Raw genomic sequence first — 60,361 nt, forward strand, 5'->3', positions numbered from 1 at the left:
AGCCTGGGAGTTTTGTTTTTTAAATAAATCCTTTGATGTAACACTGCTTTTGTGGTTTTAGCTTACAGCAGGGTGATGAACATAGTAAACCTCCTCATCTAAGGCATAGGGAGAGCTGGTCAAGCACTAAAGGAATCTTGTCACCTCGAACCCCAAAGCAGCAACATCGATTAAGTGTTGATGCCAATCTTCAGATTCCTAAAGAGTTAACCCTTGCAAGCAAAAGAGAATTACTTCAAAAGGTAGTGACTATGTTTAATCTCATCTAGTCATTATGTTCTTTTGCCCATGTTTTTGTATTTTTAATATTTAAAATATTTCATTTCATTTTATCATCCCTATGCAGACTGGTGAACGCTTTGCCTCTGGTGAAATTACACATGAAGATTTCCTTCTTGTTGTTCGTCAAATTCGACAGCTATTTCAGTATCAAGAAGGTAAACATAGATGCAATGTACGGGATAGTCCTACAGAAGAAAATAAAAGTGGATTAAAAAAGAAACCTCTCTTATCTGATGCTGAATTAACCTACTATGAACATAAAGCAAAACTGAAAAGGACACAGGTTCAGCATTCATTTCCAAGACTTAATCTCTTAGATCCTGATCTTTTTGACTACCCTTTGACTGATGCCTTGTTGTCTGGAATAGAATGTGAGCCATCCAAAAGTAAACATGCAAGTAGGAATAGTGGAGCACAGTTTGACAGAAAAGAACAATTTAGTGAAAGAACAAGACGTCTTTCTCCTGTATCTGGGAGTCGTACTTATGCTGAGAATCTTTCACCCCATGAGGGCCGGAGAAGACATGACGAGCAAGTCTCTGCTAAAGGTAGAAAAAGTTAAATGAGATTATGCCTATTGAATCACACAGCAGTGAAGGGAAAATGAACAAGCTAAGTGGGGCTGAGTCTTACCACTGTTCAGACTTCTTTGTATGTGTGTATGTGTGTGTGTATCTCTGTTTTGCCTTTCCTTCACCCTCCCATGGAAAGGGAAGGGACCTAATTTTTTTATATGTATATTTAATTTGATTAAGCCCCCACAAAACCCAAGCAAATATGTATTCTAATTTTACGAATAGGAAACAAAACTAGAGATGTTAAGTAACTTGCTCTCGAAGTCCTATGACAAGTACCTTGACAGGATGGGAATTTTTTTAACCCCAGGTATATCTGAATCAGAAGGGCATCTTCTTAACCTACTGTTGCTGTTTGTCCCTTCCCTACCCACTAATGTAATGAGATAATACATCTTTGGATAAGTTTTTAGATAACTATAAAAAGGAGTAATTTGATGTAAATTCAATTGTAGTAAAGATATATATTTTTCTTTTTAAAAGGTGTACGAGAGGAGCAGAGATCTCCATTCAATGACCGTTTTCCACTTAAGCGACCTAGATATGAAGATTCAGATAAAACATTTGTAGATGGCCCAACATCAAGATTTGCTGGCCTTGATACAAATCAGCGACTTACAGCTTTAGCTGAAGACCGGCCATTATTTGATGGACCTGGTAGGCCATCTGTGACGAGAGATGGCCCGAGCAAGATGATTTTTGAAGGACCTAATAAATTAAGCCCTAGAATTGATGGACCTCCTGCACCAGGTTCTCTTCGGTTTGATGGGTCACCAGGACAAATGGGGGGAGGAGGCCCTATGAGGTTTGAAGGACCACAAGGTCAGTTAGGAGGTGGGTGCCCTTTGAGATTTGAAGGTCCTCCAGGACCAGTAGGAACACCTCTGCGGTTTGAAGGGCCAATTGGTCAAGGAGGAGGAGGTGGCTTTCGATTTGATGGTTCACCTAGTCTGAGGTTTGAGGGATCTGCAGGTGGTTTGCGATTTGAAGGGCCAGGGGGTCAGCCTGTGGGTGGTCTCAGGTTTGAAGGACATCGTGGTCAACCTGTGGGTGGTCTGAGGTTTGAGGGACCTCATGGACAGCCTGTGGGCAGTCTTAGATTTGAAAATCCTAGAGGTCAGCCTGTAGGTGGACTTAGATTTGAGGGGGGTCATGGTCCATCAGGGTCTGCAGTTAGGTTTGATGGGCCTCATGGTCAGCCAGGTAGTGGTATCAGATTTGAGGGCCCTTTGCTGCAGCAAGGAGTTGGAATGAGGTTTGAGGGTCCCCATGGTCAGTCTGTAGCTGGTCTGAGATTTGAAGGACATAATCAACTAAGTGGGAACCTTAGGTTTGAGGGACCACATGGTCAGCCGGGGGTTGGCATCAGGTTTGAAGGACCTTTAGTTCAACAAGGAGGTGGAATGAGGTTTGAGGGTCCTGTACCAGGAGGTGGCATGAGAATTGAAGGGCCTCTGGGTCAAGGTGGTCCTAGATTCGAAGGTTGTCACTCTTTAAGGTTTGATGGACAGCCAGGTCAGCCATCCCTTTTACCAAGATTTGATGGATTACATGGCCAACCAGGTCCTAGATTTGAAAGAACTGGTCAGCCAGGTCCACAGAGATTTGATGGGCCACCTGGACAGCAGGTTCAACCAAGGTTTGATGGTGTACCTCAAAGATTTGATGGGCCACAACACCAGCAAGCATCAAGATTTGATATTCCTCTTGGCCTGCAAGGCAACCGATTTGACAATCATCCTTCACAAAGGCTTGAATCTGTACCTTTCAATCAGACTGGCCCATATAATGATCCACCTGGCAATGCTTTTAATGTTCCATCTCAAGGATTACAGTTCCAAAGACATGAGCAAATATTTGATACACCCCAAGGACCAAATTTTAATGGACCTCATGGCCCTGGAAACCAGAATTTCCCAAATCCCCTTAACAGAGCTTCGGGACACTATTTTGAGGAAAAGAATCTTCAGAGTTCTCAGTTTGGAAACTTTGGCAATTTACCTACTTCGATGTCAGCAGGAAATATCCAGACATCTCAACAGGTAAGCTATTTTAGTTATTCTAAAATTATGTGGTAATTATATGTAGGTAAATAAATTTATTTTTGAGACAAAGTTCTGTAGTTCAGGCTACTCTCAAATTCTCTGTGTAGTCAAGGTTGAGTTAACTTTTTTCTTTTTAATTGTTTCTAGTATTTGGGAAAAGCTTTAAGAGTAATTTATGATGGGTTTTTGTTTTTGTTTTATTTATTTTTTTTACAAGAGAGGGTTTCTCTGTAGCTTTTTGGTGTACGTCCTCAAACTAGCTCTTGTAGACCAGGCTGGCCTTGAACTCACAGAGATCCTGTCTCCTGAATGCTGAGATTAAAGGCCTGTGCCACCACCGCCCAGCTAGTGTGTACATTCTTAGTGTACTTCCAACAATGTGTATATTAGGAAGTGGGATGAGAGGTTTTTTTGGGGTTGGCATTTGCCACTCTTCAAGACACTGGGCCATTGCAGTCTTCCTCGTTATTAATTCCTTTCCTCTCAGTGTACATGTACACTTATTCTGTTTTAAAAAGATTGTGTTTAGCTGGGCGGTGTGGCCTACGCCTTTAATCCCAGCAGGCGGATCTCTGTGGATCTCTGTGAGTTCGAGACCAGTCTGGTCTACAAGAGCTAGTTCCAGGACAGGCTCCAAAACCACAGAGAAACCCTGTCTCAAAAAACCAAAAAAAAAAAAAAAAAAAAAAAATGTGTTTTAATTTATGTGTATGTATGTGTGTATGTTTGCAAGTGTTTGTGGCTGCCTGCAAAGTCTAGACACAGAACATTGGGGCACTGTGGGCTGCTGGGAACTGAACTCAGGTCCTCTGGAAGAACAGAGCAGGAAGTACTTCAAACCACTAAACTATCTCTCTAGGCCATTTTATTTTATTTAATTTTTTGTGACAAGGTCTCATTTCGCCTTGAGCTCTGTAGCAGGAGACTTTGAACTTGCTTCTCCTGTCTCCACTTGTGGGGTGCTGGGGTTAAAGGCATGCTCATTGTTTTCAGTACTGGGGATTCACACACAAGGGCTTCGTGTGTGATAGGCAAGTGCTCTACCTACTACTGAACTATTTTTTACTTAAAAAGTAAAAAAAAGCACTATTTTGTGTGTTTGTGGAAGTCGGAGGAAAAGTTATGAGACTCACTTCTCTCCAACCCCTGTGGGCACCAGGTCATCAGGCTCCCTGGCAAGCAACATTACCAGTGAGCCATCTTGCTGGCGTTACTGCACTTTTGTGGAGTTATTTTTTGTTTTTTTAATGCTAATAATGTTTTTATAGACCTCTGTTACCTTGAACAGCATATTGAACCCTGATATGCTTTAAAGAACCCAGCAGAGTGGATTTTCTTAGACTGTTTTTTGACTGAAATTTTCCTTAGTGTGAGATAAGAAATAAAGTTGTCCATACTTTTATTCTAACTGTGGTGGCACACGATGAGTGGCATGACACTAATGTAAACAGAGCCCGCTGTTGCTTGCCTTCTAAATTGTCGTGTCCGTGTCTCCAGTCAGCCACCCATTGACTGCTCTGTGCAGCCTTCTTGTACGTCAGCCTAGCGGGAGCTTACTGTGGAGTAGCTCAGGTTTGCCTTGAATTCTGCCTTTTTTTTTTTTCTTTTTTTTTCTATTTTGGGACAGGTTTCTCTGTGTAGTCCTGGCTCTACTGGAATTTGCTCTGTATTCCAGGCTGGCCTTGAACTCACAGAGATCTGCCTGCCTGCCTCTGCCTCCCCAGTGCTGTAAATTCTGTGAATTAAGTGTGCGCCTAGCCCGCGCTAGCTCAACCAGACTGAGCTCATCTCAGATCCACGCCTCTGCCTCTCAGGAGCTGGGAGTCATGAGCCACCACACCCAGCTTCTGCACACATTTTAAAAAATGTGTATTAAAGTAGTGGGTTCATGGGATATTTTTAGTCTGTTGATTTCTGACTGCTTATATTTGCTTATTGAACTTATCCTTGGTTAAATTTACTTTTCCAGTTGCTGATCTTTTACTAGGATAGATTCATTTTACAATAGTTGGATTACATTGAAAGAGATGGAAAAGAAGAATTTTTAAAGCATATTCCAAATTTTATTGCAAGTCTTCTGTTCATTTCCAATAATTTGGTTAAAAATATTTGTCCTGCCTGTTAAATTTGTACTTCCTTAAAAGAAATACTATTATTACCAGATTTTGTATAATTGTATTTTGTTTAATCTTTTTTGTGTGACGTTACTTTGTGTGTGTGTGTGTGTGTGTGTTTACACTATTAAGTCACATGGATAGCGAACAAGATTTATTAATGAATATTTGTTTACGTAACGAAATCCCAAACACCAAGTTTGTATGTTAGTACAGTACTTATTTCATAACTTTATTGCAATCTTTATCTTTTATGGTTCTGAAGCTTGAACTGAGGGGTTCTCAGCAGATGATGTACCACTAAACTATTTAACCCATTTAGCCCCTGCAGTCTTCCTTATTTTTGTTCTTTTAGGTAGGGTCTTAATGCTAGTCCAGGCTGCCCCAGAACTCAAAATTGTAGTCAGAACAGTAGACCTGTCTTAATCTCTCAAGTGCTGGGATTACTGGTAGGAGCTACCATTACCAGCTGGTTTTTTCTTTGTTCTTTGGTTTTGTTTGCTTGTTTATAATTCTCTTTGACTTTTGTAATCTACTTTGAACTCAGCTATAACCTTATCCAAAAATGATGGCAAAGAAGGATAACTTCAAGTTCATGTTGTACATAAAAGTTTTTCTTTGCTTTTTTTCAAGAGTCTTGCTAGCATAGGTCAGAATTTTTACATTTTCAGTCCTCTTGCCTCTGCCCCCAGGTTGCTAGTAGTGGGATTATAGTTGTGCCAACATACCTGGTTGAAACACTTCAGACTGGAAAAAGGCCAAGGTTAGGAATTCTGTCTTCAACCTTGCTAACCAGTCCCTGTTATTGTGTAAAGGTTTTATCTCTGTATGCCTATTCTATTTGTAAAATAAAGCACCCTTAGGGTCAAGTGGTTTGTATAGCATAGGTCAGTCACACAGCTGGTTTGTGGGTCTTTTATTTGCATGCTTTTTTTTTTTTTAAATACTTTTAAGGAAGTCTCTCTCCCATCCCCTATAGGGTTTCTCCATGCAGCTCTGACTGTCCTGGAATTCTTATAGACCAGGCTGGCCTAGAACTCACAGAGATCCGCCTGCCTCTGTTGAACTCAGTTTTTTTTTTTTTTTTTTTTTTTTTTTAATTTTTCGAGACAGGGTTTCTCTGTGGTTTAGGACCCTGTCCTGGAACCAGCTCTTGTAGACCAGGCTGGCCTCGAACTCACAGAGATCCGCCTGCCTCTGCCTCCCAAGTGCTGGGATTGAACTCACTTTTAAAGGAAGTTTTAACCTATTCTCTGATCCTTGTGACTCTGAAACAGATAGGAGAAGGCGTTCTAGTTTGTGGAAGTAAACCAGTTGTTACTCTCAAAATCTTTATTATCACAGACCTTGGACCTTAAGACATTTGTGAAAATGTGTATGTGATTAGAATGTTAACATTGTACTTGCAGAAAGATGTTCTTAAAATTAACATTTTTATCTTAAAGGTTCTGACTGGCGTTGCTCAGCCAGTAGCGTTTGGCCAAGGACAACAATTTTTACCAGTTCATCCACAGAATCCTGGAGCTTTTATTCAAAATCCTTCAGGTATGTCCTTCTGAATTGTGATATTTTCAAAAGACCTATAACTTTTGTTTTGTTGAATAGGTGTTGGTGTCGAAAATGACATTTTTGAGAGATTGTGTTCAAGTTGTAGAAATGTAATCTAGCTGAAGAGTGTTTATCCTCCTTGTTATGTTGTTTGGCAGATGGTCATGCAAACCTCATCTTACGGCTAGAGATGATTAGGCTGGCCATCAGGGAAGGAAACTTATTGAATAGAGGTTGGAAGTGGCTAGAGGAATGATAATTTTGTTCTGATAAGCTGTTTATCATTTAGGAAGCAATAAATTGCAGAAATTTTTAGCTTTTTTATGGTTTTCCTCAATACTGTTGTATACTTGTTTTAATTTCGAAATCATAAGGCCTAGGGATATAATATGGCTCAGTGTTAGAGCACACCAGGTACCTAGCATGAATGAAGCCCTGGATTCAAGTGTGAGCACTGCCAAACAAACATTTCTAAGCTTCTTCAAATTTGTACTTTTGGCTGGGCTGTGGTGGCACCTGCCTTTAATCCCAGCACTCGGGAGGCAGAGGCAGGCAGATCTCTGTGAGTTCCGAGGCCAGCCTGGTGTACAAGAGCTAGTTCCAGGACAGGAACCAAAAAAACTACGGAGAAACTCTGTCTCGAAAAATCCACAAAAAAAAAAAAAAAAAATGTGGAGCCTGAATGTGGTTTTGGTGATAGCTCACTTGTGTGGCAAGTACAAAGCCAAGAGTTCCATCCCAAGTACCCTATCACACACAAAAACATCCCAAACTAAAGCCACAACTCCCCCAGGACAAAACAACAAACCCCCTCCAAACAAATGGTACTTTTAACATAGCATTGTTACTGACTTCACAAATTTTAAAGAATTTTTCATAACTTATAAACTAGGGAGGCTTTCATGAAACTACATTTTATGAAGTTCTTAAAATTGTGTCAGTTTGAATTTATTACATAGTCTTTTAATTTCTAGATGGACAATTAGGATTAGCTAGTTGTTGTCGTTTCCTCCCCTCCCCGCCCCCCATTGTATAGTTGTGGTTGGGCCAGTCATAAACAAGTGTTGTTCCGACTATTCAGGTTATTTTCCTGTATATAAAAAAAAAAGAGATAGTATCAATATTTCTTGGAATTTTTCTTAAAAGAAAATAAAATGAGATGTGCAAAAGTACCTTGTAACTTTTAAATGCCATATGAATATATTTTTCTTTAGAGACTAGTTTTTCTTGTTGAATAAAGAATTTGTTGGGGCTGGAGAGATGGCTCAGCGGGCGGTTAAGAGACTGACTCCTCTTCCAGAGGGCCTGGGTTTAATTCCCAGCACTCACATAGCAGCTCACTGAAAATCTGCTTCCAGGGGATCTGACACCTTCAAACCAATGCACATAAAATTAAGTTAAATAAATCATAAAAAATTAAAAGAAAAGAATTTGTTCTGAGGCAGGTGGTGGTGGCCCAGACCATTAATCCCAGCACTTGGGGAGGTAGAGGCAGGCAGATCTCTATGTGTTCAAGGTCAGCCTGGTCTACAAATGCTAGTTCCAGGACAGGCTCCAAAGCTACAGAGAAATCCTATCTTGAAAAACAAAACAAAACAAAAAAAGAATTTTTTTTTGTGGATAGAAATTTGTTGTGGATAGAAAGATGGCTTAGAATTTACGAATGCATTTTGCCTTTGTGGAAGACCCAGGTTCATTTCCCAGTACCCACAGTTAGGCAGCTCATAACCACCTGTAGTGTAACTTCAGTTCAGTGATATCCAGTGCCTCTGGCCTCTGTGGACATTTGCACACAGGTATACACACACACACACACACACACTAAAATTCATTAGGAAAAGTTTGTTATATTGAGGTTAATGATGTGTAAAAACTATGGATTTTCTTCTGGCTTTCAGAGTGTTGTGGTATACATACAGTCAAGGGAGAGCAATGTTGCAGAGGAAATGATGCTTTGTTCCCCTGGGTTGGGAATACTGAATGAGGCACTATGTGTATTCTTCTTAAGTTGTACTTGTTCTTTGTTCTTTTAAGAAGCATGAACTATTATTAGGAAGCTGTCTCTCAGGTTCCTTTAATATTCTTTAATTGAAAGAAAAAGTGCCCATTCCCTTTAGTTCTATTCTTACTTATTCGCTGCAGAAAGGCATTATATATGCTAGGAGGAAGTTAGTAAGCTTCATCCTTGAAAGAACTTTTAAGTGTGACAGATCTGCTGTATCTCCCATCCTCTGCCCCCACACCCTTGAATACTGTATACTGTGCCAAATAGTATCTCATTGCCTTACAAATAGTATTTATTTTAACTTCATATCAACCTTTGGCAGGAACTATTCTTTTTTTCTTTCTCTCTTTTTTTTTTTTTTTTTTTTTTTTTTTTGGTTTTTCGAGACAGGTTTTCTCTGTGGCTTTTTTGGAGCCTGTCCTGGAACTAGCTCTGTTAGGCCAGGCTGGTCTCGAACTCACAGAGATCCGCCTGCTTCTGCCCCCCCCAGTGCTGGGATTAAAGGTGTGCGCCACCATCGCCTGGCAGGAACTATTCTTTTATAAGCAGTAGAAATTTAGGCAGCCGTAAGCTCACGTCTCACCAATCCCAGGAGTTGGTATCAGAATGTTCTTTATCACTGCTGACCTCGGATACGTCCGACCAAGTCCATAGCTTGGACATATAAATAGCTCCTTCTAATAGAATACAAATGTTGAACTAGTATGTAAATGCTATTGTAATTGATTAATTATTGAGATGGATTTATTCCTGCATTCAGATATTTGAGTAGACAGCTAACTACATATATATGCTATAACAGTTAAGGGTAGACTATATGCATTATGGATATGGATACAAATTGATTCCGCCATTAAGAAGAATGGAGGTATAGGCAGATGGGTAACAGTGGTAAACACTAAACATTTATTTTATATAATTTTATTTTGAAATAGGGTCTCACCATGTAGCCATGGCTGGCCTACAGCTTGCTGTGTAAGACCAGGCTGGCCTCAAACTAACAGATCTGCCTGCCTCTGAGTGCTGGGATTAAGGGGTGTGCCAACATGCCTGATAAATCTAAGGCTGTTGAGCATGCTAGGCAAGTACTCTGCTGCTGAGCTGCTGTCCTGTTTTTACAGTTGAGTTAAAGGATTCGTTTTTAAAATAGTGATAGCAAGATAATGGGGGTAGTTTTAAGGAGAAAATTGCTGTCTTATTCAAATAAAAATAAAGCCTTGGTAAAGTTCATAGTACTTAGCAGTGGCTTGAATTCCTTTTCAAGTTCAATTCAACAAACAGGGGCAGGTGTTTTCTGGGCTGTAGGTCTCATACTCCTGTATCATCAGTTCCTGTGGTTTATCATGCTTGGGAACAATGCACTCAGCAGTACCACTGCTTTGACTTGAGTCTTTTTTGTTTGTGTGTTTGTTTTTCAAGACAGGGTTTCTCTGTGTAACAGTCCTGACTGTCCAGGAACTCCCTTTGTAGACCAGGCTGGCCTCAAACTCACTGACCTCTGCCTGCCTCTGCTTCCCAAATGCTGGTGTAAAAAGGTGTTTAGCTACTGCTTCATCCCTGGAGAGTTACTTTCTTGAGGTGGTGAGATCAGGACTAGCAGATTAGAAAGCTGGAAGTGGGAGTTAGGCATGATGTTGCATGCATAAGAAGGATCATAAGGCTTATTGGCCTTTGTAGCCTGCTTTTATCTGGAGCAAAAGTAACTAGACAGTAATTGACAAGCAATATCCTTTTCTTTAATGTAAATACATATAAATATTAAGTATTTATATTTTAGAAGTTTTTCAATTAATGATTTGTTAAAAAGAAAACTTGAGCTTTTCAAATAATTAAGCCCATCATTAAAAAGATTTATTGGTGGAATATCTTGAAGAAAGCTTCAACTTTGAAAAAATGCTTAATATGAATCTTTATGTTCCCTTTAAAAAGTTTTTTTTTTTTTTAAAGGAGGTCTGCCTAAGTCATATCCTGATAATCATCTCAGTCAGGTGGATGTAAATGAATTGTTTTCAAAACTACTAAAAACAGGAATTATCAAATTGTCACAGCCTGATTCAGCTACAACACGTGAGTATGGTTGTATATTTCATATACAGCAAGCTTAATTTAGAGATACATTACAGGATATAATAAGTTATGGCAAATTTCCATACTTGAAATTTTAGGCATGTGGTATTGTTTGAAAACCAAATGTAATTTGAGTTATAATGAAAATTTTAACGATTTCTAAAGATTGGACTGTCTTCATGGCCACAGTTTTAGTTAAGATTACTACACATATTATATGTACTGGTCTATCTTTATTAGCTTGGGGTTTGAAAATAATTTGAATGTTGAAGAAACAAAATTTTAAGAAATTTTATTAAGTACCTTGGCCAGTAAGCTTCATATCAATTGTACTTAATATCAGATAGGTTTCTCTGTATATGCTTGTAACCAGTGTTTTGCTCTAAAGAACACATGGAATGTAGTATTGAGAAACTTATCCTCTCAACTGCAGAGGTAAATGAGGCTGTTGCTCAACCTCCTCCTGAAGAAGAGGAGGAGCAGAATGAAGATCAGGATGTTCCAGATCTTACGAATTTCACAATTGAGGAATTGAAACAGTATGTAATGTTTTAAATTTTTACTATAAATGTGCATGTGTTTGTATAGATATATAATGTGTATGTATAAGAGTGGAGGTACATGCATGCCACAGTGTTTGTGTGGGTTAGAAGGTGACTGTTTGGGAGTTGGTTCTCCCTTCCACTGTGGGTTGTGGGGATTGAACTCAAACCATCTACCTTGTGTGGTAAGTACTTCTTTATCTGTGACCTGCCACACAGGTCTTTTAATCTAATATTAGAGTCAGTTATTTAGATAACAGTGGCTTGAATCCCACCTTTTAAATATATCTGCTGCTCAAGTTAAATGTTAGGCACTAATAATTATTCATATATTTTATGTTTTTAATATTTATTTTCTGTTATCATTTTCTTCTTTTTTTTGAGACGCTCTAGCTTAAACTGACCTTGAACTCTTGCGTGTTGGGATTATGGGAGCCATTATGCTCTACTATCAGATAGCAAGGAAACAAATGTAAATAAATAAGAATGTAAACATTAGGGGCTGGAGAGATGACTCTCAGTGATTTAGAGCACATACTGCTTTTCCAAAGTTCCTGAGTTGATTCCAGGCACCCACATCAGGTGGTTCATAACCTGAATCTCCATGGAATCTGATGTCCGTGGCACTTGCACCCATGTGCACATATTTACATACACATTAAAAACAATAAACTTAAAAATTACAATTTTCTACTTTTTTATGCATATATTATTACTTATTATTTAAACTAGAGTGGAACATTTGAATTATTCGGAACATTGAAATTGTAGGGAGCTGAAATTTCTTGCCATAACGCTACTTGTCATGCCTTCTCTATAGTGACTCCACACTAAGCAGATGAATAGCTATTGCCTTGTTAGTTAGCTTAGTGCTATTCCATTTTTACCAAAATAGGGGGCCAGGTTTATAAGAAAGTAGGCTCTATGTTTCATCACCCTTAACCAGAGTTAAAGTCAAAAGGGTCAGGGACACAATCTCCACTTAAATCTTTCTGGTTTGATTCCTGTTTAGATATGGAAAACTTAAGTATTTGTTATTTATTTTTAACCATTGCCATGTTTCAAAATTGACTTTGTTTTTTTAAATAGACGTTATGACAGTGTTATAAACCGGCTGTACACTGGGATTCAGTGTTACTCCTGTGGAATGAGGTTTACGACATCCCAGACAGATGTTTATGCAGATCACTTGGACTGGCATTATCGGCAAAATAGAACTGAGAAAGATGTTAGCAGAAAAGTCACTCACAGACGCTGGTACTACAGTTTAACAGTAAGTAACCCATGCTTCTGAGTTACCTAGATGTCAGCTATATTCTGAAGTAGATCAGTTTAAATAATTGCTGTAAAATTTGATCCATAGTATATAGGGTTTTTTTTATATATATAATTATTTTGTGTATGAGCATCTTGCCTGCATCTCCAGCTCCATGGATCTGACACCTCTAGCTTCCTTTGGTGCTGCACCCATGTGCACATACACTTTTTTTTTTTTTTTGTCAAGACAGGGTTTCTCCATAGCTTTTGGTTCCTGGAACTAGCTCTTGTAGACCAGGCTGGCCTCGAACTCACAGAGATCCGCCTGCCTCTGCCTCCTGAGTGCTGGGTTTAAAGGCGTGCGCCACCACCAAAGGCGTGCGCCACCACCGTCCAGCCTGGACATACACATTATTAAAAACAATAAACCTTTAGGAAGTGTATTTTTCTAATTTTTCCTTATAATGCATACTATTATTACTGAGAGCTTTTAACTGTTTCTTAAACTGGAGTGGGACATGTTTACATGGTGTGCACTACATGCATGTAGTGCTTGAGGAGGCCAAAAGAGGGTGTTAGAACCCATAGAACTGGAATTAACAGATGAACATGAGCTACCATGTTGGTGCTGAGAACTAAATCCTAGTCCTGCAAAGGCAACAAATGCTGAGGCATCTCTTATACATGAAGTTTATCTTAAGTTAGTGGTGCCTATAGAATTAATAGGACATTATCATTAAGATCTCAGTCATGTCCTGGTTTGGTGGCATATGGCTGTAATCTTAGTACTTGGGAGGCTAAAGCAGGAGGAGAATTGCCAATAGGCTAAGCATTGCTGTATGACTGAAGGCCAGTTTAGGCTATACATTAAGACCCTGTCGCAAAAAAAAAAAGTTACAGGTCTTATAAAAAAGCATATTAAAATAACATCAGTGCATATTTGTATGAAAGTGTTCCCTTAACTTTTAGATGGATTACAGTGGAGACAAAATAGTAAAAGCCTGAACATTAATGAACATAATCTTTTATATTAATTCCTTTTAAGGACTGGATAGAATTTGAAGAAATAGCTGATCTGGAAGAACGTGCAAAAAGCCAGTTTTTTGAAAAGGTTCATGAAGAGGTTGTTCTTAAAACTCAGGAGGCAGCTAAAGAAAAGGAGTTCCAAAGTGTACCTGCTGGACCAGCTGGAGCAGTTGAGGTAATAGAATGGTATCTGAATTCCCTGGCAGTGTTCCTCTTCCTTTACACACATTATTAATTCACCCATGGGAGCACAGAGGATCAGGTGTTCAAGACCAGGCCCAGCATATGGAATTGGATGCCAGTCTGGGCTACACGAAACATATATACGTATGTGTGTGTGTATATGTGTGTAAATATATTTGTTTAAAACAGAAATTTAAAGGAAAAAACAAAAAACCAAATCCACTCATGACTGTTTTATGACCAATTTGGAGTAGATGCCATCGGTGACTAACAGTGGTTAAGATATTAACCTTTTATGTGGAAGGCTTGTACAATCCACAATCTCCATTAGCTGTTGAGCATTGCTTAAAATTCTATTTTAAATTTCTTACTGAACTTAAAAGGTTTGTTTTTATTTTAATGTACAAATGTACATTTCAATTTTATATGATTTTATTTTAGAGTTGTGAAATTTGTCAAGAACAGTTTGAACAATACTGGGATGAAGAGGAGGAAGAATGGCACTTAAAAAATGCTATTAGAGTAGACGGAAAGGTAATTATTTTATATGGAAAGGTTAAGTTCATGTTTTGTTAAACTCACCATTTTGAAGATGATTCATATATAAATTGTCGAGCTGAGGCAGGGCCTTCAGCTGCCATTTGGTTAATAAATACATTTTAGTATTTGCATTTCCTACTGCCTGCACAGTTTCAGGTGCTTGTTGTGTGAAAGTTCTGTAGATGAGTGCAAATTTAACAAAATGAAATTGTATGTGTAAAAATTACGATTTTTGGTTAGTAAAAATGATACTGGACTTTAAAGTTAGAACGTTTCCTTTGGAGGTATCCTAGCAACCATATGCTTCTATGCTTACCCTTACATAGCAGGCCATGAGTCTGATGCTAGACTTAGAAGTAGATTTCTGCCTAACCGCATTTCACCATTAAAACTCTTGAATACAAGGCTAGACATTTTGAGTGCACAAAGCCAAGTTTAAAGAGAAATAATTTTTCATACTCAAGTTGGATAAGTTTAAAAGTTTATGTTCTTATTTTTTTACCAAATGGTTTTTTCATCCTTCAATTTAAAATTTAAAGGAAAAATCACTTCAGAATAATGTACTAGGATTGAACATGCATGTGAACAGCTGTTTTTTTTTCTTTAGATTTATCATCCATCATGTTATGAAGATTATCAAAATGTAAGTTCTTTTTGGATATTGTATATATTTATTTACATTAAGAAATTTTAATATATATATATTTTAAGAACAGGGTGTTCATTAACTATTGGCATTAGACAGGTTATGATGTACATTATCACTAATATAAATACAAAAAATTAAAATTTATTTGCTGTTTATTTGAATCTTCATAATCTTTATTGACCCGTCAGAGAATTGTTGAACTAAAGATGAGAAGGATCACAATGGCAATAAGTTTCTAGGGCTCTAGGAAGAATTTCCTGGTTTTTTTTCTTTTTTTTTGTTTTAATGTATTGTCTAGTCACCATATAGAGGAACTGTTTTACTGCTATGTTAGGTATGGTGGCACACGCCTTTAATCCTAGCACTTGAGAGGCATAAGTAGGAGAATCTTTTGAATTTGAGGCCAGCCTGGTCTTCATAATGAGTTCCATGATAGCCAGGACCATATAGACACCACCTCAAAATTTAAAAAACAAAATTTGTATGTCTGCACATTCATGTATTTGAATGGTAGCTGCACATTACGTGGAGGTCAGAGGACAGCCTTGGGTGTTAAGTTTCTGGCCTTCCTTGAGTCTTGTTTTTTTGTTTATACCAGGCTAGCTGGTTCCTGATAATTCTCTTGTATATCCAAATTTTATGTGTTGTGGAGATTTGAACTCAGGTTGCATCCATCCATTGAGTCATCTCTTCTAAGCTCTAGTTATCTAAATGACCACATATAAAATTGTAAGCAAAGCAGTCTAGTAGCCTTAGAAATTGAAATTGTTACATTTGTAACTTGACTTTTCTAAACCAGTGGGGCATGTTGCCTGCTGATACTGGGTTTGATAGAGATTAGAGTATGCATTTAGATCACTAGATCAGTGTTTCCTAGGGTATATTTTTGATTTAAAAATTTCTTAAAATCCCCATGAGTATTTAAAATTAAATCTAGACACACAAAATCACAAAGTTCATCCAGGGTTGTCCTCTGTAGCAGTTCAATACTGAAGCCTGTCTAACTTTATGTTAATGTACTTCATTGTTGAGTGCATACTGATCAATGTTATTAACTTGAGGGAAGCAAGCAATGTAGTTGAATGTGGCATGTTTCTTGTCTGAATAAAACTTAATGATTTGAACCTTCATTAGTACTTAATAGGGATTTTCATTTTGTAGACATCTTCTTTTGATTGTACACCATCTCCCAGCAAGACACCAGTTGAAAACCCTTTGAACATTATGTTGAACATTGTCAAAAATGAATTACAAGAACCCTGTGAAAGTCCCAAAGTTAAGGAAGAGCAAATTGATGCCCCACCAGCTTGCTCGGAAGAAAGTGTAGCAACACCCACTGAAATTAAAACAGAAAATGATACAGTTGAGTCAGTTTAAATAAAATGAGAAAGGTATGGTTTTCTTTTTTTAACACAAGCTGCTGTTGGATGTAGAAGGTGAAGTTTTTATGTATATAGACATATATCTATATAAATTGTCCAGCTGAGGCAGGGCCTTCAGCTGCCATTTGGTTAATAAATACATTTTAGTATTTGCATTTCCTACTGCCTGCACAGTTTCAGGTGCTTGTTGTGTGAAAGTTCTGTAGATGAGTGCAAATTTAACAAAATGAAATTGTATGTGTAAAAATGTACAATTTTTCACTTGTGAACTGTAAATTATAAATAAAAAATATTTTTGCTATCCATGGAGTGTAATATTTATGCACACCATCAAATAAAGACAGTGTTTCTATACTTTTATTGGGTAAGAATGGAACTGAACAGCATCCTTAATGTGCGATTTTTTTTTTTTCTAGTAGCTTCCCAGGACTTGAAACAAAGTTCAAACTTAGTTTTTCTCAAATAGAAAAGTCAGATTTAAAAAAAAAGGACATATGTGTTTACATATAGATATGTATCTCCAACTAGAATCATCCACCTATCCATTTTTTTGGAAAGTACGTAATGAAACAGTAATACTTACTCTTGAACTTGGACACTGATGCTATCAAGCAGTTAACAAATATATTCAAGTACTAAAAGTGATTTTTTTCTTTAGAAAATATTTTTCGGATTGTCAATTTAATGCAAATGAACATATTTCAATTTTAAGTTACAGGGATTCTGTGTAAGAATGTTCATATGAAAAACATGGTTAACTTTTTCCTTTATTGGTTTTGATTGAATTAGATGGATACCATGAGATGTTAATATTCATACGTGTAATAAACTAAATGATGAAGAATCTTGGTTTGTATTTCTTGAGTGACTTTAGAATTTGACCCTTTCATGTGTTTTAAAACATGAGTGCAGTGCCACACTCCTAGATACAATATTTTACCATTTCTAGAAGACAGGGACATAGGGGGCTGGAGAGATGTTTCAGTGGTTGAGAGCACTGGCTGTTCTTCCAGAGGATCTGGGCTCAGTTCCCAGTACCCACAGGGCAGCTCACAACTATCTGTGACTCCGCACATGAAATAAAGTCATTGTTTAAAAAAGTTAAGATGTGTTTTGTGGTCAGAATTGGCGGGGGCTCTATGTACGATTTCTTTAGTTATAGCACCAAAGGTTACTCTTAATTTATGACTACAATTTAGCTACTCCAAAAGTACAGTGTGAAACCTGATTCTGTCTTACTTTATAACCAAAGTAGATAAAACTACCAAACATTGTTAAGGACTAGAACAGTTTATAGAAGTGGTCTTAGGGGACAGCTAAGGATGGAATGCACGTAAACCTTTTGATAAATCTGTGTACGTGGTGTCCAAGGAGGCTAGTTCTATAAACTGTAAATCCCTTGGAACTTAAGTTGCAGCCAGCTGTAAGCTGCTGTATGGATACTGGGACCCACACTGGGTTTTCTGCAAGAGCAGCCTGTGCTCTTAAACTTTTGCACACTCTGTCCAGCCCCTATTTCTATTTTTCAAAATGTTATACATGGCTAAACCACACTATTCTTTTTTTGAGACTAAAAAGGCACACATGGTACATTTTCATGCAAGCAGACAAAACACCCATACACAATTAACAACAAAAAAAGGGCACAAAACCCTCATCTCCAGTTAACAGCAAAATATAAATGCATTATAGGGCAGCACAAATGATGCTATACATGAACTTTGCCATGAAAGAATTGTACTGTCCAATAATGAAGGCCATATTTCCTGCTGCACATTATTTTTTCTTGTAAGGTCACTGATAGCTACTACCAAATAATTATAAATAAGAAAATACTGGTAGGTAGGAAGATAAAGAATTACCAAAATGGAAAAATGCTGGTAAGTTAAATTACAAAAATATAGTATGATTAAGACAGTACATGAGCCGGACATCATGTACACCCTTAATCCCACTACTTGGAGGTGCCTGAAGGATCTCTATGAATGCAAGGTCAGCCTGGTCTACAAAACTTCAAGGCCAGCTGGGCGGTGGTGGTGCACACCTTTAATCCCAGCACTAGGGAGGCAGAGGCAGTAGGATCGCGAGACCAGCCTGGTCTACAAGAGTTAGTTCCAGGACAGGCTCCAAAGCTACAGAGACACCCTGTTTCGAAAAACCAAAAAAAAAAAAAAAAAAAACCCAAAAAACTTCAAAGCCAGTAGGGACCACACAGTGAGACACAACTAGTATGTGGACATATAGCTAATATGGTACTTAGGCTAGGTGCAACTGGTAGTGTGGACAGGTGTAATATTAGAGGGCTGACATTGGAATCAAACTGAGCGGACAAATGGGTTTAAAACAAAGCCAATGAATGGTCAGAGAAATTACTGCTGAGATCTAGGTTTTTTCTGGGACGAAGAATGGTATTCACATTTTGAACCGTCAGTTTCTACTCTCTTTGTAAGAGGCCAAACGTGACATAGTGGGTCTTATTCAAGGCCATCTAATAAAAACCTCCAAGTTGACTCTTAGGAATGACCAGAATTAAGACTTCAGCTCCCAAAGATAGAAAATGTCTACCCTCAGCTTTGGAGGAAAAAGTATCAACTACTCTGCAAAACAACCACAATAAAACTAAGGCTTCAGAAGACTTTCTGAATTAAAAGTTTTGGGGGCTAGAGATGGTTTAGCCTTTAAGAGCACTTGGTGTTCCTGCAGAGAACCTGGGTTCATATCCCAGCACCCTCAATGAGTGGATGACAACTTCTATAATCCAGTTCTTGGGGATGTGATTCTTCTGGCCTCTGCAGACAACAGGCAGATATATGGTACACACATAATGGAGGCAATCACATAAGATCCTTAAAGAAAAATAGTTGATCTTCTAAAGTGAGGTTTCAGGTTGACTTTACAATGTTAATTTTCCTATGTAAAAATTTTGAAGTTTGCTCTGGAAACTACAATCACTAAATCCTTTAAGCCATCCACTGTACATACACTCACACACTCATAGTGAATGCCTCAAAGAGAATTATATTCTATGTAATTTCTCATTGAGGAGCTGGCATTATAGCTGTATCAAAAAAGAGGCTAGTAAAAATTACTGAGGAAATTCTAAGGAAACTTCTAAGTATGCCTGCAAAGAGATAAGCTGACCAGGTGTGGTATAATTCTAGTCCTTCTAAGACAGAGTTGGGAAGTTCAAAAGTTAAAGGCCAGTCTAAACTACATAAACTCAATATCGGATAGGGGCTGAGACTACACAGTGGTACAACATTTTTATACGTGTAAGGCCCTGTGTTTGAGCTACAAAAAGAGAAATGGGCAGGGAGAGGAATAGAAAATTAGCAGACTATTGTCAAGAATAGCTTCAATTTGTGGACCAGCGAGATGATCAGTAGGTAAAGGTGCTGCCAACCAAGTCTTATGAGCTAGGTTTAAATACTAAAAAACCCATGTAATAGGACTCCCACAAGTCCTCTGACTTCCACATGAGCAACGCAGCATGTATGATCCTCTACTACATTCACAGAAATAATGTGAAATTGAGAAAAAAAAAATGGTGGTCTCAATTTGGATGATGGTATCAGGTCTCTAGTTCAAAACAGGGTCAGTGCCTAGAGGTAGAATGTTATTCAGCAAACAGAGTAAACCAAGAGCCCAAAATTCTCCATGGTATGGCCAAGGCAAGGACATGGTAGAGGGCATTAGGGAGAGGTGTGTCTAAGGGGAGTGCATAGGCACAACAGGGTGTAATGGCAGGGTCCTAGCTACTTGGGAGACGAAGACAAAAAAACCACCTGAGCCCAGAGAGTGTGGGCAAAATAGGGAAACTTCCTTAATTTTAAAATAAACAAGTTTATGGAGTGCATGAGGACAAAGGTATAGAGATAGTTGTCAACACCAAACTGCCCGAAGCTGGCCCCACTCTGGAATAATGCCCAGAGCTGATCTGTGGGAGGTTCGCGTGTCATCACCTCACCATGCACACTGTGACACACAAAAATCCCACACAAACAAGCCAGGTGTGGACACCTAATCGTCATTAACTAGAATTATAGTTTCCTATCTGAAAATAATTTCTATTCTCTGGAATGTTCCTATGTCCATTCTAGTAGGAATTTGCCTTGCTTCAATTGAGAAACTGATTTTACTGTCAACTTACCTTAAAATCCTATGCAATCCGATTTTGTATCTTGATGGTTTTATTAAAACTGCTGTTACCAATGACTGCCAAAACCAGTGTGCTTTTCCTTAGCTTAATTGTAAGCTTTACCTTTAAAACTATCTTCCACTTTATATGTAGTGCATGTTTTATTTGCTTATTTTTTATCCTAAAGATTTGAATAACAAGTATAAAGATATTCCCTCCCATGCCACCTTTTTGTGGTCTATAATTAATCACTTGTTATAGGTTCTTTCCAAACTTAAAATTCCCTTAAGATTAATTTTTAAAAACGAAGTGAGATTACATGCACTTGCTCTATTTGTTTGTTCTTCATTGCATCCTAACACGAATTAATGCCTGTAGACCACATATCTGCTACTATTTTTTGTATTTTCTATCCCTTTAATTAAAAAAAACAAGCACTGAGTGTGTGTTTACATCATGTGTGAATGTGTGTGTACATGCCACAGCAAGTGTGCAGAGGGCACAGGACAACTTGCAGTAATCAGTTCTCTCCCACCATTCTGTGGGCTTGCAGGGCTCCAACACAGGTCATCAAAGACTTTTTACATGCTGAATCACCTTCTTGTCTCTGTATACCATCTTATAAATGTCCTTTAATTGTCAAGTATTCCAGTGACTAGTTATCTATCTGAGCAGTGTATTTAGAAGACTTTACATAGTCACTGTAATTTATATTTAAATTCTGAATTATGGTTATGTTAGCTTCATATCTGCCAAGGATAGATTACTTTGAGATATTCTTTTATGATTATATAGTTCTTGACTCAAGTTTTGGATATTTGTATTTTCCTAAATTATCCAAGTCAATTTGCCAAATTATCAGTAAATGTTATGTCAAATAATCATTTTTTTGATTTTTTTTTAAAAAGACCTCTATATCTATAACATGCTCCCCTTGTTTCCAAGACAGTTTTTTCTTCTTCTCTTTCTCAGATTTGCAGTGTCCATTGTGTAGGTTTATCTATTCTATATAGCATAGCCCAGAAATTCAGCCTTTGCTATCTGAAGTAGCTAAAAGCACTTTGTTAGAGTTAGTTATAGTAGGTTCCAAATCCCTAACTCCTACTAATGTCATCCTGATCATATGTGACCTGTTTCTTCATCTGTAAGAAATAAACACAATACAGGTTAGGGTTAAAATCATTTGCAAATCAGTTCTCACAGGTGCTGGTTTCTCAGTAAATACCTGTCCCACAAAAGGCTGCAACTGCCCCTGATCTAAAAGGAAAAAGAAAAACAGTTAGACTGGCATGAATAATTCCATATCCCCTTCCAACAGTGCAAACGTTTGTTCGCAGCCATAAGTTCACTCACCCCACTATCAGATCAACCCACACCCTCACCAACATACCAGCGACCGCGCAGCCCTTCTCTTGAAGCAAATGTCCTAGGTACTGTTGCAGATAGACCGCTTACCTTCCGGAAGGTTCACCGCCTCGGGGAGGGGATGATAACCAAATGCTGAGTTGATTACAATGTCTGGTATCATCTAAGAAAGGCTTGGAGAAATCAGATTTTGAGAGGAATGTGCAAAAACAAACAAACCAAGGATGTGGAAGGAATCCTAATGCAGGTACTTACTCCTTACTGTGTATCCTCAAGTAATTAACTTTGATGCTTCTTAAATTAAGTAGAATGACAAAAAACGGCCAGGGTTTAGTAACAGAACTATGAATACAAAGTTAGACTGGTCATAATAACTCGAGAAATGTCAGTTATTACTATTTAAAAAGCTATGTCAAAGAAAATCAATTTACCTCAAGAGAGAAGGTACATGGTCAGGAATTTTCCAAACGTTCAGGGAACATAACCATGGAGAGGGCAGAATAGTTTCTGGAGGGCAAACAACATATTCAGAGACAGAGAAATGGAAAAGTTTGCTTAGAGGGCCCCCAACTCATTACTCTTGACAGGAGAACGCATGTGCACACAAAAATCCAACTGAGAAGTGCAAGCAAGTTGGACGAAGCTTACAGTTTGTATAGTCTCAGCGGCTAGCACAAAACTCGCTGACATTCCTAAAGCTGAAGTGGAGGAGTACACGTTGAGCAACGTTGTTGGAAAGGTTTGGTTCAGTTCAACACAATGTCACAGTGAAAGAAACGGTGCATTTAAAGTAGAAGGACCGGAGTCGTTTTTTGAGCCACCACTGCTGTTTTTAGAACTTACCCGCTGTTTGGCTTGAGGAAACTACTGGCATCTTGATTGTCGACCGGTAAACTGGGTGAAGCCACCTAACAAGCGAACTTCAAAGAACCCGACACCAAGCACGCACACAATAATGGCCGGGGCTGCCCCTGCTACCGCCCCCTGTAGGGATGTTTCTCTCTTTGCGAAGCCAGAGGGTAAAAATGGGTTTTCCTGCAAACCAACACTGAAGTAGTACAGCCGGCTTGCCAAGGACGAGGAGGCCCCGCAGGCGCGGCACCCAGGTCGGCCACGCGAACCGCAGTCCTGAGACCTCCACGTGGGGGCGAGATCCACGACAGGGAGTTCCAGAGCCAGGTCCCGAAGGGCTCTTGGGAGACCGAGCAAACCAAACCAAACGAAAGAACACAAAAATCCACCAAAATAGACTCGGTACTAGCGTCCCGCGGCTTCTCGCAGGCGAAGCCTCGGGGGAAAAAAAAAAAGGTGAAAGGAAGGAAGGAAGCAGGAAGTGACGCAGGCATAAAGGATACGGAAGTGACCGCACGCCGGAAGTGTACTTGTTTCCAAGGCGACGGCTCCGCCAGCGCTCCCTCCCGGCTGCAGGAACAGAGACGCTGGCCAACGACTCCGAGCCGAGCGTTCCCGCGGACGGCGGCCACCGCCACAGCCACCCGCTGCTCCCGGAGACCGAAGACGGCGGCCTCCGCGCCGCCCGCCGCGCGTGTGCGACCCGCATCCCGCACGGCTCCGGGGAGAGGGTGGTGGAAGAGCAGGCAGCCTGTCGCCTCCACCCCAGAGAAGGAAGCCTCGAAGAAGGTGACCGCCGCTCCAGAACCTCCTCGTTCCGAGTCGGCGAGGACGGCGGCTTTTCCCGCAGGGACTCGAGAAGAGTCGGTGAAGACCTAGGCCAGCCCCGCAGTGTGTCTCAGGAGAGAGCCCGGGGACACGATGGCCCCCGGCCGAGCAGCCCATGGCTGGCCGTGAGAGGCGACTCGAGGGGAGCTGTCAGCGAAGACGCTTGGGGCGGCGTCCCCGAAGCCCGAGGGTCCCGAACCAGCGACTCGGGGGACCGAGGCAGTGACGGCCGCAGCGGTTCGAGCGAAGGAGCAAGCGTCGATGGCAGCCACTGCCCCAGTAGTTTTTGGGGAGGCGTAAGTGATGACCTGGGCTACGAGGCCAGTGACTCCTCCAGGGTGAGCATCCGCGAAGACGCCAGCCGTCGCCTCAGTGGCTTCTGGGAGAGAGAAAGCGAAGAAGATTCCCGCTTCAGAGGCTCTTGGCAGAGAAGGGAGGATCGGGGGCCCCGCGCCAGCGACGAGGAATCCAGTTGCTGCAGCAGCAGTGACCCATGCGTGGGAGCAAGTGAAGACCGACGCAGCAGCAGGGGCCTGGGCTCCACTCCTCCCCAGAGCCCAAGTCCGAGGGCGAAGGACCGTACCATGCCTGGTGTGGCCAGTTCAGGCCCCTCCAAGTCCTCTAGGGAGGCTGCAGACTCATGTGAGTCTCTTGTTATCCCTTGTCTTGGCCACAACACTTTTCCTACTTGAGGGACATCAGCCTCAGCCCTTGCTGACATGTTCATGCATCCATTCCCCTTTATTTTCACCGATTGCCTCTATTCCCTTATTTGAGCTTGCCTTATATCTACCTCACATGTCTGACGGACATCTTACTCAGATCAAACATCATTTCTGAAATATTATGGATTTTTGTAAGTTCTTTTCCGCGGCATTTGATACTGTGGAGATGACAAATTAGATCTACCTAGTTTTCTAATTTTCATTCTGTTGGAACTTCCTTTATGGCCTGTTCTTTTCCCTCCTCCTTTTTTCGAGGATGGGTGTTGTGTGGTCAAGCTTTTCCTGGGGATACACAACACATGTCTACTCACCCCAGACAGGGCTCCCACAACAGACCCAAGTGCTGGATAACACCAAACTCCAGCTTCATGAACCAGTGCGTTTTATTGGGGTTACGTACAGGAATATGGGTGAGAAGTTACAGGAGCAGAAAGGACTCAGCGACAGTTGCATCACCAAGGTCCCCCCTCCCCCCCTTCAGAAAAGCTGGGAAACTTGGAGAGCCCTGCACAGCCTGCAGGCAGCTCAGTAGGTTAGAGAGTATGGCTTCCCAGAGACTCTGGTCTGAACCTCTTCTCCAGGCTGCTGGTCCCAGAGGCTTTGCAGGTTTTTCCTCTTAGAGTCTTTTTGCAGCTCAGATTGTCTGAGAATCTTCTTTGCCGCTCAGCTCCCTTCGGTCTGAGAGGGACTCTCAACTTTGTTTAACAGGGAGAAGCCCAGTGAGTCTAGTCAGTTTTAGGGACTTCCTAAAATGATATTAAAAAAAATAAAGCTATTGTGAGTTGTGTACCTTCCTGCTTAAGGAGCTCCCTGTAGGATGAAATCTTTCAATTTCTCACTCCGTCCACCACTTCTTACATTCTTTCCATACCCTCTTTCCCAGTGATCCCTGAACCTTGTTAGATATCTACCTCTGATTAAGAAAAAGGCTACTCTGCCAGAGTAACAGTTGCCTGTTCAGGAGCTTTTCCAGCGATTATGAGGTGATGCTGACAACCACAACGATCTACAGGCACAAACATGTTTAGAGGACAATTTGACAGGCACATCACATCCATCTAGAAAAACCAAAGAAGTTGCTTCTCCTTTTGGACATGACCTGCCAAGACACAGGTTTTTTTCCTGGCTTGCAGTACCAGACAGGAACTCCCTCTTGGGGAATGGGCCTTAAATCCAGCTGGAAGGCTGTTGGTTTTGCCCATGATAGCCAAGCCGCTATTTCATATGCAGGCGCACCCTGCCTTGGGTAGCAGTATTTTAACATCCAGGATTCCTAGCCAAGCAGGAAGATGGGTAGCAGGTCTCTGTCAGCAGCCTGCCTGGCCGCCTCTGGCCCTCCGAAAGCCAGCATCAGGGTGGGAGTTTTCAGTTCAGCCCAAGCTTTGTTTCTCTGCATCGGGCAGTAAAAGCATGCACATGCACTGCCTTCAGCAACGGGGTCTTCTCGTCTAGTTCTGGCAAACAGCCAATAGCAGTAGAAATAACCTTTATGGTTTTTGGAGCCTCAGGGGCTTCCCTGGACAACAACTCCCTAGGAGGTTCCCCACCCCTGGCACTGGGGTTTTTATTTAATAATTTTATTGCTTCTGGGAATGCCCTTTCTCATCCATGTAGGGTACACCTTTTGGACTTAAACTCTGCAGCTGTTATTCTAACAGCCCATTTTTCCTTTAAATTCACTCAGCCCCAGCAGGATGGTAAGGTGGGTGGAAGTACCATTGTACCTGGTTTTCTCTCCAGTGGCTTTCTGTAAAACATGCAGAGTTAGCATTACGTATGTATAACAAAACCTTTCCAGGGGATGGGCAGGGCAAGGAAACCTCTGCCTCATACCAAAAATATAACCTTGGTGGAGCCTCTGAAAGTCTGCCGTCTCTGTTCTCAGGGGTCATGTGATCCCAGAAATTCACGAGTCAAACATAAACAAGGTCCAATACAGCACGGAAAGACCCCATCACTTGTACTAGTGTTCAGTTGAACAATATGTTTAGCAAAACAGCATGGATAGGGAGAGCTACCTCATTTAACTCTATAATTCTCAGTTATTCTCAAGGAGCAAGCTGGCTTCTTTACAGGTCACATTGGGCTCTTAAAATGTCTTGATCTCTACACTCTCTAATTCTCTAATGATTTTTGTAACTTCATCGTGGCTCCTGGGCAGTCCCCCTGGGTGTCTGGCCACCCTCCCCCCTCAAGAGTGGACAAATTTCCATGTTGCCGTCTGGCCTGACTACACATGACTGGTCTTCACTGTGTGGTCTCTTAGGCAATAATCCCCCTAGAATTGAGGTCCATGCGTGGCTTCTCTTATTTCTACTTTCCTCAGTAGTGCCTGTCTGGACATTTCTGGGGACTTCAGCTGGAGATAGCCAAATGTTCCTAATGACTCTCATAAGCCAGTCTGTTAGGGGCGATTTCCCTCGTACTGCCTCAGGCTGTGCAGCTTTTCCCTTAGGGAGGGATAGGGAGTTATAGTCTTCAGTTTTTCTACTTCCACAGCAGTCAGACTGATGGGTTCACTCCCATGTCCCACAGCCTCACAGTTCAGGCTGCGACAGGCTCTTTCATTGCTTGTTTAAGAGTTTTCCCCAATTCCAGCGGCTTAGGCACAGAATAATTCCCCGGTTACCATAGTTTCTTGCACTAGACCATTATTGAAGCCCCTATCTTTGTGCTAGACTATAGATTTCCCCTTTTATTCTATTAGAGATGGAACCCGTGCATTATCTTCTATTGCTTTTACCATCTTTTCCTCACTCTTGGAATCTTCCTGTGGGTTCCAGGTTCACGGAGCCCACGAAGGGCCTTTGAGCACAGATCTAACTTGTGCTCTTTTCCTTCCGGCTCCCAAACCTGAAGAGGCAAGCCAATACCTCTATCGCGTCCTCTTGTTTATTTCTTTTACATGCCAAATCAGAGCCTAACATGGAGGCTACTAGCTGCATCCCCCTTTCTTGTGGCAATCGCTCCTTTACAGAAACAAGTCCCTGCTGGGCCACCACCACCCCACAGAGGCCAGGCAACCTCTGCTGCTGCTGCTGGCAATCTTGACCCTTGTGCTTGTGTGCTAATCTCAAAAATTGCAAAATTCCCTCTAAACCTTTAGCTGTTTTTTAGAGCATCTCCATATCCCTCATCAAGCAGGCTTGCTGCCCCATAGCACATAGACAAAGGCTGCAGCCCTAGGATTTCTCCCACAGACACTCTCAATCCTGACGGCTCAGCCATAACTGTGTGTCTCACTACCTATTGCAAGAACCGTGTAACTGCTCTCACAGCATAAAGACATACTGATACACACATACAGGAAAGGACAACTCTCGGAATTTCCTCCAAGATGCTGTCCCGCCCAGGCCTCTCAGCCTTAGTTGCATTCCTTGGTGCCCATAGCCAGGAGCATGTACTCTCTCTTCTCCAACTCATCTTTGGTTCTTTTGTGTCCCTGTTCCGGTGCTGGTTCTTTGTAACTTGGCTTTTTTTGTTGTTGTTGTTGGAGAGGGACTTCCCTTCATGGTGGGTTGTGACTGGGACATGTAAACTGAAATAAGTCCTTTCCTTCCCAAGTTGCTTTTTTGCTTATGGTATTTCATCACAGTAATGGGAACCCTAACTATGATGCTGAGCCTGGGCAAGTCATCAGAATTATCTTTCAAGTGTAAGCTGAACTCAATTCTATTTCTCTGTATGTGCTCGTTTCTCTAGATTTATGATGCCAGTTTGTCCTGAGATTTTAGTTGTCTGTTAGGACCAAGAAAGGCTAATCCATCCCTCCCAGACAGAATCTTTACTATGTAGCCTTGGCTGGTTTGGAGCTCACTTTATAGACCAAACTGACCTCAGATTTATAGAGATATGCCTGCCTCTGTCTCCCAAGTGTTGGGATTAAAGGTATTCACCATCGTGGCTGTATTTAATTTTTGATATAGCCAACTCCTTTGTTGGAAGGATGGTAGGTCAGTGGTCATGCACCTAATGTCTGATTAAGACATACTTAGTTGGTTTCAATTTTTAGTTTATACAAATGGTGCTTAGTAAATGTTTCATATAGGTTTTATTCTTGAGATGTATATCAGGGCAACTGGGATTTCTCATGTTTCAAGGTTGCATGGTTATATTGGCTAGTCACACAGCTCTCTGTCTTATCTAGCTCCAACACACGTGCATATAAACATTTTTCTGTGAACATGGCTGTTTGTATGATTTTGTTTTTTGGTTTTTCTTTACTCTAGTTTAGATTAATCTAAATTTTGTAGTAAATTATTCAGAAGCTAAAGTGATATACTTTCTTTTGGTTCAATGCTGTAGTCTTTTTTTCACAATTCTGTAAGATTGTGAAGAAACGTGATTTTCCCATAGGTTCCAGGAAGAAGGTGCATTTTGGTAGCATACACGATGCGGTGCGGGCTGGGGATGTTAAGCAGCTTTCAGACATAGTGGAACGCGGCGCCAACCTTAACGAAGCCGACGCTCTCCACCAGTTCACCCCTCTACACTGGGCAGCGCATTCTGGGAGTCTGGAGGTAAGAAACTCTAACTACTTTTAAAGTAAAATAATTGACAATGATAGACTTCCTGCTTGACACTCAAAATAATCTTCTTTCAGTTCCATCTGTTACCTGAGTGCTTTTTAGGAGGGCCTCCTAACGAATTATCCCAAACTGTAGTGTTGTAAAGTAGCCATTTTTAATGCTCGTGGGTGAACTAAGACGCTGAGTGGCAGTGGCAGCTTGTCTTTGCCCCATGACGTCTGGGGTTTTCGTTAGAAGACTTGAAGACTGCACAGGGGATGTAGCTTAATGGTAGAGTCCCTGCCTCGTGTTCGTGAGACCCTGGGTTCAGTCTCTAGTATTGAGCTAGTGTGCCGAGGCTAGACTCCCCTGAGGTCTCATTCACTCAGATAGCTAGTGGTCCATGCTAGATGTAGACTGAGTACCTTATTTCCTAGTATATGTTTTGCTGACTTCTCTCTGCTGGGGCTAGTTTGTGCTTCTTTACAATGTGGTGACTAGGTTCTAAAGGCAAGCAGAGAAGCTAACCTGTAGAGTGTGACAATGACACCATGCTCATGTTTTGCATAAAAACTAAAGTCCCGCAGAACACTTAGGATCATTCCTCTCCAGAAAGTTAAATATTGTACAGGTTTGGCATTTATTAAGCTCATTAATGTTTTAGGGAATTATTGTACATTATTGCTTTGACTGCTATACAGATACCACATTCTGTGGCTATCATCCCTCCATTTTGCTCCAACAGTTCGCATTTGAGTTTGATCATGTGCTTTCGTACATGTATTCTAGCCCATTTGTTTCAGTCTTATGGTAATGGCTCACTCTTAGAGTAATAGAATTTATTCACTTTCCATAATTCTTAGTTGGTTTCAATTTTCAGTTTGTATAAACAATGCTAAGTGAATATCTTTTACAGGTCTTATTCTTGGGATCTGTTCAGGGGCAGCTGGAGTTTCTCATGTTTCAAGGTTGTATGCTCACTTAGCTCTAATCTTTCACTGTCTGTAGGCTCTAGTAGGTCCAGTTATAAATCTCTCTGCTAATGGGCAAACGTTAATAGCCATTTTCTCAGAGAGAATGTGCGAATGGATGGCAATTGAGCCTTGTGAAAGGTTCAGCATCATTAGCCACTAGAGAAACCCAATTAAAATCACAGTGAGAAGCTACCAGCGCATAATAGCTATGAATAAGACAGTAAGAAAGTCTCCAGATGACAGTACCTTGGCTAAGAATGCGGAGAACCAGAGACACTCATGCATTGTTGGGGAGAAGGTAAAATAAAATAGACACTCCAGCAGACATTCGGGTACTTTGTGATAATGTAAAACATGCGTTCTTCCTGTGCTACAGCAGTTTCATTACATGTTTATCCAGAGATGCTGAAGCACCATGTGAGGGGGGGGCTCTAATTTCGAGGGGCTAACAGTGCTAACACAGAGGGGTTTCTCCACAGATATTTGCTGAGTGAATGAATGACTTGTGAAGCTCAGTCACGTTGAGCTTCTTCAAAGAAATGGGCCAGCAAGAGGGCTCAGCAAGTCAAGGTGCCTGTTGCCAAACGTGGCAGCCTGAGTTGGAGCCCTGGAGCCCACACGATGGAAGGAAAGAGCTAGCTCCTATGCTTGTCCTTTGACTTCCGTGTGGGGGCATGTGAGAACCATGCGGACAAAATAATAAATAGAATAAAAAAACAACAAAAAAGAGAGTGGTGACCAAAACACCCACACTTATCTAAATAAACATGTAAAAGATGACAAACATTTTGTTGGTCATTAATTTTGGTGGTAGACAAATGATACCTAAATGATAATAAGTCTTTTAGCAAATTACAGGTCACGAGTGGTGTAGAAACGAGTCATGGGCAGTCAATTCTGTTAAGAAGAAAGACGTTTCTTAGACATAAAGGGGCAAAGATGAGTCTTTAAAGATTAAACACCAGATGCAGCACAGACTCCAGGTGCAGTAGGAAAGCGAGGTTTTGGTTAGTTTAAAAACACTCAGGTTTCATTTCACTGGCTTTTTAAAAGTCCCTATTAGCTGTATTTTAGAGATACTATCATAGTAACAGTGTTTGTTTCCATACAGAAGTTTCTGGATCCATTTAAATATTTGTGGTAGAAGTTAGGCATAGTGTTGGGGTTAGCATGTCCTCCCACTCCCAGTTACTCAGAAGAACAAGGCAGGGAATCATTTGAATCCAGGAGTTCAAGGCTGTCTTGGAGAACATCGCAAGATCACAACTCTTAAAAAATTTATTTTAATTAGATGTGTGTGTGTGTATGTGTGTGTGTGTGTGTGTGCACATGTGTGCAACTGCATGTGAATGCAGTTGCTGTCTGAGGCCAGAAGAGAATGTTGGATTCTCCTGGAGATGCAGATAGAGGTTGTGAGCTACCTGACATTGGTGGTGGGAACTGAACTTCTGTCTCTAGGAAGAGCAGCAAGTTCTCTTAACTGCTGAGCCATTTCTAGCTCTAGAAGAGAAGAACAGAAAAGATAATAGCAACAGCAGACCGGCAGCTCTTGAGGAAACTCTGCTCACAGATTGGTTTTGCTTGGCATGTACAATATTCGCCAAGTGGTATATTTACTGGGCTAGCATTTATTTCACTCACGGCAAGAAATGCCTGTAGTTTTTCATGCTACAGTGGGAGTCTCACGATAACAGACTAAATCTAGAAATTATAAACCACTGAAAGTGTCTACTGTACTACCATTAATGCTATTATCCTCCTAGTGCCTTCACTGGCTACTCTGGCATGGCGCTGATACCACACAGGGAACTCCAAGAGGATGGACCCCGGCTCACATAGCTGCAATCCGGGGCCAGGATGCCTGTATGCAGGTAATAATGTTGGTTACTGTTTTTTCATTTTAATTAAGTGAGTTCAGTTATTTTAACACAGTTCTGTTGGAGTCTTGCCATTATTCTATCTGATCCAACATATGCAGTTACATGCTGTAAAGAAGGAAAGACAGATACCAGCTAACCACATGAATATGTGGCTGGAGACTGTTTAGTCTCTGAAGTAGTTGGGTTGTCTTGAGAGAGGTCACAGTCGTGCCCAGAGTGTCTTCTTTGTACTTCACGCTGTGGTGCAGATGTCTGTATTGGGCTAATATAAGTCTTTTCAAATCTTAACTCTCAAAGTGATGGGTGCTACCTTGAGAAAGTAGGCAATAAAAGGGAAGAGAAAATACAGTAGTAACTTTTGGGGAGGTTGGGGCAAGTGAAGCCTTACCCATGTGTTCCTCCAACAAGCATTAGCTCGAGCCGCTCCTGGCACCTTGATTCTCTTCCCTGCTCCACAGTGGTCTCTTCCTTCTTAGATTTTTTATGCTGCATAATTTGGTACTATGCTGTCTGCTTGCTCCTCATCAAGGTCTTCTTTGTGTAGACCCCGCAAATGTCCCGATTCCCTAGGTTGATAAGTTTTATTATTGTTGTTGTGTCCTTAAAGCACAGTAAGTACTCAGCATATCATTTATGACTGTTATTAACTGGCTAGATTAGACAAGGTCATGAAGATTATTCTTTTTAAAGCCCTAGATAGGTATTATGACTAAGTAATCCTTTGCTAAGGTACTGATGAAGACTGGCCAATGCTGACTGAGAAATAACAATTAAAAACATTGACTAGGAGGGAGTGGGGGTGTAGCTGCATGACACAGGGCAGGGGTAGCATGGCCAAGGTTCCGTCTGGGTCCAGTCCTCAGTGCCAAGAAAGAAAAAGGTACAAGTTCATTTGTAAAAACAGACTTTAACTTGTGGAACTGTGATAGGTTCAGCAACATTGAACAGAAGGTACACAGATTTCACATTGTTAGATTGTTTTCCCACCAGTGAATCTCCGGTGGTACAGCATAATCACCTGACACCTGCGGATTGTACTGGGGTTCACGCCTAGTGTTGTACAGACTGCGTTTGAGCAGGTGTATAACCACACAGTGCTTGACTTGTTTGCTTATTTTAGTGATAATGTCTTGAACTTGTGATCTTCCTGCTTCAGCCTCCCAAGTTCTAGGATTATAGACCCTAGCATCCCTGAATATCACTAACTTTTTCATTCTTCTCTCATGTATTACATCCCGACTGCAGTTTCCCCTCCTCCCCACCCCAGTCTCTCCTGCTACCCCCCTTTTCTCCAGACTACCCTCTACTCCCACTGTTAGGGGTCCCACAGAACACAGAGCTCTTCAGCCATGATGTATATGCAGAGGACCTAGGTCAGCGCGCTAAGGCTCCCCGACCTCTTCGAGCCCCCATGAGGCCTGGTCCCTTGATTCCGGATCACTAATTTCCTTTGGCGCTCACCACCTCCTTGTCTGAGTGTGTGCTCGTCTCACCCACTCAAGGGCGCTACTGTTTTCAGTCCTGGCGATGCGAGTGAAGCTGGTAAACGTTCAGTTAGATTTTCATCGGACGGAAGTTTTCACTTTTGTTAGGTGTTTACCTAATACCAAGGAGCGTATGATTGTTGCATTATAGTAAGATATGCTTTAGCCTCATAGGAGGCTCTGCCCTCCTGTCTTCTGAAGTACTCTGGTTCCTCATCTTTGTCGGCTTTTGTGTTGTTAGTGTTCTGGGTTTTGACCATTCTAATAGGTAGATAGTGGCGTTTTACTGTTGTTTAAATTTGCGTTTTTCTGGTGGCCTTTGATACAGAGTGGCTTTTCATATGGTTATCTTCTCTGGTCAGTGTTGCTCTGAGCACTCTTTGGTAGTAGAGGACACTGGTCTCAGGGTCTGCTGTAGGTTAAGAAACTTACCACTGAGTTACAGCTACAGCTCTGACCAATGTTAACATTGATTTTTTTCTCATTGTTTAGGGAATTTGTTTTGTATCTTGGGTAATAGTCCCTTATCAAGTATGTCTTTAACAAATATTTTCTCTGTGTGTGAACTATTTTTTTTATTCTCTTTCTAGTATCTCTTTAGAGTAGTGGTATTTAATTTCAGTGAAGCCTAGTTTATCAGCTCTTTCTTTCACAGTTTGTACATTTGGTATTGTATCTAAAACACGGTAGCCTATTCTGCAGCCCCTAGTTATCTAGATTTTTAATCTAGGGGTTTTATAGTTTTGTATTTCCTATGTGTGATTCGGTTCATTTCTCTCTCTCTCTCTCTCTCTCTCTCTCTCTCTCTCTCTCTCTCTCTCTCTCTCTCTTTCTTTTAAGACAGGGTCTCTCTATAGAGCCCTGGCTGTCCTGGAACTCACTGTGTAGACCAGGCTTGCATCAAACTCACAGAGTTCCTCTACTTCTGCTTCCCAAATGCTGGGATTAGAGGTGTGTGCCACCATACCTGGCCTAGTTAATGTTTTTTCAATGTTTGTAAGGTTTGTGCTTAGTTCAGTATTTTTACATGTGAATCCTCCGTTGTTTGAGCACCTGTATGTTGAAAGGACAAATCTTCATTGTACTGCCCTTTCTCCTTTGTTAGTGGTGATTGTGTTTATGTGGATCTATTCCCACATGCTCTCCTCACTTTCATTGCAATGTCTGTTTGTTCTTTGGTCAATGCCAGTTTGTCTTGCTTTCTGAAGTGAGTCTTGAAGTAGGATAGTGTCTGCCCTCCAACTTCGTTCTTCTCTTTTAATATCATCTTGGTTATTCTGGTTCTTTGGCTCTCTGTAAACTTTGAAATCTGTTTGTTGATATCCAGAAAGCACATCATGGGTTTTGAATGGGACTGATAGATTTGTGAAATTAATTCTCTGTCTGTTATGTAGGAAGAAATCCTATGGCCCATAACCTATGTGGACATTGGCCCAGATGCACATTGGACGAAACCGTCTTAGAAGATTGATCAGGAATTTAGAGATAAGCAATGAAGGTCTCACAGGCAATGTTAAAGAAGACCTCAGCCCCATTTAGGGTTACCTAAGGAATGTATCATATTTTGCCTGTAGGTCATACATAGTAGTTTTGTCATAAGTTAACTAATTGCTTACCTTTACTCTGTATTGGAATTCGTCGTTTAACACCTGTACTCATGCACGCTTATTCCCATTTCTCTTTCTAGGCTCTTATAATCAACGGAGCCAACCTGGCCGCTCAGGATGATCGTGGATGCACCCCTGTACACCTCGCTGCCACTCATGGGCACTCTTTTACTTTACAGATAATGCTGCGAAGTGGAGTGGTGAGGGACTCCTCTTACCTAGTGGTTGTGTGTGATCATGTAGATGGACTAGAATTTGGTAGTCTGGTTGTTTCGCCCTGACTCTTAAAATCCTTCCTATGACTTGGGGAAGAATTTTTTTCCTTTGGCTTTCCCATTTTTAAACATGGATGCAGTAATTGAGACTTATCTCCCAAATGAACAGTAATACAAACTGTTTCAGAGGGTTTGTGTTTGGCTGCTGGTTCAGAGCTTAACTGGGAAGACTCTGAAGCTCTTAAACAAATCTTCACCAGGTAACTATGCCTTTATGAATTTGTGTGTATCTATAAAATGCTTTAAAAAACCCTTTTTATTTTGTACATCAGTTTAGGAAGTAATTGATTTTTTCCAGGTTTTAATTTATCTATCCTCTGGTTATCATTTTTAATTTTTTAAATATGTATGTATTTATTTATTATATATACAATATTCTTTCTGTGTGTATGCCTGCAGGCCAGAAGAGGGCGCCAGACCCCACTACAGATGGTTGTGAGCCACCATGTGGTTGCTGGGAATTGCACTCAGGACCTTTGGAAGAGCAGGCAATGCTCTTAACCTCTGAGCCATCTCTCCAGCCCCTGGTTATCATTTTTAAAAAATATTTTTAAACTATATGTAAGTGCATATGACTACAGGAGCTGGCAGAGGCCAGAGACCTCAGATTCTCACAGACATCTCCCTGCCTATACTTTCTGCTTGGCTACTGACCAATCAGCATTTTATTAAACCAATACAACTGACAAGGCTTTGCAGGGTACAAGACCATTGTCCCATAGCAAGGTCCTCTTTGTGTTTAACTGCTGGGCCAAACCTCCAGTTCCATAATGTTTATTTTTGATAGTGCTCACTGGTTGTATAACTTTGTAAAGAGCAGAGCTTCTACTGAGTATGATAGCTCCTGCCTGTAATCTCAGCCTTTGAGAGGCTGAGACAAGAACAGGCCTGAGGCCAGCCTGGGCTACAATGTTTCAACATCCCTCCAAAGAGAGGGCTGAGGGAAGAAACACACTGTCAATAAGGAAGATATTATAGTAAGAATGTTTTCTAGGAAATAGAACACGAAACACTTTTTCTTTTGGTTAATTCTTTATGTGCGCAATGATGAGATATCATTTAAAGCCATCCCTGTCCTTTTGATTTCGTAGAGTGGGACTGTGAGACAGTTCCTTTAGTTTCTTTGAAAGCATTGCTTCAGCTAGGTGGTGGTGGTGCATGCCTTTAATCCCAGCACTTGGGAGGCAGAGGTGTTGGAATATGGAGCGGCGGCGGGGCTGCGTCCCCAACACCCCGGCCGCTTGGCTAGCTCATGCCCGAAATAACAACACACAAACTGTATTCATTTAAAGAACTGCTTGGCCCATGAACTCTAGCTAATTCTTGTACCTGGACTAGCCCATTTCTAATGATGTTTGTAAGCACCCCAAGGTGCGCTTACCGGGAAGATTCTAGCCTACATCCATCTTCATCGCATGTGCCTCAGAGAGCAGAGCTATCGCGTCCACCCGGGAGAGCTGAGCATGGCGTCTGTGCTCCAGCAGAGCTGTCGGGTCTCTCCGGGAGCAGAGCAGAGTCTGACCTCACTTCCTCTTCCGCCCAGAATTCTATTCTGTTTACTCCTCCCATCTATGTTCCAAGCTGAGGCCAAGCAGTTGGTTTATTATAACTTAACCAATGAAATCAACAGATTGATATATGACACTCCCACATCACAGAGGCATAAGAATCTCTGGGAGTTCGAGGCCAGCCTGGTCTACAAGAGCTAGCTCCAGGACAGGCACCAAAGCTACAGAGAAACCCTGTCTGGAAAAAAACAAATAAATATTAAAAAAAGCATTGCTTCATGCGATTGTAGTTTTCTTTTTAAAACGCTGTTTTATCACAGTTCATTGAAACCTTCATTGCTTCTGTGTTCAGGTCAGTGGGTGCAGCCAAGGTTTTGTTAGATTGAATGTTTGCTGTTTAATTTTAAGAATAGCTTCTAATTTCCAGTTGCAGAATCAAGCTTATAGACTTACTGCTTTTCTTACAAAATGGCAAGAAACTGAGCTCTTGCGAATTTCACCTCTAGGATCCCAGTGTGACTGACAAGAGAGAGTGGAGACCTGTGCACTACGCAGCTTTTCACGGGCGCCTGGGCTGTCTGCAGCTGCTGGTCAAATGGGGGTGTGGCATAGAAGACGTGGACTACAACGGGAACCTTCCAGGTATGGAGCTAAAGTGAACATTCTAGTCTTTCAGTGATAAAATGTTTAATACATTTAAGAAACTTAAACTGTTGCTTCCTCACGATGTTAAAATAGTGATCAACTGTGATACTCTTTACTCTCATGCCTGTTTTATACACGCATCATGATTTCTTTTCTAGAGCCAACCCAGCAGTAGAGAAACTGGCTCCTTCTTCTCTTTTGCCTCTCTCTCCTTTCCTTCTTCAGTATTGGTGTGGGATCCAGCAGAGGCCCTTAAGTTAAGCAGGTGCCTGGTCACTGGGTTTGTGCTTTCAACTATGTTAATATTTAGGTAGCAGACCAGGCTGGCCTCCAGCTCACAGAGATCCACCTGCCTCTGCTTCTCAATTTCTGTGCAAAATTACCACTGACTAAAGTTATTTCCAAAATATTTTTAGACATTGTCTCTCTATGCAGTCACAGGCTGGCCTGGAACTCACTGCACAGCCCAAGATGGCCTGGAAGTTAGCAATCCTTTTGCCTCTCCCATTAGGAGTTCTTGTGTTAGAACCAGGTGCCCCGACACCCAGCTTTTTGAGGTATCATATTATGATTTTGGGTCTAACGCCACCTGTTTTGTCCTCTCTACAGTTCACTTAGCTGCCATGGAAGGCCACCTTCATTGTTTTAAATTCCTACTGAGTCGAATGACCCGTGGAACACAAGCTTTAAAAGCCTTCAACGACAATGGAGAAAATGTATTGGACCTAGCCCAGCGCTTCTTGAAGCAGAACATCTTACAGTTTATCCAGGGGGCTGAGTATGAAGGAAGCAATCCAGATGATCAGGACAGTAAGTAATTAACCCCACATGTTTTAGCAGAGAATGATAATATTACATGGAACCCAAAGACAAAGACTTTGTATGCAAATGTTACATCAAAATCTATAGATTACTATCCAAATGCATATAGATTCTTTATTATGAAACATTTTGGACAAATCACGTAGACAGTAGCAAAAAGAACACTGCGGCTGTGCTGGCTAGTCTTGTCATCTTGACACAGGCATGTCATTAGACAGGAGGGAGCCTCCGCTGAGAAAATGTCTCTATAAAATCTGACTCTAGGCAAGCCTGTAAGGCATTTTTTTATAATTTATTTATTTTTATTTTATTTGCATTGATGTTTTGCCTGCATGTATGTCTATCTGAGGATGTTAGATCTTGGAGTTACAGAGAGCTGTTAACTGCCATGTGGGTGGTAGGAATTGAACCTGGGTCCTCTGGTAGAGCAGTCAGCACTCTTAACCACAGAGCCATCTCTCCAGCCCCAGGCATTTTTTTTTTTTAAATTAGTGATCACCGCCCAGCCATATCGCTTCCTGATTGTACAGACCTCCAGGCCTGTAGGAGAGAAAGTGATAAGGCAGGAGGAGACAGGAGCTCCCTCTCTTTGCATCTGGGAAATTGAGTAGGTAGGTGGCTGTGGTTTGCTCCTTCATCTCTCTGGTCTCTCAGCATTTCTCCATATATTCAACTCTGGACTTTAGACCTCTGAGAGCTCATACTCCAAGTAACCCTCACGAAGACAGTGACATCGAACTTAAGAACACAATACTACAGAGCTGAAGTGTTTCTCTCTCTTTCCTCGAGGGGGTTGTCCTAGGGTTACCACTGCTGTGATGAAACACCACGACCAAAAGCAGATTGGGAGGAAAGGATTTTGCTTTACACTTCCAAAGTCAGTGCAGGAACTCAAACGGGAGGAACATGAAGTCAAGCGAATGCTGAGGCTAAACCCAGGGCCAGCAGCCTACGGATGGCCCCACCCACAATGTGCTGAACTCTCCCCATCAATCACAAATCAATTAAGAAAATTCTCTACAGGCTTGCCTACAGCCTGATCTTATAGGAGATGATATTCTTTGGGATTTATCGGTCCATTCTATGGTTTTGTATCTTAGTTACAATTCTGTCTATATATAATGCATTCACAAACTATATAAAACTATATTGTGTATTTGTTATATTAAAAAACTAAATTATTACAGCATATAGTAATATGTCTGTCTTCCCTAGGCCTTTAAGTTGTTTGTGGTTTCTTGCTAAAACTGTGGCCGTGTAATAAATATGTTTGTACGTGTCTCCCTGTGTACATGGTCAGAGTTTCTTTAGAGAATCGACTCCTTGTCTATGTTGTACGTAGCCCACTCTGAATGTGAACACTGTCCTGCACTCTGGCATCATTGGATAAAGGCTAAGGAGCTTAACGAGCTGCTGTTCGTCTCGGCCACCTGGCTAGCTTAGCCTCGAAATAACCACAAAGAAATGGTATTAATTAAGTCACTGCTTGGCCCATTAGCTCTAGTTTCTTATTGGCTCATTCTTACATCTTAATTTAACCCATTTCTATTAATCTATGTCTTGCCATGTGGCAGTGGCTTTCCAGGTAAAATTCCCAGTGTCTGTTTCCTGTGGATCCATGGCATCTCTCCAACTCTGCCCGTCTTTCTGCCAGCATTTAGTTCTGTCTTCCCTGCCTACCCAAGTTCTGCCTTATCAACAGGCCCAAAGCAGTTTCTTTATTAACCAATGAAAGCAACACAAAGACAGAAGGACCTCCTACACCATTAAGGTCTTGACCATTCTGGGAAAACTCATAACTAGCAGGTTCTGCTTGTGGGGACATGGTGCTGTGTATGTGCCCTGTGTTCCTATGGATATATACATATGCGACATATACCTATATTTTCCCTCTTGAAAAATTGCACTTCATTTATCTTTCTAATTTTAGTTCTCTGTATTTTTGGTATGAATCATTTATTTTTATCATATATAATTTTCTCTCACAAGTGGGTTGTCCTTTTTCTTTGATTATGATTCCCTTAAATATCAGTTTTTAATTTACTTCAGTTAGAGTGCATTCAAATATACAATTTTATGATTTTTTGATTTATGTATGCACTCTGATCCCATCCTAACAATTAAAATACAGACATTTCCATCATACCTGGGTTTCCCAGACTTCTTCCAGCCTGCTGCTCCTTTTACTGTGTCCCCATGCAGTCACTGATATGCTTTGTGTTAATACAGATTAGCTTGCCATGTCTAGAGCTTTGTGTATTGAGTCATTTTGAGAATCCGTACATGTTATGTGTATTTGTAGTTTATTTCTCTTTATTGCTGTGTCACATTCCGTGAAGAATTGAGTAGAGGTGAGCATTTGGATTGCTTTCAGTTTGGATTTGTCTATCAATAAGAGTAGCTAATATGTTTACGTAGACCATGATTCTCAACCTTTCTGATGCCGCAACCCTTTGTTACAGTTCCTCCTATTATGACTAGGTAATCCCTAGTCATAAAATTATTGTTATTGCTACTTTGTAACTGTAATTTTGCTACTGTTATGAATCATAATGTAAATATTGGATATGCAGGGTATGTAATATGCGTCCCTTAATAAAGAGCCCTTCAACCCTCAAAGGGGTCAGAATCCACAGGTTGAGAACCACTGGCATAGATATCTATTTCTATCCCTCTTTGGTAAGTACTTAGGAGTGAAACATATGATGGGCACATATCTAGCTTAAGGAGCTACTTTTCAAACTCTTTTCCAAAGTGCTCTATATCCTTGTCAACACAGGTCATCATCAGTCTGTTCTGTTGTAGCCATTTTAATGGTGTGTGATGTTTGCTTGAGCATCTTTTCCTGGATTGGCCATTTATATCAGTCCTGTAGTGAAATGTCTTTTTAGTTTCTGACATCTTAAAGATAAAGCTTTTCTTTTTTTTTTTTTTTTTTTTTTTTTTTTTTTTTTTTTTTTTTTTTTTTTTTTGTTTTTTTTTTTTTTTTTTTTTTGATTTTCGAGACAGGGTTTCTCTGTAGTTTTTGGTGCCTGTCCTGGAACTTGTTCTTGTTGACCAGGCTGGCCTCAAACTCACAAGAGACTGGCCTGCCTCTGCCTCCCGAGTGCTGGGATTAAAGGTGTATGCCACTACCACCCAGCGCTTTTCTAATTTTTGGATGCTTGAGATGTTTTGCAGATTCTGGACATAATCTGTCGGGTGTGAATTGCAAACACTTTCTCCCACTCACAGTCTTGTTTTCAAAAAGCAAAAAATTTAAATTTTATTTAGTTATAATTTGTAATTTTCTGTTTTAGACAGTGAAGTACATTTAGTAGTATTGTATTTTATAATTCTTTTTGTCAGTATGTCAGTTGAACTCACCTGAGTAGTGTCATACTTGAGATAATATTGAAATCTGAATTATACGACAGCTTGAGGTAGGGGAAAGAACAAATCCCTGTGTTCACTAAAATGCTGACTTCTTGTTTAGATTTAGCGTTTCCAGGTCATGTGGCTGCCTTTAATGGGGATTTAGAAGTGCTTAAGAAATTGATCGGAGATGGAGTAATCAATCTGAATGAGCGTGATGATAATGGATCGACTCCTATGCACAAAGGTGAGCTTGCTTCGTTTTTACAGTTTCTCGTGAGTTATTCAGCTTTTAAAGCGGTTATGGATCAGAATTCTCCCCTAGTGGATATTAGTGAGTGGTGTGTGAATATACAGTGCCTGATTCCTAATTCAAGTGCCCTTTATGAGGCCAGATTGTATACCTGTGAGGGTAATGCCAGTCAGGTTTCTTGGTGACATTGCTCTTATGGTAGCGCTCTTATGGTATGCTCTTATGAAATACACTGCTGAGGAAACCTCTTACAACAATGTTTTAAAGAGATTTATATTATTTATTCATTTATTTGTTTGGTTTTTCAAGACAGAGCTTCTTTGTGTAGGCCTGGCTGTCCTGGAACTAGCTCTTGTAGACCAGGGTTGCCTTGAACTCACAGAAGTCCACCTGCCTCTGCTTCCTGAGTACTGGGATTAAAGCCATGTGCCAACACCACCTGGAAGATTTATGTTATTTTTCCTTTCTTTCTTTTATTTTTATTTTTATTTTGAGAAAAGGATCTTGCTGTATATCCCTGGCTATATATGTAAAGCAGGCTGGCCTCAAACTCCAAGATCCACCTGGCTCTGTTCTGTCCTGGCTGCTGGGATTAAAGGTGTGTGCCACCATGCCCTGCTCTTTTTTCTTCCTTTAAAAAAATACTCATTTTATTTAATGTGCATGAGTGTTTGCCGGCATGTATGGATATGCACCATGTGCATGCCTGGTACCTGAACGAACTCGAGGAGAGCATCAGATCCCGGTACTGGAGTTACAGACGGTTGTGAGCTGCCATGTGATGCTGGGGAACTGCACTCAGCTCCTCCTGCTAGAGCAAATGCTCTTAATGGCTGAGCTCTCCCTCTAGCTCAGAATACTTGCCTTATATTCTATTTTAGATAAATTATTTATCCTTCCTTTTCCCTGTGTATTGCCTGTGATAGAAATATCAGGCTAAACTAATTATTTTCAACCATACCATTATTCATGATCCTAAATAATATTTTTGATTACATTTAAGAACAGAATATGTTACTGTGTTTGTCTAATGGGTATTTACTTACAGAGCTTTGGCCAATCCTGTAGCTGTTTTTGGTCAGCTGGTTCTGGGTAGAAGAGAGAGAAAGGAGGAAAGGGAGTAGGAATTGGGGGAACAGAACAAGTTGCTAAAGACCAAAGTGATGCTGTCTTTATGGGCCTTAGTAGCCGTCATATATTTATGACACTTAACAGTACCTATCTCCCAGTACATTCATTGAGTATTGAGACCCCGTCTGTCTGTCTGTCTGTCTGCCTGCCTGTCTGTCTACGCTACAGTATGATTGTGGGGGTGTGTGTCAGTGATACTGTTCAGTGGGTAAAGGTGCTTGCTGCCAAACCTGCTGATGGGAGTTTGATCCCCAGAATCTACATGATGGATGCACCTGGAAGTTGTCCTTTGCCCTCCACTTTGACACTGTTCAGGCATAAATGTGTGCAGGTACAGACATAAAGTAAATGAAAAGATGTAAAATTTTTGAGAAGAGATTGTTTTGTGTGTGATTTTCATGTGCAGTAAGTAGGCATAGAACAAGATTTTGATGTCCCTGAGGCCCTTGTGTTGGAATGTACAATGTTGTTTGGTGTGTGGCATGAGACTTCTACTTAGGAGTTATGCAGTATGACATAGCACTTGGGTAGGGGTGGAAAGACTGGATCCTAGTTTTGAGTCTGTGACTTGCTTGTTTGAACTGTGAGCTCCAATTTTTATATCTGTACCCAAAATTATCTGAACACAACAGGTGTTTGATTTATTGTCTAATAAATGTACAAGTGAAAAAGAAAATATTTGCACAGCCTACTTTTGTTAGTTACTACAATATCAAACATTCAGAAAGCTGTTTCCAATAACCTCTTTCTCTATACGTGTTACGTGTTTTCTTGTTTTCTTCTTTTTAAAAGCTGCTGGACAAGGCCACCTAGAGTGTTTGCAGTGGTTAATTGAGATGGGAGCCAACAGCAGTATTACCAACAAGGCAGGAGAGAGACCCAGCGATGTGGCTAAGAGGTATAAACTCCTGTCTGCTGTGCTCCTGTCTGTCTGCTGTGCTCCTGTCTGCTGTGCTCCTGTCTGCTGTGCTCCTGTCTGTCTGCTGTGCTCCTGTCTGTCTGCTGTGCTCCTGTCTGCTGTGCTTCTGTCTGTCTGCTGTGCTCCTGTCTGTCTGCTGTGCTCCTGTCTGTCTGCTGTGCTCCTGTCTGCTGTGCTCCTGGCTTGTGCTTTAAAGCTGTGCATTTGCTTTCCTGTGCCTGGAAATTTCTGGTATTTTAACACAAGTTTGGGGGACTCACTGAGATGCTGATGGAATCACAGTTTTTAAGTTGATCTGCGTTCTTTAAAGCAATTATTATCAGCTGTACTGTCATGTTAGTTCTCTCTCCTCTGGGGAAGGGACATGCAGAAATAAGAGCAAAAGTCATGACGTCTACCACATAAGGAGGTGAGGTTCAGGACTCCTAGGTCTTCTGCAGTACTCTAATAGTGTACACAATGCATTCCTTCACCCAGATATCCTTGATACTTTGTGGAGAAACACTGGCAAAAAGCAAAAATCGCAGTGATAATAGAGAAGTAATTCTAAGGGGTTTAGATCATATTTAGAAATTTATGTGAGAAATGAATGTAGCCTTATCACAAAACTCTGTGAGCTCCTTCAGGTCAGGCCCTCGAGGAATAGTTACTGCGTATCTGTGTTCTCATTTGGTTGTTGTTTATTCAGTGGGTTCTGTGTAGTTGCTATGGTCCAGGTACTGTGACTGTAAATCTAGGAATACACAGTGTCTGCCAACCAGGAGCTTATGATCATGGGACCCCTAGAAGCTTATACTTCAAAGAAAATGAATATACAAGCAAAACTCCTTAATAATTACAATCATTGTCCCACCCATATTACATGCTATCTATAAATAAGGAAAACTCCCAACTCTTTCTCTTCATCAATGGTGTGGGTTTGGAAATGGTATAGATGATAGTAAGAGATATAAAAGAAGTCACAGCTGATAGAATTTGGATGGTTGTCAAGAACATTTTCTGAAGAAGCAGTATTTATATTGATGCTTGGAGGAGATGCTGTAACATATCTTGCATATTAGTTGTTCAGAACTGCTTGAATTTATATCATGAGTATGGGCTACAGTGGCCCATGAGGCTTGATTTGATGTCTGGCTGGGCCCAGTCACCCACTTAACTTCGTGTGTAGCTCAGGATCGCCATCAACTTGCATTCCTGTCTTAGCCTTCCTGGTGCTGGCATTAGAGGTCTGTGCCACACTATGCTTAGTTTGGATTGTTTTCTTTTTGTTGAGTTTTAAGGACTCTTTATATATTCTAGAATAGCTCTTTCTCAGAAAATAACCTTTGTAAGATTTTTGTCTCACTTTGAGATATTTTTCATACCCTTAAAATATCTTTGGAAGTGAGTCTCAACAAAGTTTTCCTTTTTTGAATTGTGCTTTTGGTGTTTGATCTTGAAATTTTTTTGACTATATTTTCTTCTAGAAGTTGTATAGTTTTTGGCTGTGATGTCCATGGTCTGCTGTGATTTCCTTTTTGTGTTATATTAGGTGTGCATCCAAGTTCATTCTTTTGCATATAGATATCAATTGTAGTAATATTTATTGAAAATGTTATACTTTCTTCATTCTTTTGTGACTTTATCAAGAACAACTTTATTTGCTTGTTTGAGACAGGGTCTTTCTCCATATTCCAGGCTGGCTTTAAGTTGCCATATAATCCAAGCTAGCCTGCAATCTGCCTGTATCAGCTTCCTACGTGCCAGGATTGTGGGCATGTGCCATCATAACCTAAGCTAATACTTAAACATAGTAAAATACAAAAAAGAAAATAAGAAATATATCCCCAAGAAGAATAAGAAGGGACAAATAAAGTAATTTATAGGGTAAATTAGGATATTAAATTTTAATTCAGGTAAAATACTAGTAAAATGAGGAATATGGATAAGGGAAAAGCAGCAGGAAAATGGGCAAGAGAGGAAAGGTGTGTGTAATTAAGGGTTGGGAAGTAACAGGGAAAAGAAAATAAAGCAGTTAAAAAAACAAAGGTGGGCATAGCAGACATGCCCACTGTTCTGAAGGCAAGGATGGGAAACGTGTAGAGCTTGAGACCAGCTGTTCTATCCCATGTAGTTCACAGTGTAAGGTACAACGTGTCTGGATCTGACCTGATCACTAACTGTTGCACACGCCTGCAGCCACACCCCGTGTTCAATCTGGTACAGATACAGGAGTGTTCTGGCTGTCTACAGTCTCCCATAGCCCCTTGCTCTCTCCTTTGGTCAGCCGCACAACTCTGTATAGACTCATCACCTGGGTACTTGTACATGCTAGGCAAGTGCGATGCCACCAGCCATATTGATATGGTGTTAATAATGTGCTTGTTGTACCTGATAAAAATAAGAATGTAATATGCATACATGTGTAGTTTAAAATATGAGTATATTATTATTATTATTGTTATTTGCACTGCTATAACCAAAATACATAACCAACAACTTGAGAGGAGAAAAATGTATTTGGCTCGTGGCTGCAGAGAATTTCAGCTGATCCCGGGGAAGGCTTGGCAGCCAAGGCATGGTAGTGAGCGTATGGGATAGTTATACACATGCTGGAAAGCCAGAAGCACAGTTCTGCCTCTCCGGGGGTGGATATAATCTACAAAGCCTTATCCCTAGCAGCCTATTTCTGTCAGCCAGACTTCATCTCCTCAAGGCCTTTCACACAGCACCACAAGCTGGGGATCTGACCTGGTGTTCAAAATACGAGTGTATGGAAAAATTGGAACAACTATAACAATGTGGAAAATAGTGTTTGGCATTTGGTGATTCTTCATGTCCTAGAAGAAAGTGTTACATATTTCAGTTAACAGCATTGTGGGAAAGTACGCTTGTTTCATTTATTCACAACAGAAAAATCTCTAAGAGAAACAATTTATTAGTAGAGGCTTCATGAAATGTGAGAAAGAGCAAAGAGAAAACAGAAGGAAAGGGCATTGTTTCTTTAAATTCCGAAACTGAGCTAGGTGCTTTGGGTTGAAGGACGAAGAGTAAGTATGGTAAGAAGTGTAGTTAACTGTAAAACTGGAGCCACACTCAATTCACCTGTCTCGGGCTAACAAAAGGGAATCAAGAAGGATGGTTCTAGGCTCTGTATTCACTAGAGTGATTCTGTTTGAAGGTGATCTATGCGATCTCTTCTCCCAGTGTAGTTTTAGCAGTCCTTCACAGCAGTCAGTAACGGAGATTCCCACAGAGCTGAGTGCGCGTCAGGTTTCCCAGCCCTTCAGCGACAGGTTTGCATCCTTGCTTGCTGGTGGGTTACTAGAAGTGCATATATGGAGAAGTTTTGTAAATTCAGTATGAAACTGCAGTTTAACTGTATGGAAGTTTGTGGGTCCGGTTGATTATTAATTCCTTTTTACAGATTTGCCCATTTGGCAGCAGTGAAGCTGCTAGAGGGGCTGCAGAAATACGAGATGGATGACGAGGTTGGAATTGATGACAGTCACACACAGTTCTTCGTAAAACACGGTGTTGAGGGCAGCACCGATGCCAAGGGTGACTTGTGTCTTAGTGACGCAGACAAAGCAAACGCCAGAAGTGAGTATGCTGTCTCTGTCATGAACTAGCCATTCAGAAAAGCTGTGTCCGTGGGCTGGGGAGATGGCTCGGTGGGGGAGAGCATGTGCTGTGCACTGGTGAGGACCTGAGTTTAATCCCTAGCACTCATATGAAGGTGGCATAGCAGCGTGCTTCAGTAATCACAGTGCTCTCAATGCATGGTGGGAGGAAAGTCAGGAGAAATCTTGAAGCTCGAGGACCAGGTAACCTGGAGTGTGCATCCATGCACAACGAAGAGATCATGTCTCAAGTAAGGTGGAAAGCAAGGACCAACCCCGGAGTTATCCTTTGAACTTCAAACATGTGTTGTAGCATATGCTTGCCTGAGTGCACATAAAAGATCATGTGAACATATGATTGTGTGCACACAGACAACACATATCATACGCACACACTGCCAAAAAAGAAAGAAAGAAAGAAAAAAAATCCACTGGGGCTGGTGAGATGGCTCTTGCTGCTCATTTAGAGGCTGATTTCCCAAAACCGCTTCTAGTGTAACCCCAACTCCAGGGGACGCCTCTCCCAACAGACACAGACATAAAAATGAACAGGAAGGCCTACACTTTGCTGTAAGTTTGGAAATTATTCAAAGACACTGTCTTCAGAGAAAAGTAACTTGGTATTTTTGTCCTGAGAATTATCGATAATGTAAACAAGTACACGATGCAGCCTTTGGAACGGAAGAATGTGACATGGACGCTCAGGAAGTTAAGTGAGGCAGACATACTTGAGTGGATCACAGACATAGGGAAGGACAACTCAGGAGTGATAAGCCTAGTGCTTGGGGCTGGGTAGGAGGACGACAAGTTTGAGGCTAGTCCAGACCATAGAGTGAGCTCAGAGCAAGCATGGGCTACAAAGAAAGACTTCAACTCCTTCCTATTCCAGCGTGAGCACACACACACACACACACACACACACACACACACACACACACGCCTCTCAGTGATTTCTAAGGTTTGTTGGTAATGATATTTTTTTTAAAGATTTATTATCTTAATATGCACGGGAGTTTTGCTTGTATACACGTCTGTGCACCGCATGCATGCCTGGTGCTCACAAAGTTCAGAAGGAGGCGGCAGATCCTCAGGAGCTACAGTTACAGATGGCTGCTAGGCACCGTGTGGTACTGGGAATCAAACCTCAAGAACTACTCTTAACCACTGAGCCATCTCTCCAGCACCAGTATGTATGTATGTATTTATTTATTTATTTATTTATTATTTTTATATTTATTTATTTATTTATTATGCATACAATATTCTGTCTGTGTGTATGTCTGCAGGCCAGAAGAGGGCACCATATTTTTGAGATTATAATTACAACATTTCTCCCTTTCTTTCCTCCCTCTAAACCCTCCTATATATCCCTTCCCATTCTCTTTTAAATTCATGGCAGATTCTTTTTGTCACTAATTGTTATTGCATATATTCTCAAAGTTTACCGATAGTCTACTGAGCCGTCAGTTGTTGTTACTGGAGAAAGTGGATCAATTCAAAGGAACCTCTGTTTGGTGATGGCAGTCAAGGGGAGGCTAATAAACAATTGGTAAGAAAATAGGAGTATAAGGAAAATGAAGTGGTGGTACAGGTAACGGTTAGGATTCTGTGGTGACATTCCAGAAGAGACCTGAGTGATGAGAAGGAACTGTACCGAGATCTTAGGAGAAAATCCTGAACAGCGTGTGCAAAGGCTGAGAGGACTCACTAGGGAGAAGTTAACAAGACGGTCGAGAGCTGAGTGGGCCCAGTAGGAATCATATGAAGAATTTAGCTTTAGGTTTTCTTCCAAGTCATTGGGGGAGTTTGGGGCAGAGGTGATGTCGTTTGGGTTTTGTGAAAGACTATTATTCTACTACTGGGGATGTAACAGACTGGATGGAGGCTGAGGAGAGTATGCCAGTTCAGATGGGTCGTTAATTAGGAGAGGTGAGGTTTCTAATGTAAGAATGTGTCAAGGACACTCATTTAGAATTGTGCAAGATATAGTAGTATCTGTATAGTTCCTTGGCCTACAGTCTCTGAAGGAGGCCCGTGACTACCAGAGACACATGACCTACAGTCTGTGATGGAGGCCCATGACTACTAGAGACACATTCTTGTTTTGCTCCAGGCTCTTTGTTCTAGAGATTTTCACTCCAGCAGAGCTTGCATTAGTACTATGCTTTTCCGATTAAGATATTACACGCACACACACACACACACACATTTTGAGGTTTTAACCAGATAGCAGGAGTAAGGCCATACAGTGTCTAGAGGTTGGCTGTGGAGAAAACCAGTATCTGACCAGTTCTGCTTGTTTACGTATCTAGATTTCCAGAGAATAAATAAAAAGGCCATTTCTCTGAAGTCAATATAGCACTACGAGATGTTCCTGAGATTGGTTTCTCAGTTTCTCTTCTATCATCCAGCATGTGTTTCCTGAATAATTTTATGTGTCAGGCTGTGTATAAGTACTAGAGTTACACTGATAAACATAAACCATTCTCCTTGCTTTGGAACTGATTTTTCTATAACCATGGAAGTGTTTGTCATTTTTTCTTTCAAGAATATTTTTATTTTCTATTTTAAGTTATGTGTGTATGTAGTGTGTGTGCATGTGTGTGTGCATTTGTGTGTCTGTGCACATGAGTACAGGTGTCCTTGGAAGCCTTTGGAGGTGGAGTTGCAGATTGTGAGCCACTAAATGTGGGTGCTGGGATCCGAACTTGAATCCTCTGGAAGAGCAGCAAGTGCTCCTAACATCTGAGAGCATGTATTAATTACTTTTCTGTTGCTAAATACCCCGACCAAACATTTCAGAGAAGGAGTGGGAGTATCTATCTTGGGAGGGTGTAGTTAGAGTAGCAAGCTGCAAGCCACAAGCGTGGCAGCCAGAGCAGGAAGCTGAGAGTGCACGCCATCAAACCCAAGCATGAAGGAGAGCGAGTGCAAACTCAACGTGATGGGAGGTTTTTTGCTCTCAAGAGTCCAACTCAAGTGACTTCCTCCAGCAAGGATACACAGCTGAATTTCTTCAAGCAATCAATTAGGGACCTTGCGTTCAAATACCAGAGCCTCCTAGGGACACTGTCATTTAAACCATGGCAACCATGCTAATTGGTTTGTGGTTAGACTATCTTTCTCACTACTGGGGATATAGTAGACTGGAGGATGAGAAAGAATATAACATTTCTAGCGTCTCAGTTATTTTCATGATGACCACTTGGAGGATAATCTGATTCCATTTAATGATGTCTTAACATGCTCAGACCGTTGTAATTAAACACGAGAAAGTTAAACAACAGAAATTTATCTCTTACCATTAGGGACTGGATCCTAGTTCAAAGTCTAACATGACTGTTTTATGGAGAAGGGTCCACTCCGACTTTGATGTGACTATGCACTCACAATGGAAGAGTGAGGAGCATCTAGAGAACATGGATGCCATTGAAGCCTAAAGTGTTGTCCTCTAGTGATACCAATCTCATGAGAACAGTACCCTTGCTTGTAGTAGTAGTATGATGTTTTTGCTTTCAGGCTCTTGTGGGTCACCACCCAGCTCCTAAATGATTCACAAAAAGGCTCATTCTTACTTAGAAACGCTGGGCCTTAGCCTGACTTGTGTCCAGCCGGCTTTCTTACATTATCCCGATACCTTTTGCCTCTGGGCTTTCCGCATTCTCTTCCTTCTGTAAATCCTACTCTGGATTGCTGTGTGGCTGGAGGGCTGGCACTGATGTCCTCCTCCTTTTCTCCCAGGTTTTCCTCTCTATTCTCTCTACCTACTGGCCTCCTGCCTCTCTATTGGCCGTTCAGCTCTTTATTAGACCATCAGATCTTCTAGATAGGCAAAGAATCACAGCTTCACAGAGTTAAACAAATGCAGCATAAACAAACGCAACACACCTTTTAACATAATATTCCCTAACACTTGCTGTCATGCCCTTTAACCCCAGCCACATTCTAAAGCCCTGTCTCCACATAACATCACACTGGAGTACAGGGCTTGAACGTGAGTTTGAGAGAGACTTGGTCTCTAGCAAATGGATAGCTACTCAAACATTCTAAGTTAGTTAGGTTAGAGTGCCCCTCCCTCCCGCAGAATACATGTTGGTACAAATAGACACCCAGAAGCCAATGGGGCTGTGGTTTCTATTGGTGTTATGCTTAAAAAAAATTGAATTAAACCGAAGTCTGGTAATTAGAGCAAATTGTGTTTCTGTGGCATTTCTGCTGATGGTATAGAACTCTTCTGCCAGGAATTTGACTCTAGTGAAAGGTTTGCATTTCTGTAGAACTTTACAGTTATTGATCACGGTAAGTGTATGGGAATGATAATATCTGTGTTCTCTCTTAAGAAACACTAATAGACTATCATATTATCTGATTTATAAAACGGCCTGGGTTTAGAGATGCTAAGTTACTTGTCTAAAGCCACCTGGTAAGTGGACATAAGGCTTTAGACTTTTTTTATATAACACCCTTGTCACCACACCCATTGATTCCTGTAGAGAGTATTTCATGTGATGTAACCTTGATGTCTGTGTTTGGTCAGAGAGCAGTCCTTTGTTCTAGTGAAGGAGATGGATGCTTTCTGTGGCTCTCTGAATGTGTTTGAGTTGAGACCAATCGAAGCACAAGCAGCCATGGAGTGCGTGAACAGTAGGTCTTAGGCAGTGAATTCAGACACCAGAGCTTTCCCACTTTTAGCTCTCTCTGTTGCTCTCAGGACTTAGTTTCCTCATCTAAGAAAATCAACAACGTTGCTATTGCTACCCCTACAAAATTGTTATAAGGCTTAATTTCATACACTAACAATAGGAACTGCCTAGCTTGTGGCAGAGGCTCAGAAAAATGTCAGTTCCCCTTTCTTTTGATCTTTGGAGGGCGCTTTTGTTATTTTGGTTGGAATATATAATTGTGCTTAAACTATTTTCTAAGAAAAATTTGAGATTCATGTCTAGATTTATTTTTTCCTTTAAAAAGATTTAAAACCTTCCAGTACAGTCTTAGGCTTATTTTCCAGGGACCTGTGAGATCCTTCCATTGTGAATTCAACTAAGAGAGAGCCTGAAGATCCTGGCATTGGTTTTCTCTAATTTTTGAACATGCAGTAGATAATGCATGGTCTGGTACTTCTCATCTTAAAACACTGCTAAGCTTCTTTAAGCCATCTTGCCTATAGCATCAGTATCAGCATCTGATGCATGTTCCAATGGCAGGTAAAGAATCCTTCCCCTGGGCACTTCATTGCTTACATCACTGATGTTCACCCTTGTACGTATGTATGGCACTCCCATCAGCTCCTTCCATAAACAGCAGAAGTAAATAGGGCTGAAGAGATGGAGATGGCTCAATGGTTAAGAGCACTTTTTGCTCTTGAAGAGGACCTGGGTTTGGTTCCTAACATCCACACAGTGGCTCTCAACCATCTGTTCTCCAGTTCTGGGGTGTCCAAGGCCCTCTTCTGACCTCCACAGGTACCAGGCACAAATGTGGTCCATAGACATACATGCAGGCAAACACTCATATACATAAAAGAAAATTAATAACTATTTTATAAGGCTGTTGCACACAAAAAGGAAGCAGACGTTGGGAGGGAGTCACCATCCTGTAAGCGTATATATATCCTGTCATCTAAATGCAGATCCTACTCAACTGTCTTTCAGTGAGAGCCCACAAGAAGATTGTGGAATTGAGACAACTTCTGGAGATCGCGGAGAGCAACTTCAGACACTTGGGTGGGATAACAGAGGAGGATCTCCAGCAGAAGAAAGGACAGCTGGAGTCTGAGAAGTAATGTCCTTAAACCCGTGCTTTGTATTGCAGCACCCGTGAATTCCACGTGAGGCTTTCTGCCTGGAAACGTGCGCTTCCATCCTGCCATGGAGTTAGGTCCCATCCTCCCCCCCCCCCAAATCCTTTATGTTTTTAAAGTCGTGAAATCATAGACTTCACATAACATCAGCCAAGTGTTGAACACACTCAGGCCATTGTGATTCCAGTCTTCTAGACTATTTTCATCTTGTAAAGTTGACTTTATTTCTGGAGTTTTTGACACCACAGCTATTTTAAATCATTCAGCCAGCACAGGTAACATGATCTGTAAATATTCTTATTAGACTGAACTTCCCACTCAGAAAATGATGAAATCCATTTCTTTGTTCACTAAATTATAGGCCCAGCATGGCCACCACTGTGCTGTCCTCACGGTTCAGTTCCAGAGACAAAATCTCTGGCTCTAGCCACAGCACCTGTTATCTGGATAGCTGTCATGTTTTCTTCATAGCTCTCTCAGCCTGCTGACCCTGCTCTTACCCATATTCCTTACCCTGTAGTTTGTTCTTAACTTGGCATCCAGAAAAATTATTCGAAAGCTTAAACGAGACCATGATGGTGCAGTGTATGTCCTGTCGTGGCTGCCTGCTTTACTCCTGAAAGCTGTCTTTCCTATGACCGATGGGGCTGTCTTTGTTCTGGCTCTCTTTACCGCTAATGTACATGACTGTCTTACTCAACTGTTCCAGTCATGCTGGCCCAGTAGAGTCTCTGCTTCTTTCAGAAACTTTACAGATTACCCTACATCTCTCAGAATTCTTCCTTCCGAACTCCCACAACAGCTCACGAGCTTTTAGTACTTAGAGCCTAAAGTTCCAGAAACTTCCACAATCCTCCCCAGAACAACATGGCCAGGTCTGTCACAGTGCTGTGGGTCCAAGTCTCTGAGTCAACCCAAGCAGACACAGGTTCCGCAGAGCAAGATTTACTGTGGGCAGTACTAGACGTGGGATCTACTGTGTTCCCCATGGTCATTTCAGCAAGTACTTAAGAGACATCTGTGCCAAAATACAGTTCATTTTCCCACCAATCGGGATTCAAAGATTAGGGGTTTTCCCTTCGTGTTCCATCATTGTCAAGCAATGTAGAATGTAAGCTTTTCAGTCCAACCAATCAGATTCACTTGTTCCTTCTGTTAGGAACAGCTATAACGTGTCTAGAGCACTAAAGATGCATAACAGACTGTTTCTATTGTTTAAGGAGGAGATGGGTCATCTTTTGGAAGGTCCCCAGCTCCCCTAGGGGTGGGGAAGGGGAACTTCGTTTTACCCTGCAGGTAAAATGGAATCTGAAGCCAAAATGGCAGCACTGGGGACAAGGCACTCTTGCCTGTTGCCATCAGCAGCAACAGTCAGTGTCTGGTACCATTTTCTGTCCTAGTTGGCCTTTCTGTTGCTGTGGTGAAACATTGACCGGAACCAGTTTGGGGGACTTCCAGGCACACCTGTCCTTACGTCAGGGCAAGAATTCATGGCAAGAACCCAGAGCAGGAACTGAAGCTGCTTCCTGACTGGCTTTTCATAGCTCGCTCAACCAGTTTTCTTATTACCTAAGGACCACCTGTCCTGGTGGCTCTGGCTGGGCCTTCCCATATCATTCATTTTAATCAGGAAAAATGCCCCATAGGCATGTCCCCAGGTCAGTCTAGTGGGAGGAATTTCTCACTTGGGACTCCCTCCTCCCACGTGACTCTAGCTTGTGTCAAGTTGACAAAAACTAACCAGCACAGACGTGTTAATACCTGCTTCACATTTTATATTACTGTTTCTTGCTTTATTTCCCTCTTAGTTCTTGTTACCTTCCTGCATACCACATGTTTTGCTTATTTATTTGTTGGCCGCTATTTGTCCCCAGTACTTAAATCACTGCTAATTCTTATAAGACCCTAAATACAGTTTACAAATAAATGATTTTATTTTCTTTAAAGTATAGATGCTTCCCACAGTTAACTAAAATAGTTGTTAGGTATATGGGGATTGACTGAAGAAACATTTTTGATAGGACTATCAAAGAGCTGCAGGACCAGCTGGCCTATGAGCGACTCCGCAGAGAAAAGCTAGAGTGTCAGCTGGACGAATATCGAGCAGAGGTGGATCAACTCAAGGAAACACTGGAGAAAGTCCAGGTCCCCACTGTCGTGGTTACGGTTGGTGTTCTTAATACATTCATCCTTGTTGATAAATAGTGTTATCATTTATAAAGATATGGTGGGGGACCCGTGTGTTCCTGGTGGGTGGCCTGAGGCCTCTGCGGGAGATGGACAGATACCCGTGCTGAGGGAAAGTTTGGGTATAGAGTTTATTTAGTGGGTAATGGAGGGGAAAGTGAAGGAGAAGGAGAGAAGGGGGAAAGGGGGAAGGGAGAGAGGATAGAGGCAGAAGTTGCCTCTCCAAAAGAAGGGGAGGGGGAGGACTGGAGAGAGATCTGCTTGCCTGGAGATGGGGAAGGTGGGAAGGTTGGGAGTGGGCAGAGCTTGTCTATTAAAGGGGACACGGTACCCAGGTGACAGACCAGGCCAGGAGATTACAACAAATAGAATATAGAAAAGGCTGAGATTGTCAGCTTCAGGTTGGGGCTGAATTTGAATCTTGTCTATAATCTTTTTTGATGTGGGTAAGCTTTTGTGTTGCAAACTAGAGCTAATAATACTTTACAGAACTCCCATCAAGACTGTGAATTTGACATTCTTTGCCACTGTGAATAAGCATTATTTTTTACTTTCTGGAGCTGTATTTTGAGTTTCAAATATATACATTTTTTGTTATGAAAAAAAGTCAAAATCAAAAGGACAAGAATCTAAATAGTGATTTCACCCAGTGTTAGTTTTTCTAGTAGAAGAAACAACCTCCCAACAAACCCATATCAGCAATACAAGAAACATAGGATGAGAACAAAAAAAAGTTTGTCAGCAGGGTACTTACAACCATTCAGTCTCATGAGACTAGACTTGGACTCCCAGTCTTCTGTAAGACCTGGGCGAGGTGGCGCATGTCTTTAACCCCAGCACTTGGGAGGCAGAGGCAGGCAGATCTATTAGTTTGAGGCCAGGCTGGTCTACGGAGTGAGTTCCAGAACAGCCAAGGCTACACAGAGAAGCCGTGTCTCAAAAACCACTGTGATGTGACCCTGGGGACAGCTTGTCCTGACATCATGTGGACTGAGAGACATTAACATTTTCATCCTTTAGAGTTCCTGTCTTCGGTCATCATGGATAAATTGTTTCAGACTTCTGCTACCTTGTCTGATCTATAACAAAACTCCCTGGCTTTTTATTTTATCCAAACTAATCGTTAGCCCCTTAATCACTTCAGAGAATATGACATAATAGATTTGCTTGCAAAATGTTGAAACCAGATAAATGTTTTCCAGATGAAGCCTACCAACATGAGCTAAACTACCAACAGTTTAGTTCATGAGACATAGAAACATTTCCACTTATCTGTGACTATGTCTACGTGTGTCTTCTTTCCTCTTCTCCCCTTTATTCTTTCCTTGAGGCCGGGTCTTTCGAGACCACACACCTGAAGTGAACTAGGTAGCCCAGGCTGCTGTCGTTCAGTTTCCAGCCTCAGTCTTCCGTGTGTTGTGCCCGCAGGTCTGTGCCACCGTGTCAGGCCAGGTTGGCTGGTGTGTTGGTCTCACAGCTGGAGTGAAGTGGGGACAAACTCAGACCCTGCCTTGTGGCCGCAGCTCTAGTTCTGTAGACAAAGACTCTAACTGGTACTTTAGTATAATGCTAGGGCTCCTTCCTTTGTTCTGATGGATATTTCCACCTGAAATTCCCAGCAGTGTCTAATTTAAAACTGAATGAAACCAAAATTAACATCAAGATTTTTTTTAAATATTTATTTATTTATTATGTATACAATATTCTGTCTGTGTGTATGCGTGCAGGCCAGAAGAGGGCACCAGACCTCATTACAGATGGTTGTGAGCCACCATGTGGTTGCCGGGAATTGAACTCAGGACCTTTGGAAGAGCAGGCAATGCTCTTAACCACTGAGCCATCTCTCCAGCCCAACATCAAGATTTTTATCCCCAGTTCTAGTTTCTTAACTGCCTAGTTTTGGGTTCTTTTCTTTTTCTTCTTTTGCAACAGGGTCTCTCTGTAGCCGTGGCAGGCCCAGGACTCATGATGTAGATTAGACTGGTCCTGCCTTCCAGGTGCTGGGATAAAGGTGGACCTTCCAGGTGCTGGCCAGTTTCGGATTCTTGAGGCTTTCCCTACATAACTTTCCCTCCATCCATGAACTGTGGCTCACCAGCATGGTCTACCTTTTGCTGCTGCCCTGAAACATGAACTCTTAGCACAGAATTTACATGCCCAGTCTAGTCCATTTGAGTGACCAGTCAGCTTGGTTTCCTGCCATTTCTTCTTCTGAAAATCTTTGCCTGAACGAAGTGGATTCCTCAGTGTGGGTTCAGTTCTAACTTTCCTATCAGCCCCGCATCTGTTAGTGCTTATGTAGGTGAGTCTTCTCAAATCTTGCTCACTTTCCCACACTGAGCCTTTGTTCATTTCATTTATATCACAGGGTCCCCATCAAATCTGCCCCTTTAAGAGCCCCTAGGAGTCACCTGTTCCTCCTGCTCCAGGGCATTAGGCCCTTGCTTCTGCTTTGAGGGAGTCTTTCTTCCTGAGGTTGATGCTTTACCCACAGTACTGAAGTTTGAATTTCATGAGATCATTTAACACACTTTGAGATCTTGGGCATCATCAATATTAGGCATTATTACTTGCTTAAATATTAGACTTAAGATCAAGGCTTTTTGTTTTGCATACACTGTTTCATAAACAGTAACTGAGAAACACAGCGCCAGAGAAGTTTGTAGTTACAGCAGTTTGTTAGAGGTGCGATTTTAATCTGCCCAGCTCCAAATCCACCACACATCATCACTGTTCTTGCCTTTAGAAGCCATTCGCTCTCATTTTCTTATTGAACTTGTGAAAAATTCTGACAAACTCTACCTTTAAGAACTTGTATGATTCCAAGTTGAGTTTCAGAAACAGAGCAGAGGGAAGGGTGTGGGGCCATGGTTTTGTTTTTGCAGGCTGTATTAGATGGTAGCAGCTTCCATTTCACGTGCTGGGTACAAGAGTTAACTCTCGAGCACATGAGCAATGGCAGGGCAGGAATGCCTTTGGAAGTAACTCTGGCCATGAGCTCTCCCTAAGGACACGTGCCGGAAGACTGTTTTAGGAACACCTGTGTTCATATTTGTCTTGCCTAAATAAGGCATTTTCTTTTTTAAACTTCATTTTAAAATTTTTATGCATTTTGGTCATATTCCTCCCCACGCCCCCACTCTTTCCAGACCTCCTCCTACTTCATATGAACCAAACAAACATCACACATACACAACACACACACACCCAAAACCAAGCAAACAAAAAATAAGACAAAAAAAGAGACAAAACCAAAACATGGAGTCTGTTTAGCGTTGGCCAACTATTCCTGAGCATGCAGCCTGCCCAGGGTAAATGGCACGCACAGCATTTTTTACTAGAATTATTCCGCAATGATTAACACCTAGTGAACACCTGTTGTGCTCCTGTCTCCTTCTCCGCTCCTTCCTATCTGCTTGTTGGTTCTTCTGTGTTAGGTCTTGTGAATACCAAGATGATGAGAAAGTCAGGAACAGTGGAGAAAGGCACCGTGGAAAATGAAAAATGTCGTAAAGAATACTGCACACACAAACTCAGGAATGGAGAAGTCAACAGAAATCCTAGCTCTGTGGGGCTCCCAAAATATTACAAATGACGTCATATTAGCACATTCTACCCTGCAGTGATGTATGGAATGTTAGCCAAGATAGAGGCAGGAGTGACAAGTTGTTCCCTTTGAGGTTGTATCAAGCAGAGATGGCACTGAATGACTTTCCAGGGTGTCGCCCAGCCGTATGATCCGGCACAACATGAAGCACACATAGTTTGGATCTGGGGATGTGGTTATACAAAATCCTAAAGGAATTTAATCAGAGGGGAAAGTACTTAGCATGGCTTGTTTGTCCTTCACGGACACTGTAGAAGAATGTTAGCAGGCTTTGACTCTTCTCCTCTGTGTTTATAGGAAGACACCTGCTGTGAGTCCAACAGAGAGCCCAGGAGAGCAAGAAAGAAAGGGTCTCCTGGGAGCGCGTTTGTGAGAAGGTGCTAGTCCGTGCAGGAAGGTCAGATAAACGCTTGATTTCCCTTCACTTAAACATGATATAAATGTAAATCTATAGAGCTCCTTCCATTCTGAAGGTGAAAGGGATTATAAAAAAACCATGGACTCAGGATACTTTTCATATACATATACATGCAAGCCATCATTTATGAGTAATAATTTCACAAGTATTCACGTAAACTGTTAAATTTAAGATGGTACAATCTAATAGTCAAAGGAAATCCAATTCTAGATAATAAAATTATTAAAATGACACTGTGGCTTCATAATAAAGTTGTATTTCTTTTCTCTCTCTCTCTCTCTCTCTCTCTCTTGGTTTTTCAAGACAGGGTTTCTTTATTTACCAGCCCTGGCTGTTCTGGAACTCTCTTTGCAGACCAGACTGACCTCCAGAGCGCTGGGATTAAAGGTGTGCACCACCGAGCCCGGCTAACGTTGTGTTTCTCTCCCTGTCTAGAAAGCGCTATGAACTACTACGAATGCGAATGTGCATATGATTTCCAGAGTTGTTCTTTGTCGGGTGTTACAGTGTACACCTCTAATCCCAGCATTTAGGAGTCTGGGAAGGAGTATCATGAATCTGGGCAGCTGGGCTCTCTAGTGACTATCTCAAGATGCACAAACATGCATACACGCACAGAAACTCACCCGCCCATCCTGACAAAATGTTTTTATTCAAACGACTAGACTTGGAAGGAAATTTTACATAGTCAGTTTTTACCCAGAACAGCTTTACAACTACCAGATGTCACCCAGCAGCTTGACAGGACTGACAACCTACTCTCACAAAAAAGCCTGGGCTACACCTTTGCTAAGAAAGCGCCCTAAATACTCTTGTTCTGATGTGGGAGTGATTTCTTATTAATAAAGAAACTGCCTAGGCCCCTTGATAAGGCCCACCCTTAGGTGGGTGGAGAAAACAGAGGAGAATTCTGGGAGAAGGAGGCTTGGTGGAGCAGTCGCCATGATTCTCCTGCGCCACACAGACGCAGGTTAAGATCCTCCCTGGTAAGCCAGCTCGTGGGCTACACAGAATATTAGGAATGGGTTAAAACAATATGTAAGAGCTAACCAATAAGAAGCTGGAACTAGCCGGGCCAGGCAGTGTTTGAAAGAATACAGTTTCCGTGTAATTATTTCTGGGCATAAGCTAGCCATGCGAGCGGCCGGGTGCCGGGGACGCAGCCCTGCCGCTCCTAATTTCAACATTGTTCAGAATTCCATCTTCGCTCTGTGCTGCAAGCTTTATGGGAATATAGCAAAGAGGCACTCAGCAGGATAAAGCA

At 41.4% G+C, this 60,361-nt stretch overlaps 2 protein-coding genes across 4 annotated transcripts in view; both read left to right on the plus strand.

Annotated features, from left to right (window-relative positions):
- Nucleotides 1-16,518, plus strand: part of Pcf11 (PCF11 cleavage and polyadenylation factor subunit) — a 26,078-nt gene extending 9,560 nt beyond the window's left edge. The window contains exons 6-16 of one of the 3 annotated variants that reach the window (XM_050154429.1): nt 62-242; nt 347-830; nt 1,341-2,899; nt 6,462-6,561; nt 10,517-10,636; nt 11,070-11,175; nt 12,268-12,451; nt 13,481-13,636; nt 14,086-14,178; nt 14,792-14,827; nt 15,995-16,518. In XM_050154429.1, coding sequence (XP_050010386.1) covers nt 62-242; nt 347-830; nt 1,341-2,899; nt 6,462-6,561; nt 10,517-10,636; nt 11,070-11,175; nt 12,268-12,451; nt 13,481-13,636; nt 14,086-14,178; nt 14,792-14,827; nt 15,995-16,210 — 3,235 coding nt within the window. In that variant the 3' untranslated portion in view covers nt 16,211-16,518. The remainder of the gene's footprint in view (nt 1-61; nt 243-346; nt 831-1,340; nt 2,900-6,461; nt 6,562-10,516; nt 10,637-11,069; nt 11,176-12,267; nt 12,452-13,480; nt 13,637-14,085; nt 14,179-14,791; nt 14,828-15,994) is intronic. The other 2 variants (XM_050154430.1, XM_050154431.1) reach the window with 2 other exon arrangements.
- A 6,552-nt stretch (nt 16,519-23,070) lies between these two features.
- Nucleotides 23,071-59,330, plus strand: Ankrd42 (ankyrin repeat domain 42; the record flags this gene model as incomplete). Its single annotated transcript, XM_050154462.1, has 12 exons — nt 23,071-24,040; nt 28,480-28,643; nt 31,369-31,476; nt 34,657-34,776; nt 36,866-37,001; nt 37,614-37,814; nt 41,302-41,427; nt 43,357-43,462; nt 46,890-47,065; nt 52,737-52,863; nt 54,907-55,051; nt 58,977-59,330. Coding segments are annotated over 12 exons (2,466 nt in total), but the record flags the coding sequence as incomplete, so codon positions are not given.
- Between the last annotated feature and the right edge of the window lie 1,031 nt (nt 59,331-60,361).

Source organism: Alexandromys fortis, unplaced genomic scaffold, assembly GCF_014885135.2.
Source record: "Alexandromys fortis isolate MF-2015 unplaced genomic scaffold, M_Fortis_MF-2015_v1.1 scaffold_77, whole genome shotgun sequence".
Classification (NCBI taxonomy): Eukaryota; Metazoa; Chordata; class Mammalia; order Rodentia; family Cricetidae; genus Alexandromys; species Alexandromys fortis.